Source organism: Ranitomeya imitator, chromosome 3, assembly GCF_032444005.1.
Source record: "Ranitomeya imitator isolate aRanImi1 chromosome 3, aRanImi1.pri, whole genome shotgun sequence".
Taxonomy (NCBI): domain Eukaryota; kingdom Metazoa; phylum Chordata; class Amphibia; order Anura; family Dendrobatidae; genus Ranitomeya; species Ranitomeya imitator.
This window is the reverse complement of record NC_091284.1, coordinates 23042214-23114302: the sequence shown is the minus strand read 5'-3', so window position 1 is coordinate 23114302 and position 72089 is coordinate 23042214.

Genomic DNA, 72089 nt, shown 5'->3' with positions numbered 1-72089 from the left:
GTTTGCTGTTAACCTTGCGGCTCTAAGAGACTCTAGCACTGCTTGTACCTGGGACAGATGGGTATCCCAGTCGGTACTAAAGATGACTATGTCATCCAAATAGGCTGACGCATAGTCTCTATGTGGCGCTAACACAATGTCCATCAGCCTCTGAAATGTGGCCGGAGCTCCATGTAACCCAAAAGGTAAGACAACGTATTGAAAGAGACCCTCTGGGGTTATAAAAGCGGTCTTTTCCTTCGCTGACTCTGTTAAGGGAACCTGCCAGTAACCTTTCGTGAGATCCAGTGTGGTGAAGTACTGGGCCTTCCCCAGTCTCTCAATTAGCTCGTCCACCCGTGGCATGGGATACAGGTCAAATTTTGATACTTCATTTAACTTCCTAAAGTCATTACAGAAGCGTAATGACCCATCAGGTTTTGGTATTAGTACAATGGGGCTAGCCCACTCACTTCGGGACTCCTCAATGACTCCCAACTGAAGCATTTGCTTTACCTCGGCCGCGATGGCTTGCCTTCGGGCTTCTGGCACTCGGTACGGTTTCATCCGCACCTTTACCCGGGGCTCAGCGACAATGTCATGCTGAATCACTGAGGTTCGCCCCGGCAGCTCTGAGAATACATCCATATTCTGCTGTACCAAAAGCTCGAGCCTCCCGCCGCTGCTGTTTTGTGAGGGCATCATTGACTTTTACCTCACACCTGGCTGTGTCCTTGGCCAGGGCCAGAGGGACCTCCGATTGTATGACCGTAGTTGCATCCGTGACCAAACATTCTCGGTCCTTCCAGGCCTTTAGCAGGTTTACATGGTACAACTGCTCGGGTTTTCTTTTCCCGGGTTGGTACACTTTGTAATTCACTTCCCCCACCTTTCCCCGTATCTCATACGGCCCTTGCCACTTGGCCATGAGTTTACTCTCTGGGGTGGGCACTAGTACCAACACCCGGTCTCCTTCTTTAAAGGACCTGACCGTGGCCCTTTTATTATAGGTACGGCTCTGAGCGGCCTGGGCATCCAACAGATGCTCCTTTACGATGGGTTGCACGACTGCAATCCGATCCTGCATACTTGCCACATACTCGATAACACTCTTATGTGGAGTGGGCTCCTGTTCCCACGTCTCTTTGGCTACATCCAGCAGTCCCCTCGGGTGCCTGCCATACAATAGCTCAAATGGGGAGAACCCCGTGGACGCCTGCGGTACCTCGCGTATGGCGAACATTAAATATGGCAATAACATATCCCAATCCTTCCCATCCTTGGCGACCACCTTTTTGAGCATGGCCTTGAGGGTCTTATTAAACCTCTCGACCAACCCATCGGTTTGTGGATGGTACACTGACGTACGCAACTGTTTAATTTGGAGCAATTTACATAGCTCCCTAGTCACTTTAGACATAAAAGGGGTTCCCTGATCTGTAAGGATCTCCTTGGGAAGCCCAAGACGACAAAACATGGCAAACAGTTCACGGGCTATTAGTTTAGCCGAAGTGTGCCGAAGCGGTATCGCCTCTGGATACCGGGTGGCGTAGTCTACGACTACTAATATGTGCTGATGGCCCCGGGCGGATTTTACTATTGGTCCCACCAGATCCAACGCTATCCGCTCAAAGGGTACTTCTATGATGGGCAGAGGTACTAACGGACTCCGGTAGTTCGTGGTGGTTGAGGTTAGTTGACACTCAGGACATGTGTCACAGTACTTTGTAACCTCAGCGTAGACACCAGGCCAAAAGAACCTCTGTAATATGCGCTCTAACGTCTTTTTGGCCCCCAAGTGCCCCCCCAACAAGTGAGTGTGAGCCATGTCGAGCACCGCCCGACGATAGGGTTGGGGCACTACCAGTTGTTCTACCACCTCATCCCGGATTTTATCAACCCTGTACAGTAACTCCTGGATGATCGCCATCCGGGGAAACTCCTTTTCTGCACCAGGTTGTTGTGCCACCCCATTTACCTCGATTACTCTTTCCCTTGCCCGGGTCAGAGTGGGATCCTGGAGCTGGGCAGTCCCAAACTTACCAGGTGACACCTCCAGCTCATGAATTGGTGGATTCTCTTCCACTTCCCCTGCCAATACCTCTAGGGGAAACCTATCGGGATTACACACTGTCCCTATTGTGGCGACCCCTACGGCAGGTATCCCTGACTCGGGATCTTCGGGTTCTGCACCCGGAATGCTTTTTACCCTGAGAGGGTTAACTCTGGTCTCCCAGAGGGACCGGAACAACGGTAAGTCTCTACCCATCACAGTCCCATACGGAAGAGTTTTTACCACTCCCACCACATGTTTTATCTCTCCACATGGGGTGGAGAACGTGACCTCCGCAGTCGGGTACTCTCGGAGGTCCCCATGTATGCACACTACCCCCACTTTCCGTCCAATAGGACTGTCCCCAGCAACCAAGGACCCGTGTACCAGGGTCACCAAGCTCCCCGAGTCCAAAAGAGCATCCGTCTGGTACCCATTAACGAGCACTCTGCACAGCTGAGGTTCGGTACCGGCAGGGTCTGTAGTGGCAATGCAGACTGGCTGGGCATACATAGACACGCGGCGGGTATACCCGCAGTCCATGGGTTCTGTTGTTAGGGGACAATTAGCAACCACATGTCCAGGTTCTTGGCACCGCCAACACGTAATGACTGTGGCACGAGGTAACCTTGGAGCCAGTTTAGGGGACACAGGTCTGTGGTCACTCTCTTTCCGAGACAACCCCTCAGCACGGACTCGGTCCGGTCTTGTCCCAGTGGAGGGCCGTGGACTTTTCTCAGACTCCTGAGCTGGCGGAGCCTTACGTGACAGCCGAAGCGGAGCAGTGTCCCGTATAAAGTCCTGGGTGGCCTTGTATCGCTCTATCAGGCCTACAACCTGGTCTAGGGTACCCGGGTCCCCTTGACCCACCCAACGCTGAATGGCCGCTGGCAGAGCCCTCACCAGTCGGTCGACCACCACCCTCTCCACTATCTGACTTGTGGATAAAGTCTCAGGTTGGAGCCACCGTTTCACAAGCTGCAATAAGTCAAAAATCTGAGACCGGGCAGGCTGGGCTTCCACAAAAGTCCAAGAAAACACCCGTTGAGCTCTCACATAAGTATTAACCCCCAGTCGGGCAATGATCTCACCTTTTAACTTGGAATAGTCCTGGGCATCCTCCCGACTGAGGTCAAAGATCACCCCTCAAGAACGGAGCCACAACTTCAGCCCACTGTGCTGCTGGCAGATTCTCCCGTTCTGCTGTGTGCTCATAGACGGTGAGGAAAGCTTCCACGTCATCTTCCGGACTCAATTTCCTCAAAGCAGAGCGGACCTTGTCACGGGCATCGCGACGTTCCGGGGTCGGTGCTGGAGGTGCCTCTCGCAGGGCTGTAATTTGCTGCAGCAACAGATTATTAGTTTGTTGCTGTTGTTGCTGTGTGAGGACTAGCTGCCTCAGGATCTCCTCCATTTTGTCTGTAGGCCTGAGTTGCAATGTAGCAGGCTTAATAACAGACATGCAAATGGCGTTGGGGTATGCCTTAATTCACACTGCCCGCATTCTCCACCAAATGTGATGTAGCGATGTCCTTGCTGTGCAGTGAATAGGCAGTGACCCATATAAAGTTCAAACAAAGTCTTGTTTATTACACAGCATACTCACAAACCGGAAAAGAAAGCAAACAAGTCCTTCGGTATGCAGCCGGGAAAAAATAACAACAGTCCATAGTCCGCTGCCGTGAGCCTATTACTGGGCTGGAGGAAACGGACCAGCCCCACTACCATCCTGCAGTCCGTTTCAAAATAAAAGCCCATACCAGGTTTTCCTGAATAAATTCTGGGACAAATAACTTGACCCAGTTCACACTTACTTTTATTCTTCCCTGTGTCTCACAGGCAAACCTGTTGTGAGCACGGGGCACTCCAGCGGATCTAATATGCTTCTAAGCACATCCTGGGGGACACATAGCGACCTTCGCATATGACACCGGTCACTGCCTCACACTATATACAGGAGATGCCCAGGTTATACCAGCTGTAGGTATATAATTATACACAGGAGATGCCCAGGTTATAGCAGCTGTACATATATAATTATATACAGGAGATGTCCAGGTTATACCAGCTGTACATATATAATTATATACAGGAGATGCCCAGGTTATAGCAGCTGTACATATATAATTATATACAGGAGATGCCCAGGTTATAGCAGCTGGACATATATAATTATATACAGGAGATGCCCAGGTTATACCAGCTGTACATATATAATTATATACAGGAGATGTCCAGGTTATACCAGCTGTACATATACAATTATATACAGGAGATGCCCAGGTTATACCAGCTGTACATATATAATTTTATACAGGGGATGCCCAGGTTATACCAGCTGTACATATATAATTATATACAGGAGATGCCCAGGTTATACCAGCTGTACATATATAATTATATACAGGAGATGCCAAGGTTATACCAGCTGTACATATAATAATAATAATAATCTTTATTTTTATATAGCGCTAACATATTCCGCAGCGCTTTACAGTTTGCACACATTATCATCGCTGTCCCCGATTGGGCTCACAATCTAGAATTCCTATCAGTATGTCTTTGGAATGTGGGAGGAAACCGGAGAACCCGGAGGAAACCCACGCAAACACGGAGAGAACATACAAACTCTTTGCAGATGTTGTCCTGGGTGGGATTAGAACCCAGGACCCCAGCGCTGCAAGGCTGCTGTGCTAACCACTGCGCCACCGTGCCGCCCACATATATAATTATATACAGGAGATGCCCAGGTTATACCAGCTGTACATATATAATTTATATACAGGGGATACCCAGGTTATACCAGCTGTATATATATAATTATATACTGGAGATGCCCAGGTTATACCGGCTGTACATATATAATTATATACAGGAGATGCCTAGGTTACACCGGCTGTACATATATAATTATATACAGGAGATGCCCAGGTTATACCGGCTGTACATATATAACTATATACAGGAGATGCCCAGGTTATACCAGCTGTACATATATAATTATATACAGGAGATACCCAGGTTATACCAGCTGTACATATATAATTATATACAGGAGATGCCCAGGTTATACCAGCTGTACATATATAATTATATACAGGAGATGCCCAGGTTATACCAGCTGTACATATATAACTATATACAGGAGATGCCCAGGTTATACCAGCTGTACATATATAATTATATACAGGAGATGCCCAGGTTATACCAGCTGTACATATATAATTATATACAGGAGATGCCCAGGTTATACCTGCTTTATATATATAATTATATACAGAAGATGCCCAGGTTATACCAGCTGTACATATATAATTATATACAGGAGATACCCAGGTTATACCAGCTGTACATATATAATTATATACAGGAGATTCCCAGGTTATACCAGATGTACTTATATCATTACGTACAGTATAGAAGATGCTATGTTGATATAATTATGGATGGTATTCCAGTACATGCACTTTTAGCTCTTTTATCTGCTGTACAGTAGACTGCCTCTTCATGATGCGCAGTCTTGTTTAGGCCCCTTGGATCCACAGAAGATCTCAGGATACAGTCTGATTCCTTCTCCTCCGCAGCCTGTAGTGTAAGATCACTTTCCCAGCCTGTGATGTATAGAAGTTGTGATTTTCTCCTCCGCCGTTCCTGCCCTCTGACCCTCGCTCGCCGTATCATTCACGTCCGCCGTCTCTTCTGGTCGCCCGCCAGCTTTTATTTGTATTTCCTTCACATCTTATCGCTTCTTTCAAGTGGCACCGAGAGACGGAAAACGTGAACCTGTGGCAGAAGTGTCGCCTCTAATTAATATCCTGGCAGCCGGATCCCTCATTAGCATGCAGAGGCCGTTATGTGCTTCAGCTTGTTAATGGCTTTGGAAAACGGGGGCGATAATGAGGGGCGGCACAGCGTCACCCCTCAGTACCGCGCTGTACGCTGTGATGCTGCAGACCCGACATCCTCGTGGACCCGACCCTGGTTCTGTTTAGTTTTTACAAAACACATATTGATATATTTCTCTTATTACATATTTCGGGAAGTAATTTCATAAGAGCAGGACCAACGTTGAAGCGACGGCGCCAGAAGAACATGAGCAGAGGTCGGGTCCACTGAATTTTAGCAGCTTCAGAAGAAGAAGACAATTGGTATCGACAATGAAGGGTTTATTGTTCTGCCACTCTCTAGCATCCCAATCACCCTTCTTACAGACGCTACTCTCTGGCTATAATCCCTCCAGGACCATTTCTGGCCCTTCGCTCATGCTTGTGCCCATTCCTCACACTCATGCGCTACTGTGGTTGTTCTCCTCTGCACACTCAGGCGTCAGGACTCCATTGGTGTGTCTATCTTCTCACGCCTCTTACATGACTTATCCATTGCCTCATCACTGTCGTGATCCAGACCGGATTTAGAGTCCTGTCTTCCCCTTTTTCCAGTCTTTCTTAGTCTCAGTCTGATCTCAGGTTTGCTATTTATCCACGCTGCGTCCGGCAGACCATGTCTGTTATACAGTTAGGTCCATATATATTTGGACAGAGACAACATTTTTCTAATTTTGGTTATAGGCATTACCACAATGAATTTTAAACAAAACAATTCAGATGCAGTTGAAGTTCAGACTTTCAGCTTTCATTTGAGGGTATCCACATTAAAATTGGACGAAGGGTTTAGGAGTTTCAGCTCCTTAACAGAATGTTAAGAATCTGTCTTGTCGCATACATATAAACTTAAATTACACAATGGTACACCATAACAATCATACATATCATATTTTTCAGACTATAATACGCACTTTTTCCCAAAAAAATTTGGGAGAAAAATGGGGGGTGCGTCTTATAGTCCAAACACAACCTTATCGGGGGGTTTCGGCAGTGGTGTAGCAGCGTCCCTTCCTCAGGGAACCGGCGGCGGCAGAAGTGTGGCGATGCTGAAGCTCTGTGTCAGCGGTGAGCAGTGCAGAGTGTATCATTGGTTTTCTTGCGCCCATCTTCCTGAAACCGTGGCTGCCGGAGTCGGCGCCGGCGCGGATTGAGATCTCGGCTGGGCCTCTCACACTCCATTTTCGTGAGGCTGTGGGCTTCAGGAAAATGGCTGCCGAGACCGCGCTTGCATAGATTGAGATCTCAGCGGCCTTCGGCTTCAGGAAAATGGCCGCCGAGAAACCAATGATGCACTTGTCTCTGCTCACCGAGGACACCGGGCCACAGCATCGCCACATTTATGCCGCCGGCATCTTGAGGAAGGGACCCTGCTCCATGCAACACACTCTGCTCTGCCTCACCGTCCAAACCTGGACCCGCAGCATCACACTGCTGAGATACCCTGGGACTGCAGCATTGCCCCATTTCTGCCACCTCCGGCTTATTAAGGAAGGGACCATGCCTCCTCTGACCCCGCTCTACCACCTCCAGCCCTCAGGTAAGGTACCTACCTTAAATTCAGAGGATAAGACAGACCACCATCTTATAAAAATCTTATTTTTTGCTATTTTCCACCTCAAAATTTGGGGTGCGTCTTATGGTCCGGTGCGTCTTATAGTCCAAAAAATATGGTAACAAGCACTTATTTCATATCACTCTCACCTGGAGAATCAAGTTTCCGGCTAATTTTAACTGCACAATGAGAACCATAAAACCCAAACCCCAAAAACATTGGTGGGGTTGCATTTTTTTTGTTACACACTTTCATCTAATTTGTATTGGGGTTTTTTTTCCCGTTTTTTTAAGTAAATTGTACGATAAATGAATGGTGTCACATAAAATTAAAATTCCTTCGACAAAAAAACAAAAAAAAACAACTAAAAAGTCGTGACTTGAAAGAAAGAGAGGGGGGGGGGGGGAAAAAACCTAAGTGCTAGAATGAAAAATTACCTGGTCCTTAAAGAGTTAACCATTTTCACTACTTTTTTTTTCTTCTGATAGAAATGTAATTGAGGATTTTGTTGTTATTCGAACCAGTGAAAACATTTATTCTTAATTTGCTAAAACTCAATTATAATTATTCCGCCTGGGAAAATCCGCGTGAATCAAAACGCCCTGTTGTATTATCTAATTAAAGTGGTAAAGGGAGACGATGGGAGTAATATTAATAGATTACCGCAACGTTAAGCATCTTATTGTAGCGACTGCCGCACTCGCTTCTGTGTGTAATCTTCATTTTCTGTGATTTATGGCTCTTAATTACTTAATTTAAGATCGACGTGTTAGAAACGCATTAAGTGTCAACCTCATCAGCGCTGGAAAATCTTTGTATCTGTTTACAGTCATTTTTGGATAATTTATGTGCCTGAATTCTTCTTCTATTGCTAGGTCCAATGAGTCGATATAGAAAATATGTAGGGAGGGTGTGGAAATGTAGAGTCACGCAGGCTTCATAGAAATGCATAGACCCTGCTCTCTCCTCCCCATATTTTCTGCTGGAGTGGTCTGTTTTTTGGGTTAGAATGGCCCACCAGACTGTTAGATGATCCTCAGATCCTGGCTGTTTCACTTTTGCAATGCTCCAGTCAACTATGATCAGAAGAGATGATGGTGGGTACTGATGGTTTCCACCGCTTACAGAGGACCTGTCACTTGCAACCAAAAAAAACCCTACCTTGTAAAACTCTCCGAGCTGCCCTAATTCTGCCGCTTTTTTCCATTTTTCTCTGCGTCACTCTGTTGCAGAGATATTCACATTTGTTGCTTATGGAGCACAGTATGTGAAATCTCTGCTTGGAGACCAACGGGCTGTTTCTTCAGCGTCTTTTCTGTGAGCGTGCACTCTCACTATCATTCTTTTCATTTTGATGAATTTTTCAACAAAAACGGCAACCGATACCATAAGACAAAAATAGAAAATTACTGAAACAGCCAACCCACCCAAATTATTTCTTGGAGCCTTTAGATTCATTTTTAGATTTGTGAAATTTGACTTTTTTTTTAAACAAAAAAGTTGCAAAATTTGGGGCAACTTTACTCCAGTCTCCCCTGAAGTGATTTTATGTATATCAGTTTAAATTCACATTTTTTTGAGTCATTTTGCAAAACGTGGGACTTATTGCGCTACAAAGTCACAAAATACAGTGAAAGGGAAAAAAAAAAGCCAATTTTGGGCTTTGCGAGGAGAGGATAACCCAAGTTCTGGCAAGCTTCCGTGCCCCTGGGTTCCTCATAATGTGCAGTTCTAGCAAGCAAACAGTCATATCGCTTGTACAAAGTGTCAATCTTAAGGAGAGCACTGTCACTGTGGCACACAGGAAGCCTGAAGTCTGGCGAGCGGTGCGCTTGTGAGTATGAAACATGAGAATACCCTTTTAAAGGACAGTCCTAGGTGAAAAAAAAGCATAAATCTCAGTTACGGTGCAATTAAAATTTCCAGATTGTAATGCATTGAAACGAATGGTCACTTTAACAATAATTCTAATAAAAATAACAATAATAAATTAAAATTCATTGGGAAACAAAATAAATAAAAGAAAAAAGACAAAAAAGGTAGACAAATCAGACAAATACATACAAGAAATATACAAAATAAATTAGCTTTTTTAGCTTTTAAAACTCAAGATATGGTGTTTGGAGAAATATAAAAAACATACAAAAAATTAACAAAAACAAACTAATAAAGGAAAGTCCTCATGCACTAGCTGAGTTAAGGTGAGGTGAAAACATTGTGGGCAGCATGGTGGCTCAGTTTTTAGCACTGAGGGGATATCAGTCATTGTTCAGGAGGAGGGAGAGGTGAGCTGTGACATCAACTATTACGATCCTGCCTCTGATGATAAGGATGCTGCTGAAAATTCTTACTGAAAGGACAGGAAGTATGAGTCTCAACAGTTGCAGTATCCTGCATGAAAAATGCAAGATTACAAATTTTTTTCAATAAAGATTACGATATGAAAAGAAATGGCAATTGTTTTTAAAAAAATTCATGTAACACGGTTAACATTGTGTGATGACACCTTTCCTTTAAAGGCCACGTTTTTAGTCACGTGTTGGGAATGATAAGCGCACAGCTCTCCTTACTCATCATAGTCTCCAAAGTGAATTTAGTGAACGACAATGGAAGGTGAAGTTCATAGGACTTTCTCTCTGGCTTCATAAAGCGCTCGTGCTAAAATAAAATTCCACTTGAGTGATAAGAGACTGAAGCTCGACGACATCGTCAAGATGAAGATGGAAAAAAGCGAGAAGAGAAAAGAATCCGCTTCGGCAGCATTCTCTGTCTTGTTGAGGCTCTCACAAGCCATCAGCACAAGGTACATTGTGTCGGAGGAAGGCAGCGGCCGGCGCGGACACTGCGCTAAGTGATGTCTCATAGAGCGCCCGGCGTACGTGAACATGGCCCCTCTTATATCCTCGCACTTGAGTGAAGGTAAATCATGGTCACTCGACCTTCTCACAGGAGATGTAAGAGAAAAGTATTCAGCAAGAACATGGAGCGCCCCCAGTAGGGCAGTGGGTTACTCGGTACCGGGCCCTTCGGTTCTCGTCGGGGATGTCACGGTGGCTGACCCGGTCCGTGGCCCTAGGGGAACGTTCGTTGATAAAATGGGGGAAAGGTCTTTAAAGGGATAGTGTTCGTGACGCCACCTGTGGTATTCGGTCAGGGTGACCGACGCTGCTTAGGGGTCTGCTGGGGTGATGCTATGGCAGCTAGATGGTATACCTTCTCACAGGTGAAATATGTCCCCAGGGCTTCCCACAGTGTAGATGGAGAATGGTGGATGGTGTGAGGCGCAGTTAATAACGAGGATACAATGGGTCTCTTTACCTTTACTGAAGGCTTCAGCGTCCACAGTCCAGAGCACCAGATCACAGGGCAGGCAGAGTCCGGCCGGTCTGAAGGCAAACCCAGAGTCCCCTTATCCAGGTGGAAATCAGTAGCCTTCCTCTAGCGCCTGAGTGTTGTAGTACCTCCCTGCTGAGCTTCTCGTGAGGTCCTCACAACTGATGTTGGTGTTCTCGATGTTATGTCTCTTTCTCTCTCTCTCTCTGTCCCCCAGATGGTATGGATAGGACAAACCCATATGACTGATGGCCTGAGGCTTTTTACAGGGACCCTAGAGACGCCCCAGCCCCCACAAGTTGCCACCGTGCCTCCTGGGTGTAAGGTCGGGCAGCTAATGTGGAATTAACTGTCCTGCCGGTCTCTGAAGCAAGGCTTGAAGACGATTGCTCCCTCGGTGTTCTGGCTACCGGCTTCTGCGCCTCAGAGGGAGGCAGCCTATTGCAGGGCAGAACTCCCTCTGGATTCCTCTCCTTGTGCTATGACTTCATTTCTCACTCTCAGCAACGCAATTCTTTTCATGTCCTTTCTTAAGATGCTGCCGCATGTCGGGGCAGGCGCAGCTCCGTAACCCTCTATCTAGGCCTCTGACAGGATCCCACCCCTGTCAGGGACCACTCTGTCTGCAGCTGTGTGATGTTCCTCCTTTCCCCTGTCTGCCTGACAGGTGCTGCCTGGGTGAAGCCCAGTCAGATTCTGCCTAACTTCCTATCCAGACTACCTGTTTTACCTACTTGTGAGGAGTGCCCTAATAGATAAAAGCATGGCTCCCCCTGGTGGACTGGAGTGTGAAGTGTGTTGTGTGGTTTGTGATACCTGGTAAAGAGATCTCCTTTATTGCCATCAGACGTAACATCACTCCCCCTGGTGGAAGAACGACATTACTGCAACGACCAGGACCCTGGGGCACTGCAAACACAGTCCTTAACTAAGGGCAGCCATTGTCCTTCCATCCAAAAAATAAGAAATACCTTGTATGTGAGTCCACGGAGTAAAATGTGAAGTCGGCAGATCAGATTTTATTATCTGTTTTTTTCTGTTTTTTTTTTTTAAGGTTCACTTTACACTAACGATTCCCTATGTGATATCTTTATTATTTCCTTTCATTCTCTTATCGCTCAAGTGGAACTATAGTTTAGCACAAGAGAAAGTTTCATGAACTTCACCTTCCATACTTGTTCACTAAATTCACTTTGGAGCTTATGATAAGTAAGGAGAGCTGTATGATTATTATTCCCAATACGTGGACTGAGAATGTGTCCACTAAAGCTGATAACACAAGATCCACCATTCACAATATGTGATATCACAGCTCACCTTCTCCTCCTCCTGTACAATGACTGATAACACCTCTATATACAGTAGATAACACAAGATCCACCATACACAATAGGTGATGTCACAGCTCACCTCCTCCTGTACAATGACTGATAACACCTCTATATACAGTAGATAACACAGGATCCACCATTCACAATAGGTGATGTCACAGCTCACCTCCTCCTCCTGTACAATGACTGATAACACCTCTATATACAGTAGATAACTCAGGATCCACCATTCACAATAGGTGATGTCACAGCACAGCTCACCTCCTCCTCCTGTATAATGACTGATAACACCTCTATATACAGTAGATAACACAGGATCCACAATTCACAATAGGTAATGTCACAGCTCACCTCCTCCTCCTGTACAATGACTGATAACACCTTTATATACAGTAGATAACACAGGATCCACCATTCACAATAGGTGATGTCACAGCTCACCTCCTCCTCCTGTACAATGACTGATAACCCCTCTATATACAGTAGATAACACAGGATCTACCATACACAATAGGTGATGTCACAGCTCACCTCCTCCTCCTGTACAATGACTGATAACATCTCTATATACAGTAGATAACACAGGATCCACCACTCACAATAGGTGATGTCACAGCTCACCTCCTCCCGTACAATGACTGATAACACCTCTATATACAGTAGATAACACAGGATCCACCATTCACAATAGGCGATGTCACAGCTCACCTCCCCCTCCTGTACAATGACTGATAACACCTCTATATACAGTAGATAACACAGGATCCACCATTCACAATAGGCGATGTCACAGCTCACCTCCCCCTCCTGTACAATGACTGATAACACCTCTATATACAGTAGATAACACAGGATCCACCATTCACAATAGGTGATGTCACAGCTCACCTCCTCGCCTTCTGTACAATAACTGATAACACCTCTATATATAGAAGATAACACAGGATCCACCATTCACAATAGGTGATGTCACAGCTTACCTCCTCCTCCTGTACAATGACTGATAACACCTCTATATACAGTAGATAACACAGGATCCACCACTCACAATAGGTGATGTCACAGCTCACCTCCTCCCCTTCTGTACAATAACTGATAACACCTCTATATATAGAAGATAACACAGGATCCACTATTCACAATAGGTGATATCACAGCTCACCTCCTCCTCCTGTACAATGACCGATAACCCCTCTATATACAGTAGATAACACAGGATCCATCATTCACAATAGCTGGTGTCACAGATCCCCTCCTCCTCCTGTACAATGACTGATAACACCTCCATATACAATAGATAACACAGAATCCACCATTCACAATAGGTGATGTCACAGCTCACCTCCTCCCCTCCTGTACAATGACTTATAAAACCTCTATATACAGTAGATAACACAGGATCCACCACTCACAATAGGTGATGTCACAGCTCACCTCCTCCCCTTCTGTACAATAACTGATAACACCTCTATATATAGAAGATAACACAGGATCCACCATTCACAATAGGTGATATCACAGCTCACCTCCTCTTCCTGTACAATGACCGATAACCCCTCTATATACAGTAGATAACACAGGATCCATCATTCACAATAGGTGGTGTCACAGATCCCCTCCTCCTCCTCTACAATGACTGATAACACCTCCATATACAGTAGATAACACAGGATCCACCATTCACAATAGGTGATGTCACAGCTTACCTCCTCCTCCTGTACAATGACTGATAACACCTCTATATACAGTAGATAACACAGGATCCACCACTCACAATAGGTGATGTCACAGCTCACCTCCTCCCCTTCTGTACAATAACTGATAACACCTCTATATATAGAAGATAACACAGGATCCACCATTCACAATAGGTGATATCACAGCTCACTTCCTCCTCCTGTACAATGACCGATAACCCCTCTATATACAGTAGATAACACAGGATCCATCATTCACAATAGCTGGTGTCACAGATCCCCTCCTCCTCCTGTACAATGACTGATAACACCTCCATATACAATAGATAACACAGAATCCACCATTCACAATAGGTGATGTCACAGCTCACCTCCTCCCCTCCTGTACAATGACTTATAAAACCTCTATATACAGTAGATAACACAGGATCCACCACTCACAATAGGTGATGTCACAGCTCACCTCCTCCCCTTCTGTACAATAACTGATAACACCTCTATATATAGAAGATAACACAGGATCCACCATTCACAATAGGTGATATCACAGCTCACCTCCTCCTCCTGTACAATGACCGATAACCCCTCTATATACAGTAGATAACACAGGATCCATCATTCACAATAGCTGGTGTCACAGATCCCCTCCTCCTCCTGTACAATGACTGATAATACCTCCATATACAATAGATAACACAGAATCCACCATTCACAATAGGTGATGTCACAGCTCACCTCCTCCCCTCCTGTACAATGACTTATAAAACCTCTATATACAGTAGATAACACAGGATCCACCACTCACAATAGGTGATGTCACAGCTCACCTCCTCCCCTTCTGTACAATAACTGATAACACCTCTATATATAGAAGATAACACAGGATCCACCATTCACAATAGGTGATATCACAGCTCACCTCCTCCTCCTGTACAATGACCGATAACCCCTCTATATACAGTAGATAACACAGGATCCATCATTCACAATAGGTGGTGTCACAGATCCCCTCCTCCTCCTGTACAATGACTGATAACACCTCCATATACAATAGATAACACAGAATCCACTATTCACAATAGGTGATGTCACAGCTCACCTCCTCCTCCTGTATAATGACTGATAACACCTCTATATACAGTAGATAACACAGGATCCACCAATCACAATAGGTGATATCACAGCTCACCTCCTCCTCCTGTACAATGACTGCTAACACCTCAATATACAACAGTTAGCCAAAAGCACAACAAAACACAGCCAAATGCAGACAAATGTCTGGAGCCACATTTCTATGGGTCATATGCGCTTCGTGCGCCTGTGGTACATCATACGTCGGTGCAGTGTTTGTGTACACCATGTGGTACTTTATCCCACCTGTTTCTGTATTGTCATTATGACCGCCAATACGTCTTTTAACTGACCTGAGATATAAGAGAATAGCCTCCCCATACAGGTGACAATCCAGCATCTTTCCGTTGTGCACTATAGCTGACAACTTGCTGTATCAGCCACGATCAGTATTTGCACCTTCTAAATCTGTTTAACCAGTCAGACTCCTAATTAACTCATTACCTGCATTAGAGACAGCTGTCTTACATAGTCACCTTTATAAAAGACTCCTGTCCACAGACTTAACTAATCAGTCAGACTCTAACCTCTACAACATGGGCAAGACCAAAGAGCTTTATAGGGATGTCGGGGACAAGATCACAGACCTGCACAAAGCTGGAATGGGCTACAGAACCATAAGTAAGACGCCGGGAGCGAAGGAGACAACTGTTGGTGCAATAGTAAGAAAATGGAAGAAATACAAAATGACTGTCAATCGACATCGATCTGGGGCACCATGCAAAATCTCACCTCGTGGTATATCCTTGATCATGAGGAAGGTGCGAGATCTGCCTAAAACTACATGGGGGGAACTTGTTAATTATCTCAAGGCAGCTGGGACCACAGTCACCAAGAAAACCATTGGTAATACATTACCCTGTAAAGGTGCAAAATCCTGCAGTGCCGGCAAGGTCCCCCTGTCTGGATGATTCTGTGAGTGATCGGGAGAAGGTGCTGTGGTCAGATGAGACAAAAATTGAGGTCTTTGGCATTAACTCAACTCGCCGTGCTTGGAGGAAGAGAAATGCTGCCTCTGACACAAAGAACACCATCCCCACTGTCAAGCATGGAGGAGGAAACATCTACGTTTCTCTGCTAAGGGCACAGGACTACTTCACCGCATCAATGGGAGAATGGATGGAGCCATGTACCATAAAATCCTGAGTGACAACTTCCTTCCCTCCGCCAGGATATTAAAAATAAGTTAAGTATAAGCAACAAGGCGGCTCAGATTATATCGCTAGACTCCATCAATGGTCCGCAAACAGTCAGAACTTCAGATGTCTTGGCCCCAATGCGAGATCTCCAAAAATGTCGCCAAGTGCGTTCATTCTCTTGGTGTCTTCTGCAGCAGAAGAGTCGTTCAGTCTTTGTTACTAGTGATAGTGGGTGATGTGCATGGTGTGGGCGCATCTTTCTTCTTCCCAAAATGTACTCTTGGGTGGGCAAAGTGAAAATGTATCCCCATAGCCGTGCCTCTATTACAGGTGACACCCTGCCACGCTCCTCTTCCCTTCATGCGCTGGATCCATGGGTGTCATCTGATGATACAAGAAACTTTACAAGTTCTTGGGTGTTTTTTTTTGGCAGACACGTTTGCGTAATGAGGACTTTGTAGCCCCGTTCACTCGCGTTATGTTACGATGTAGCAGTGGCATTCAGTAAGGCTGGTTTCACATTTGCGTTTTTTTGAGTGCGTTTTTGCGGTAAAAAACGCAAAAACGCATGGTGAAAAAACGCATGTAAACGCATGCAAACGCTGCGTTTTTTTGACGCATGCGTTTTTGCATGTGGTGAAAAGAACGCGGCGTTTTGACGCGTTTACATGCGTTTTTTCATGCGTTTGCGTTTTTTAAACGCATGCTGAGAAATGTGTGACAGCTGCCAATCATCAAAATAAAGTAAAAAACCCACTATAAACAGAAATAGTTAGGGTTAGGGGTAGGGTTAGGGATCCTAACCCTAACCCTACCCCTAACCCTACCCCTAACCCTACCCCTAAGGGATCCTAACCCTAACCCTAAGGGATCTTAACCCTAACCCTACCCCTAACCCTACCCCTAACCCTAAGGGATCCTAACCCTACCCCTAACCCTACCCCTAACCCTAAGGGATCCTAACCCTACCCCTAACCCTACCCCTAACCCTAACCCTAAGGGATCCTAACCATACCCCTACCCCTAACCCTAAAGGGATTAGGGTTAGGGCTAGGGTTAGGGGTAGGGTTAGGATAAGGATCCCTTAGGGTTAGAGGTAGGGGTAGGGTTAGGATCCCTTAGGGGTAGGGTTAGGGGTAGGGTTAGGATAAGGATCCTTTAAGGTTAGGGGTAGGGTTAGGATCCCTTAGGGTTAGGGTTAGGGGTAGGGTTAGGATAAGGATCCCTTAGGGTTAGGGGTAGGGTTAGGGGTAGGGTTAGGGTTAGGATCCCTTAGGGTTAGGGGTAGGGTTAGGGATAGGGTTAGGATCCCTTAGGGTTAGGGGTAGGGTTAGGGGTAGGATTAGGGTTAGGATCCCTTTATCACTTTTATGTTGGGGGGTGGCATATTAGTGTGTTTTCTGTTTTTTTAATATAAAAACGCATGCGTTTTTAACGCAAAAAAACGCATGCACAAAAAAACGCATGCGTCTCCATTGACTCCAATGTATTTTTTTACCCCAAAAAAACGCATGAAAACGCATGCGGGTTTTTTTGGTCCAAAAAACGCCTCAAAAATACTGCAGGTTGCATTTCTGAAAATGAACGCATGCAGTAAAAAAACGCATGCGTTTCAAAACGCGACCAAACGCGTACAACAAAAAACGCATGCGTTTTCAATGTTAAATATAGGAAAAAAACGCATGCGTTTTTTTGAAAAAATAACGCTGCAGACAAAAACGCAAGTGTGAAACCAAGATCTGTGTTCCGGCCAAAGTCGCTCCATCTGCGTGACAATGCTCAGCGGTCGGCGCTCGGTCTGCCCCATCGTTATGGTCGCCGCGCCGGTAACGAGCATCTTGCTGAAGTTTCCTCAAATGATAGTTGAGTTTTACGATTCACATACAGCTGCGATCAGATCTGAATAATTCAACAATTTTCTCTTATTTCAATATTTGCCGACAACTGAAGAAAAACAAAAATACAAAAGCGAATGTCGGTAGAAGATGAAAAAAAATAAAAAAACATAAATGAAGGTAATTTGTGCCGAGACAAATAATACGAATAAATACAAATGTAAATATGTAGAACTTATAGAGATTACACACATCCCGGGACGGAGCGACGCTATCAATTCCAAGCAAATAGTATTTTATTTCCAATGTGTATCTGCAGCCACGAGTGTAAATAACGCTCCACCCGACGGAATGACAACTGCTAAGAAAGTGAGCGAGCTCGGTGACAGCCTCCATGATTCCACTGCTGATCCTGACCAGTCTCCTCGCTGCCAAGAAGTCAGGACCTCCCAGTCTTCAGTCACATGACTGCGGAAGTCAGTAATTGGTACATCTGATGACGTCCCATTTCAGTCACCTGACTGCTTTAGCCAATCACAAGCCTCATATTTCAAGTGAGCGGAGAAAGTCATCACTTCAAGGCCAAAGACCACCAGGGAGACGTGTCCTGGAGTGATAGTGGTGGGTCCAACACCTTATTTTCCTAATTATTTTCATCTTTACTACCAGTCGTTCTTGCAATTTGCTAGGAATGTCTCCAATTTTCAGATTCAGTCCTGGTAAATTCTGGTGTCCTGAGCAGAGGCAGGGGCATTCCTGTGAGGTCTTGCATTAAGCATCTCTGACCCCACAACGTTAACCTTGGTACGTGGTAGAGGGGTATTTAGTTCCGCTCAATTACCAGGGTTCATTTATGACCTCTGCATATGGGGTGGACCCTAGAATCATTGCCTCTGGTGGACTCAAGGAACCTAGTCTAGATTACCAAGACATTAGGAAGAGTTTATAGTAAAGAAAGCAGTAGGGCAGGACCTGCAGAGTTCTAGCGACATGAGTAATAGGCGTGAAGTCAGAGTTAGCAGTGTTCTAGCAACATGTGCTTGAAGGCAGGGTTTGCAGAGTTCTAGCAACACAAGCAATAGGTGGGAGGTCAAGGTTTGCAGAGTTCTAGCAACATGTGTAATGTGCATGAAGTCAGGGTTTGCAGAGTTCTAGCAACACAAGTAATAGGCAGGAGGTCAGGGCTGGCAGAGTTCTAGCAACACAAGTAATAGGCAGGAGGTCAGGGCTGGCAGAGTTCTAGCAACACAAGCAATAGGCGGGAGGTCAAGGTTTGCAGAGTTCTAGCAACATGTGTAATGTGCATGAAGTCAGGGTTTGCAGAGTTCTAGCAACAAAAGCCATAGGCAGGAGGTCAGGGCACGCAGAGTTCTAGCAACACAAGCAATAGGCAGGAAGTCAGGGCTGGCAGAGTTCTAGCAACACAAGCAATAGGCGGGAGGGCAAGGTTTGCAGAGTTCTAGCAACACGTGTAATGTGCATGAAATCAGGGTTTGCAGAGTTCTAGCAACACAAGCCATAGGCGGGAGGTCAGGGCTGGCAGAGTTCTAGCAACACAAGCAATAGGCGGGAGGTCAGGGCTGGCAGAGTTCTAGCAACACAAGCCATAGGCGGGAGGTCAGGGCTGGCAGAGTTCTAGCAACATGAGTAGTAGGCAGGAGGTCTTGGCTGGCAAATTTGAAACAACACAAGTAACAGTCAGGAACTCAGGATTAGCAGAGTTCTAGCAACATGAGTAATAAGCGGTAGGCCAGGGCTGGTGGAATTCTCGTAACTTGGGTAAAATAACAAAGTTTCCCGAGTTTTTGTAACACAGGTAACAGATAGAAGGGGCAAAAGACAATAACTTAGGACTGGCAATGTTTGTGCAACACAGGTAGCAGGCAGAATATCAGGGTTGGCAGAGTTCCATAGAAAATGGTCTCCTTGCAATGAAATAGTTTTCCTCTGTTCTTGCTGATACATTTTCTTGTCTACTGTTTTTTTATGCCCAAATATTATGAATTATTGCAAAAAAAACCCCAGTTCTTAATGAGTCAATTTCTGCAATATATTTCTGCTTTTTGTTTATATAGGTTACATGAATGCTTTAATGCTTCTCTGGGTCCTCTATTTTCTGGTGAGGTTGAAATTGCACAATTTCTTTAAACTCAATTTTATTTTTTACGAAATTGCAATTTTTTTAAACAAACATTTAATTGTAAATTGATTTCAGCTGGGATCCGCGCAGAACAAGACTTTCCGAAATTAGGAAAATAAGAATGAATAATAATTCTCATGCTGTGATCGTCTGGGAGATTGCAGATGTAGAAAACACCGTTCTAAATTCCCAGGATGTAGTGGTAGAATACTGAATAATGAACGTACAGTATGACCACGGGGCTGCAAATATGAGAGATTTCTGCTTCTCTGTTTTTATATGCATACGTGCAGAAGCAACAGCAGCATTGCAGGCATTATACATCACTATTCAGCAGTATAGTGAGATAAAACACTTAGAAGAAAACAGCAAGATAGAGAACAGCATATAGCAGTATTAAGCAGTGTTGCTGAGAATCCAGCTCTGGAATGAAATCAAATACTTACTAGAGAGCCTTAGCAGTACATTAGAGTTCATTATGAAAGAGTTCTGAGCAGTGCAGCTGCAAATACAACTGTAAGGAGAGATAAAAAAAGGCTTCATATAGCAGCAGTATGGAGGACATTATGCATCAATACTGAGCAGTGTAGCTGTAAATCCATTTCTGAGGTGAACTAAAGCATTTGCAAGGAAGGAGCAGATCCATATTTTTCAGAGTGAATGATGAGTTCAGTGTTCTCTGATTAAAGGGACTCTGTCACCTCAATTTCGCGGGATATTAAAATGAGTTGTTACCGGTCATATGGGCGGCGTATCCTCATAATTTCTCCACCCCATCCGTCCCTTTTTTCCGCAATAGTTTAGTGCATAAAAGTATCCGTGCGCCATAGTTGGCGCGTACGTAATAATGCTTTTCGTCTTTGCCCGCAGCAGGGCAAAGCTGTTGTGAATTCTGTGGCTGAATTCACTCCTGTGGTCACAAGTGGTACTGCAGCTTCTGAGCTTCCTCCCTCAGGTGTTCTGGTGAGCTCGTTAACTGCTTCATTACTTAACTCCGCCTGATGCTGCTATCCTTGCTCCTTGTCAATGTTTCAGTGTTGGATCTGAGCTTCTCCTGATTGTTCCTGTGACCTGCTGCTCTGTATAGCTAAGTGCTTTTTGCTTTTTTTGTTGTTTTTTTTCTGTCCAGCTTGTCTTTTGTTTTGCTGGAAGCTCTGAGACGCAAAGGGTGTACCGCCGTGCCGTTAGTTCGGCACGGTGGGTTTTTTTTTGCCCCCTTTGCGTGGTTTTGCTTTAGGGTTTTTTGTAGACTGCAAAGTTCGCTTTACTGTCCTCGCTCTGTCCTAGAATATCGGGCCCCACTTTGCTGAATCTATTTCATCCCTACGTTTTGTCTTTTCATCTTACTCACAGTCATTATATGTGGGGGGCTGCCTTTTCCTTTGGGGAATTTCTCTGGGGCAAGTCAGGCCTATTTTTCTATCTTCAGGCTAGCTAGTTTCTTAGGCTGTGCCGAGTTGCCTAGGTAGTTGTTAGGCGCAATCCACAGCCGCTTTTAGTTGTGTTTAGAATAGGATCAGGTGTGCAGTCTACAGAGTTTCCACGTCTCAGAGCTCGTTCTTGTATTTTTGGGTATTTGTCAGATCACTGTGTGCGCTCTGATCGCTAAGCACACTGTGTTTCTGGATTGCCTTCATAACACCTGTCATTAGCATACATAACAGTACAAGGAGCTAAACTAATGATTCTCAATAGAGGGAAAGAAAAAGTTCTGACATCATTTTTTTTTTTTTTTTTTTTTCTGCTCTGTGTTCACTTTTTTTTTTTCCCCTAGACATTTGGGTGATTCTGGACACAGGTGTGGACATGGATATTCAGGGTCTGTGTTCTTCAATGGATAATCTCGTTATAAATGTACAAAAAATTCAAGATACTATTGATCAGAAATCTATGTTAGAACCAAGAATTCCTATTCCTGATTTGTTTTTTGGAGATAGAACTAAGTTTCTAAGTTTCAAAAATAATTGTAAGCTATTTCTGGCCTTGAAACCTCATTCTTCTGGTAATCCTATTCAACAGGTTTTGATTATTATTTCTTTTTTGCGCGGCGACCCTCAAGACTGGGCATTTTCTCTTGCGCCAGGAGACCCTGCATTGAGTAGTGTCGATGCGTTTTTCCTGGCGCTCGGATTGCTGTACGATGAGCCTAATTCAGTGGATCAGGCTGAGAAAAATTTGCTGGCTTTGTGCCAGGGTCAGGATGATATAGAAGTATATTGTCAGAAATTTAGGAAATGGTCGGTACTCACTCAGTGGAATGAATCTGCGCTGGCAGCTTTGTTCAGAAAGGGTCTCTCTGAGGCTCTTAAGGATGTCATGGTGGGATTTCCTATGCCTGCTGATTTGAATGAGTCTTTGTCTTTGGCCATTCAGATCGGTCGACGCTTGCGCGAGCGTAAATCTGTGCACCATTTGGCGGTACTGCCTGAGGTTAAACCTGAGCCTATGCAGTGCGATAGGACTATGACTAGAGTTGAACGGCAGGAATACAGACGTCTGAATGGTCTGTGTTTCTACTGTGGTGATTCCACTCATGCTATTTCTGATTGTCCTAAGCGCACTAAGCGGTCCGCTAGGTCTGCCGTCGTTGGTACTGTACAGTCCAAATTCCTTCTGTCCATTACTTTGATCTGCTCTTTGTCGTCGTTTTCTGTCATGGCGCTTGTGGATTCGGGCGCTGCCCTGAATCTGATGGATTTGGATTATGCTAAACGTTGTGGGTTTTTCTTGGAGCCTTTGCGGTGTCCTATTCCATTGAGAGGAATTGATGCTACACCTTTGGCCAAGAATAAACCTCAATACTGGGCCCAGCTGACCATGTGCATGGCTCCTGCACATCAGGAAGTTATTCGCTTTCTGGTGCTACATAATCTGCATGATGTGGTCGTGTTGGGGTTGCCATGGCTACAAACCCATAATCCAGTATTGGATTGGAATTCCATGTCGGTATCCAGCTGGGGTTGTCAGGGGGTACATGGTGATGTTCCATTTTTGTCGATTTCGTCATCCACCCCTTCTGAGGTCCCAGAGTTCTTGTCTGATTATCAGGATGTATTTGAAGAGCCCAAGTCCGATGCTCTACCTCCGCATAGGGATTGTGATTGTGCTATCAATTTGATTCCTGGTAGTAAATTCCCTAAAGGTCGATTATTTAATTTATCCGTGCCCGAACACGCCGCTATGCGCAGTTATGTGAAGGAATCCCTGGAGAAGGGACATATTCGCCCATCGTCATCACCACTGGGAGCAGGGTTCTTCTTTGTAGCCAAGAAGGATGGTTCGCTGAGACCGTGTATTGATTACCGCCTTCTTAATAAGATCACTGTTAAATTTCAGTATCCCTTGCCATTGTTATCTGACTTGTTTGCTCGGATTAAGGGGGCTAGTTGGTTCACTAAGATTGATCTTCGTGGTGCGTATAATCTGGTGAGAATCAGGCAAGGAGATGAATGGAAAACTGCATTCAATACGCCCGAGGGTCATTTTGAGTATCTAGTGATGCCGTTCGGACTTGCCAATGCTCCATCTGTGTTTCAGTCTTTTATGCATGACATCTTCCGTGAGTATCTGGATAAATTCCTGATTGTTTACTTGGATGACATTTTGATCTTCTCAGATGATTGGGAGTCTCATGTGAAGCAGGTCAGAATGGTTTTTCAGGTCCTGCGTGCTAACTCTTTGTTTGTGAAGGGATCAAAGTGTCTCTTCGGTGTGCAGAAAGTTTCATTTTTGGGGTTCATCTTTACCCCTTCTACTATCGAGATGGATCCAGTTAAGGTCCAAGCCATCCAGGATTGGATTCAGCCGACATCTCTGAAAAGTCTGCAAAAGTTCCTGGGCTTTGCTAATTTTTATCGTCGCTTCATCTGTAATTTTTCTAGCATTGCCAAACCATTGACCGATTTGACCAAGAAGGGTGCTGATTTGGTTAATTGGTCTTCTGCTGCTGTGGAAGCTTTTCAGGAGTTGAAGCGTCGTTTTTGTTCTGCCCCTGTGTTGTGTCAGCCAGATGTTTCTCTTCCGTTCCAGGTCGAGGTTGATGCTTCTGAGATTGGAGCAGGGGCGGTTTTGTCACAGAGAGGTTCTGATTGCTCAGTGATGAAACCATGTGCTTTCTTTTCCAGGAAGTTTTCGCCCGCTGAGCGTAATTATGATGTGGGCAATCGAGAGTTGCTGGCCATGAAGTGGGCATTCGAGGAGTGGCGTCATTGGCTTGAAGGAGCTAAGCATCACGTGGTGGTATTGACTGATCATAAGAACTTGACTTATCTCGAGTCTGCCAAGCGCTTGAATCCTAGACAGGCCCGTTGGTCGTTATTTTTTGCCCGCTTCGACTTTGTGATTTCGTACCTTCCGGGCTCTAAAAATGTGAAGGCGGATGCTCTGTCTAGGAGTTTTGTGCCCGACTCTCCGGGTTTATCTGAGCCAGCGGGTATCCTCAAGGAAGGAGTCATTGTGTCTGCCATCTCCCCTGATTTGCGGCGGGTGCTGCAAAAATTTCAGGCGAATAAACCTGATCGTTGTCCAGCAGAGAAACTGTTCGTCCCTGATAGGTGGACTAATAAACTTATCTCTGAACTTCATTGTTCGGTGTTGGCTGGTCATCCTGGAATCTTTGGTACCAGAGAGTTAGTGGCTAGATCCTTCTGGTGGCCGTCTCTGTCACGGGATGTACGTACTTTTGTGCAGTCCTGTGGGATTTGTGCTAGGGCTAAGCCCTGCTGTTCTCGTGCCAGTGGGTTGCTTTTGCCCTTGCCGGTCCCAAAGAGGCCTTGGACACATATTTCGATGGATTTCATTTCTGACCTTCCCGTTTCTCAAAAGATGTCAGTCATTTGGGTGGTCTGTGATCGCTTTTCTAAAATGGTCCATCTGGTGCCCTTGGCTAAATTGCCTTCCTCCTCTGATTTGGTACCTTTGTTCTTTCAGCATGTGGTTCGGTTGCATGGCATTCCTGAGAATATTGTTTCTGACAGAGGTTCCCAGTTTGTTTCAAGGTTTTGACGAGCCTTTTGTGGTAGGATGGGCATTGACCTATCCTTTTCCTCGGCTTTCCATCCTCAGACTAATGGCCAGACCGAACGAACCAATCAGACCTTGGAAACATATCTGAGATGCTTTGTTTCTGCTGATCAGGATGACTGGGTGTCCTTTTTGCCGTTGGCTGAGTTCGCCCTTAATAATCGGGCCAGCTCGGCTACCTTGGTTTCTCCATTTTTTTGCAATTCTGGGTTCCATCCTCGTTTCTCTTCAGGACAGGTTGAGTCTTCGGACTGTCCTGGTGTGGATTCTGTGGTGGATAGGTTGCAGCAGATCTGGACTCAGGTAGTGGACAATTTGATCTTGTCCCAGGAGAAAGCTCAACTTTTCGCTAATCGCAGACGCCGTGTGGGTCCCCGACTTCGTGTTGGGGATCTGGTTTGGTTATCTTCTCGTCATATTTCTATGAAGGTTTCCTCTCCTAAATTTAAACCTCGTTTTATTGGTCCGTATAGGATTTCTGAGGTTCTCAATCCTGTGTCTTTTCGTTTGACCCTCCCAGACTCCTTTTCCATACATAATGTATTCCATAGGTCGTTGTTGCGGAGATACGTGGCACCTATGGTTCCATCTGTTGAGCCTCCTGCCCCGGTTTTGGTGGAGGGGGAATTGGAGTATATTGTGGAGAAGATTTTGGATTCTCGTGTTTCTAGACGGAAACTCCAGTATCTGGTTAAATGGAAGGGTTATGCTCAGGAAGATAATTCCTGGGTTTTTGCCTCTGATGTTCATGCTTCCGATCTTGTTCGTGCCTTTCATGCGGCTCATCCTGGTCGGCCTGGGGGCTCTGGTGAGGGTTCGGTGACCCCTCCTCAAGGGGGGGGTACTGTTGTGAATTCTGTGGCTGAATTCACTCCTGTGGTCACAAGTGGTACTGCAGCTTCTGAGCTTCCTCCCTCAGGTGTTCTGGTGAGCTCGTTAACTGCTTCATTACTTAACTCCGCCTGATGCTGCTATCCTTGCTCCTTGTCAATGTTTCAGTGTTGGATCTGAGCTTCTCCTGATTGTTCCTGTGACCTGCTGCTCTGTATAGCTAAGTGCTTTTTGCTTTTTTTGTTGTTTTTTTTCTGTCCAGCTTGTCTTTTGTTTTGCTGGAAGCTCTGAGACGCAAAGGGTGTACCGCCGTGCCGTTAGTTCGGCACGGTGGGTTTTTTTTTGCCCCCTTTGCGTGGTTTTGCTTTAGGGTTTTTTGTAGACTGCAAAGTTCGCTTTACTGTCCTCGCTCTGTCCTAGAATATCGGGCCCCACTTTGCTGAATCTATTTCATCCCTACGTTTTGTCTTTTCATCTTACTCACAGTCATTATATGTGGGGGGGCTGCCTTTTTCTCTGGGGCAAGTCAGGCCTATTTTTCTATCTTCAGGCTAGCTAGTTTCTTAGGCTGTGCCGAGTTGCCTAGGTAGTTGTTAGGTGCAATCCACAGCCGCTTTTAGTTGTGTTTAGGATAGGATCAGGTATGCAGTCTACAGAGTTTCCACGTCTCAGAGCTCGTTCTTGTATTTTTGGGTATTTGTCAGATCACTGTGTGCGCTCTGATCGCTAAGCACACTGTGTTTCTGGATTGCCTTCATAACACCTGTCATTAGCATACATAACACAAAGCATACTGCGGGTGCGCCACCGAAGACTGCAGGCGCACGTGCCAACTATGGCGCACGCATACTCTAATGCACTAAACTATTGCGGAAAAAAGGGACGGATGTGGTGGAGAAATTATGAGGATACGCCGCCCATATGACCGGTAACAACTCATTTTAATATCCCGCCAAATTGAGGTGACAGAGTCCCTTTAAGATGGTGGAGATGAGCTGCTGTGATGTCTCCTATACCCAAAACACATAGGCATAAGGGATTCCTTCTCTCCAGTCTTTATCTAACACATGTTCAGAGGAAGAAGCAGCATGGAAGACGTTACACACAGTGGAGTGTAGCTATGACAATAGCACTGAGGTGAGAGAACTCAGCAGTATAGCTGTGAATCCAGTGCTAGAGTGAGATAAAACACTTACTTAAAAGCAGCAGCATAGAGGGTATTATATAACAATACTGAGCAGGGCAGATGTGAATCCAGATTTTGTGTCAGATAAAATGCTTACTAGAAAGCATCAGTGCAGATTTGTTTTTGTTTTTTTCAGAGAGAATGATGAATTTAGTTGTCTCTGATCCAGTGAATGAAGACTAGCTGCTGTGATGTCTTCTGTGATGTCTTCTATACACAGAACACACGGAAATAATTGGTTCCTCCTGTCATTATGTAACACATATTCAGAAACAGCAGCAGCAGTATGAAGGACATAATACACAGCAGTATTGAGCAGTGTAGCTGTGAAATAAGCACTGGGGTGAGATAACACACTTACTAGGAAGCAGCAGCATAGGAATGTATATGACTGTACATTTCTAATTCAATCTGCTTCTCTCTTCATATATTTCAATAGGCGGCTGAAATCTGATCCCTCAGTGACTTGTCATGTCTTGAGCAGGATGGATTTGAGCTTTTTAAAGAGCAATTCATGAGTTTAAGAGGTGGAGGGATGTGAGGAAGATGCTCATGATTGGAGAAAGATGCCGAATTTCTCCGGGAATATGAATAATTTCTCCAGTGCTGCCCGGTCCGTCAATGGTTACCGAACCTTCTGCCAGGTACGGAGCGGCATCACTGCTGCAGCCGGCGAGCAACATTCACAAAATAGCAAAAGGTATTTAATAAAAACGGTAAGTTGTGTATCAATTAAAGAGAATAAAAATGATTGCAAAAGTATACAAACCCCTACAGATAGACAGAAGACCAGAGAGCCACGTGGCCTTTTATGCACCCAGCCACGTTGTTTCATTGGTTTTCAATTACTAGAAGGAGAAATATTTATTCTAGTTTTTAGAAGTTTCTGCTTTCTGTACCTGGAGAACGCAGCGTCTCATTTCATTTTCCATTTCCTCACTGAGAGGTTCATTAACCTGCTGACCACAATAGTCACCCCATTATTTAATCTCCGGGACCTAGGAAAAAATAATCAGCTGAGAGAATAAGACCCGCGCCAGCCCCAAACGCTCCAAATGTCATTCTTATTATTTCCTTATGGGATGAAAGAGGCGGACGTGAAAAGTAAGAGAGACTGGAACTATAGTGCCGCCAGATATGTCACAGCAAGCAATCTGTTATCTGACAGTCTCCTGCATAGGGGCAGTATTATAGTAGTTATATTCTTGTATATAGGAGCAGTATTATAGTAGTTATATTCTTGTACATAGGGGCAGTATTATAGTAGTTATATTCTTGTACATAGGGGCAGTATTATAGTAGTTATATTCTTGTACATAGGGGTAGTATTATAGTAGTTATATTCTTGTACATAGGGGCGGTATTATAGTAGTTATATTCTTGTACATAGGGGCAGTATTATAGTAGTTATATTCTTGTACATAGGAGCAGTATTATAGTAGTTATATTCTTGTACATAGGGGCAGTATTATAGTAGTTATATTCTTGTACATAGGAGCAGTATTATAGTAGTTATATTCTTGTACATAGGAGCAGTATTATAGTAGTTATATTCTTGTACATAGGGGCAGTATTATAGTAGTTATATTCTTGTACATAGGAGCAGTATTATAGTAGTTATATTCTTGTACATAGGAGTAGTATTATAGTAGTTATATTCTTGTACATAGGGGCAGTATTATAGTAGTTATATTCTTGTACATAGGAGTAGTATTATAGTAGTTATATTCTTGTACATAGGAGTAGTATTATAGTAGTTATATTCTTGTACATAGGAGCAGTATTATAGTAGTTATATTCTTGTACATAGGAGCAGTATTATAGTAGTTATATTCTTGTACATAGGAGTAGTATTATAGCAGTTATATTCTTGTACATAGGAGCAGTATTATAGTAGTTATATTCTTGTACATAGGAGTAGTATTATAGTAGTTATATTCTTGTACATAGGAGTAGTATTATAGTAGTTATATTCTTGTACATAGGGGCAGTATTATAGTAGTTACCGTATATACTCGAGTATAAGCCGACCCCCCTAATTTTGCCACAAAAAACTGGGAAAACCTATTGACTCGAGTATAAGCCTAGGGTGGAAATGCAGCATTTACCGGTGAATTTCAAAAATAAAAATAGATCATTATTTCCCCATAGCTGTGCCATATAGTGCTCTGCACCGTTCATACTGCCCCATATAGTGCTCTGCACCGTTCATACTGCCCCATATAGTGCTCTGCACCGTTCATACTGCCCCCATATCTGTGCCCCATACAGTGCTCTGCACCGTTCATACTGCCCCCATAGATGCTCTGCACCGTTCATACTGTCCCCATAGATGCTCTGCACCGTTCATACTGCCCCCATAGATGCTCTGCACCGTTCATACTGTCCCCATAGATGCTCTGCAAAGTTCATACTGCCCCCATATATGCTCTGCACCGTTCATACTGCCCCCATAGATGCTCTGCACCATTCATACTGCCCCCATAGATGCTCTGCACCATTCATACTGCCCCCATAGATGCTCTGCACCGTTCATACTGCCCCCATAGATGCTCTGCACCGTTCATACTGCCCCCATAGATGCTCTGCACCGTTCATACTGCCCCATATATGCTCTGCACCGTTCATACTGCCCCCATAGATGCTCTGCACCATTCATACTGCCCCCATAGATGCTCTGCACCGTTCATACTGCCCCCATAGATGCTCTGCACCGTTCATACTGCCCCCATAGATGCTCTGCACCATTCATACTGCCCCCATAGATGCTCTGCACCGTTCATACTGCCCCCATAGATGCTCTGCACCGTTCATACTGCCCCCATAGATGCTCTGCACCGTTCATACTGCCCCCATAGATGCTCTGCACCGTTCATACTGCCCCCATAGATGCTCTGCACCGTTCATACTGCCCCATATATGCTCTGCACCGTTCATACTGCCCCCATAGATGCTCTGCACCATTCATACTGCCCCCATAGATGCTCTGCACCGTTCATACTGCCCCCATAGATGCTCTGCACCGTTCATACTGCCCCCATAGATGCTCTGCACCGTTCATACTGCCCCCATAGATGCTCTGCACCGTTCATACTGCCCCCATAGATGCTCTGCACCGTTCATACTGCCCCCATAGATGCTCTGCACCGTTCATACTGCCCCCATAGATGCTCTGCACCGTTCATACTGCCCCCATAGATGCTCTGCACCATTCATACTGCCCCCATAGATGCTCTGCACCGTTCATACTGCCCCATATATGCTCTGCACCGTTCATACTGCCCCCATAGATGCTCTGCACCGTTCATACTGCCCCCATAGATGCTCTGCACCGTTCATACTGCCCCATATATGCTCTGCACCATTCATACTGCCCCCATAGATGCTCTGCACCGTTCATACTGCCCCCATAGATGCTCTGCACCGTTCATACTGCCCCCATAGATGCTCTGCACCATTCATACTGCCCCCATAGATGCTCTGCACCGTTCATACTGCCCCCATAGATGCTCTGCACCGTTCATACTGCCCCCATAGATGCTCTGCACCGTTCATACTGCCCCCATAGATGCTCTGCACCGTTCATACTGCCCCCATAGATGCTCTGCACCGTTCATACTGCCCCCATAGATGCTCTGCACCGTTCATACTGCCCCATATATGCTCTGCACCGTTCATACTGCCCCCATAGATGCTCTGCACCGTTCATACTGCCCCATATATGCTCTGCACCATTCATACTGCCCCCATAGATGCTCTGCACCATTCATACTGCCCCATATATGCTCTGCACCATTCATACTGCCCCCATATATGCTCTGCACCGTTCATACTGCCCCATATATGCTCTGCACCATTCATACTGCCCCCATAGATGCTCTGCACCGTTCATACTGCCCCCATAGATGCTCTGCACCGTTCATACTGCCCCCATAGATGCTCTGCACCATTCATACTGCCCCCATAGATGCTCTGCACCATTCATACTGCCCCATATATGCTCTGCACCATTCATACTGCCCCCATAGATGCTCTGCACCGTTCATACTGCCCCATATATGCTCTGCACCATTCATACTGCCCCCATATATGCTCTGCACCGTTCATACTGCCCCATATATGCTCTGCACCATTCATACTGCCCCCATAGATGCTCTGCACCGTTCATACTGCCCCCATAGATGCTCTGCACCGTTCCTACTGCCCCCATAGATGCTCTGCACCATTCATACTGCCCCCATAGATGCTCTGCACCATTCATACTGCCCCATATATGCTCTGCACCATTCATACTGCCCCCATAGATGCTCTGCACCGTTCCTACTGCCCCCATAGATGCTCTGCACCATTCATACTGCCCCCATAGATGCTCTGCACCATTCATACTGCCCCCATAGATGCTCTGCACCGTTCATACTGCACCCATAGATGCTCTGCACCGTTCATACTGCCCCCATAGATGCTCTGCACCGTTCATACTGCCCCCATAGATGCTCTGCACCGTTCCTACTGCCCCCATAGATGCTCTGCACCATTCATACTGCCCCCATAGATGCTCTGCACCATTCATACTGCCCCATATATGCTCTGCACCATTCATACTGCCCCCATAGATGCTCTGCACCGTTCCTACTGCCCCCATAGATGCTCTGCACCATTCATACTGCCCCCATAGATGCTCTGCACCATTCATACTGCCCCCATAGATGCTCTGCACCGTTCATACTGCACCCATAGATGCTCTGCACCGTTCATACTGCCCCCATAGATGCTCTGCACCGTTCATACTGCCCCCATAGATGCTCTGCACCGTTCATACTGCCCCCATAGATGCTCTGCACCATTCATACTGCCCCCATAGATGCTCTGCACCATTCATACTGCCCCCATAGATGCTCTGCACCATTCATACTGCCCCCATAGATGCTCTGCACCGTTCATACTGCCCCCATAGATGCTCTGCACCATTCATACTGCCCCCATAGATGCTCTGCACCGTTCATACTGCCCCCATAGATGCTCTGCACCGTTCAAACTGCCCCTATAGATGCTCTGCACCGTTCATACTGCCCCCATAGATGCTCTGCACCGTTCAAACTGCCCCCATAGATGCTCTGCACCGTTCATACTGCCCCCATAGATGCTCTGCACCGTTCATACTGCCCCCATAGATGCTCTGCACCGTTCATACTGCCCCCATAGATGCTCTGCACCGTTCATACTGCCTCCATAGATGCTCTGCACCGTTCATACTGCCCCCATAGATGCTCTGCACCGTTTATACTGCCCCCATAGATGCTCTGCACCGTTCATACTGCCCCCATAGATGCTCTGCACCGTTCATACTGCCCCCATAGATGCTCTGCACCATTCATACTGCCCCCATAGATGCTCTGCACCGTTCATACTGCCCCCATAGATGCTCTGCACCGTTCATACTGCCCCCATATATGCTCTGCACCGTTCATACTGCCCCCATAGATGCTCTGCACCATTCATACTGCCCCCATAGATGCTCTGCACCATTCATACTGCCCCCATATATGCTCTGCACCATTCATACTGCCCCCATATATGCTCTGCACCGTTCATACTGCCCCCATAGATGCTCTGCACCATTCATACTGCCCCCATAGATGCTCTGCACCATTCATACTGCCCCCATATATGCTCTGCACCGTTCATACTGCCCCCATAGATGCTCTGCACCATTCATACTGCCCCCATAGATGCTCTGCACCGTTCATACTGCCCCCATAGATGCTCTGCACCATTCATACTGCCCCATATATGCTCTGCACCATTCATACTGCCCCCATATATGCTCTGCACCGTTCATACTGCCCCCATAGATGCTCTGCACCGTTCATACTGCCCCCATAGATGCTCTGCACCGTTCATACTGTCCCCATAGATGCTCTGCACCGTTCATACTGCCCCCATAGATGCTCTGCACCGTTCATACTGCCTCCATAGATGCTCTGCACCGTTCATACTGCCCCCATAGATGCTCTGCACCGTTTATACTGCCCCCATAGATGCTCTGCACCGTTCATACTGCCCCCATAGATGCTCTGCACCGTTCATACTGCCCCCATAGATGCTCTGCACCGTTCATACTGCCCCCATAGATGCTCTGCACCGTTCATACTGCCCCCATAGATGCTCTGCACCGTTCATACTGCCCCCATAGATGCTCTGCACCGTTCATACTGCCCCCATATATGCTCTGCACCGTTCATACTGCCCCCATAGATGCTCTGCACCATTCATACTGCCCCCATAGATGCTCTGCACCATTCATACTGCCCCCATATATGCTCTGCACCATTCATACTGCCCCCATATATGCTCTGCACCGTTCATACTGCCCCCATAGATGCTCTGCACCATTCATACTGCCCCCATAGATGCTCTGCACCATTCATACTGCCCCCATATATGCTCTGCACCGTTCATACTGCCCCCATAGATGCTCTGCACCATTCATACTGCCCCCATAGATGCTCCACATAAATCTGTGCCGCTGCTGCAATAAAAAAAAAAAAAAGCCATACTCACCTCTCTTGATTGCAGCTCCCGGCGTCTCGTTCCGGCGTCCGGTCCCGGCGTCTCTGCACTGACTGATCAGGCAGAGGGCGCCGCGCACACTATATGCGTCATCGCGCCCTCTGACCTGAACAGTCAGAGCGGAGCGACGCCGGGAAGACGGAGCGGCGCCCGACGGCTGGAACGGGGACAGGTAAATATGACATACTTACAAACTCCAGAGAGCAAAATGCCCCATGAATGAATATAACACAAAAGATTACCATGAAAAATATACAAATTTTATTAATAAACACAACGTAAAACAGACATACAAATATGAGAATACGGTGTATGATAAACAAGCAGAACACTCACATGGGAGTATATACAGACACATAGGCACAGGAAAATAGTGCCATAAAACGTGACATGTGCAGAGTGCACAGGGTAATCAGCCCGCACTTGTGTGCATCCACTGAATCGTATACTAAAGTGGCGGAAAAATTACACAAACGCAGCCCAATATGTAAAAAGAGGCACTGCCTATTTATAATAAAACAGAGTGCGTCTGCATATACATGCTAACTAAAGGTACCAGGCACCAGGATATATGTAACCTAGGTATCCAACATAGTGCTAGTACCTGTGCCACTGCGGTGTCCTGCCGCACACATCTACCAAACAGCAGATAGTGACATAACGGAACTACCCGTAGTTAGCCCATCCAGTGCTTACCCATGTCGTATAACTGCCTAATGCAAAGTGTCCTGCTGGAAGCCCCGACGCGCGTTTCGCGTATTTAGATGCTTCCTCGGGGGGCTGTGTGGTCTCTCCAATGTTCCTGGTTTTTATATTGTGTATGCACCTGGAGTTAATCAACCACAGCAAGGTACGGCGCGCCACTTCCGGCGTTCCCGACGACGCCGAGCATAGAGGGAAATCCCTCATGACGTCAATACAGCTCGGCGTCGCTGTACGGAAGCCTTTAGGGGCGCGGCATCACCACAACTCCACCACGCATGCGCACCACTGCGGGAACCATTACAAGGAAGGGCAAGTATGCTGGCAAGGGATCGCTGCAACTAATAAACAAAAAGTAATATAATGACAAGGGATATGTATCGACAAGAACACCCAGATAGTTATATGTAACACTAAAGTCCGAACACGATCCTTAACCATTTAAATGGAGCGTTCCAAAACGCACTCTGTTTTATTATAAATAGGCAGTGCCTCTTTTTACATATTCGGCTGCGTTTGTGTAATTTTTCCGCCACTTTAGTATACGATTCAGTGGATGCACACAAGTGCGGGCTGATTACCCTGTGCACTCTGCACATGTCACGTTTTATGGCACTATTTTCCTGTGCCTATGTGTCTGTATATACTCCCATGTGAGTGTTCTGCTTGTTTATCATACACCGTATTCTCATATTTGTATGTCTGTTTTACGTTGTGTTTATTAATAAAATTTGTATATTTTTTATGGTAATCTTTTGTGTTATATTCATTCATGGGGCATTTTGCTCTCTGGAGTTTGTAGGTTTATAGTATTGGGGAGTTTTGCCCTGATTTGTCCCCGGTGGTATGCGATGGGCATGCCGTATAGAAGGGATTTTTTCACTTCTAGTTACGTCCGCTGTGTCGGTTTTTGTTTTCAAATATGACATACTTACCTGGTCCCGACGTCCGGCTCCCCCTGCCGTCCCACGGTCTTCTGTGCTGCAGCTTCTTTCTCCATCAGCGGTCACCGTTACCGCTGATTAGAGAAATGAATAGGCGGCTCCACCCCTATGGGAGGTGGAGCCGCCTATTCATTTTTCTAATGAGCGGTCCCACGTGACCGCTGAAGAGGGGAAGAAGCTGCAGCACAGAAGACCGTGGGACGGCAGGGACAGCGCGAGGATCGCTGGGACTAGGTAAGTATGCCTCAGCGCCCTCTCCCCCTCACCCGCCGACCCCACCGCTACCGTGACTCGAGTATAAGCCGAGAGGGGCACTTTCAGCCCAAAAATTTGGGCTGAAAATCTCGGCTTATACTCGAGTATATACGGTATATTCTTGTACATAGGAGCAGTATTGTAGTAGTTATATTCTTGTACATAGGGGCAGTATTATAGTAGTTATATTCTTGTACATAGGGGCAGTATTATAGTAGTTATATTCTTGTACATAGGGGCAGTATTACAGTAGTTATATTCTTGTACATATGCAGTATTATAGCAGTTATATTCTTGTACATAAGGGCAGTATTAATAGTAGTTATATTCTTGTACATAGGAGCAGTATTATAGTAGTTATATTCTTGTACATAGGGGGCAGTATTATAGTAGTTATATTCTTGTACATAGGGGCAGTATTATAGCAGTTATATTCTTGTACATAGGAGCAGTATTATAGCAGTTATATTCTTGTACATAGGAGCAGTATTATAGCAGTTATATTCTTATACATGGGGCAGTATTATAGTAGTTATATTCTTGTACATATGCAGTATTATAGCAGTTATATTCTTGTACATAGGGGCAGTATTATAGTAGTTATATTCTTGTACATAGGAGCAGTATTATAGCAGTTATATTCTTGTACATAGGAGCAGTATTATAGCAGTTATATTCTTGTACATAGGAGCAGTATTATAGTAGTTATATTCTTGTACATAGGAGCAGTATTATAGTAGTTATATTCTTGTACATAGGAGCAGTATTATAGTAGTTATATTCTTGCATATATGAGCAGTATTATAGTAGTTATATTCCTGTACATAGGAGCAGTATTATAGTAGTTATATTCCTGTACATAGGGGCAGTATTATAGCAGTTATATTCTTGTACATAGGAGCAGTATTATAGTAGTTATATTCTTGTACATAGGAGCAGTATTATAGTAGTTATATTCTTGTACATAGGAGCAGTATTATAGTAGTTATATTCTTGTACATAGGAGCAGTATTATAGTAGTTATATTCTTGTACATAGGGGCAGTATTATAGTAGTTATATTCTTGTACATAGGAGCAGTATTATAGTAGTTATATTATTGTACATAGGAGCAGTATTGTAGTAGTTATATTCTTATACATAGGAGACAGTATTATCTACTATATAATTGTCTAAGGGTCACTTCTGTCTTTCTGTCACGGATATTTATTGGTCGCGGTCTCTGTCTGTCATGGAACCCAAGTCGATGATTGGTCGTGGCAAAACGCCGACGACCATTGCTACGACCAATCAGCGACGGCCACAGTCCGGCGGCAATACGGCCGCTCTTTCCTCCCCGCAGTCAGTGCCTGCTCCATACTCCCCTCCAGTCATCCAGTCAGCCCTCACACAGGGTTAATGCCAGCATTATCGGAGCGCGGTGTAACGCACTCTGGTTACGCAGCTATTAACCCTGTGTGACCAACTTTTTGCTATTGATGCTGCATATGCAGCATCAATAGTAAAAAGATCTAATCTACTATATAATTGTCTAAGGGTCACTTCCGTCTTTCTGTCCTTCTGTCTGTCACGGATATTCATTGGTCGCGGCCTCTGTCTGTCATGGAATCCAAGTCGCTGATTGGTCTCGCCAGCTGCCTGTCAAGTCTGCCGCGACCAATCAGCGACGGCCACAGTCCGATTAGTCCCTCCCTACTCCCCTGCAGTCAGTGCCCGCTCCATACTCCCCGCAGTCACTGCTCACACAGGGTTAATGCCAGCGGTAACGGACAGTATTATAGTAGTTATATTCTTGTACATAGGGGCAGTATTATAGTAGTTATATTCCTGTACATAGGAGCAGTATTATAGTAGTTATATTCTTGTACATAGGAGCAGTATTATAGTAGTTATATTCTTGTACATAGGGGCCGTATTATAGTAGTTATATTCCTGTACATAGGGGCAGTATTATCGTAGTTATATTCTTGCACATAGGGGCAGTATTATAGTAGTTATATTCTTGTACATAGGAACAGTATTATAGAAGTTATATTCTTGTACATAGGAGCAGTATTATAGTAGTTAATATTCTTGTACATAGGAGCAGTATTATAGTAGTTATATTCTTGTACATAGGGGCAGTATTATAGTAGTTATATTCTTGTACATAGGAGCAGTATTATAGTAGTTATATTCTTGTACATAGGGGCAGTATTATAGTAGTTATATTCTTGTACATAGGGGCAGTATTATAGTAGTTATATTCTTGTACATAGGGGCAGTATTATAGTAGTTATATTCCTGTACATAGGGGCAGTATTGTAGTAGTTATATTCTTGTACATAGGAGACAGTATTATTTACTATATAATTGTCTAAGGTTACTTCCGTCTTTCTGTCTGTCTGTCCTTCTGTCTTTCTGTCATGGATATTTATTGGTCACAGCCCCTGTCTGTCATGGAATCCAAGTCGATGATTGGTCGTGGCAAAACGCCGACGACCATTGCCACGACCAATCAGCGACGGCCACAGTCCGGCGGCAATATGGCCGCTCTTTCCTCCCCACAGTCAGTGCCTGCTCCATACTCCCCTCCAGTCATCCAGTCAGCCCTCACACAGGGTTAATGCCAGCGTTATCGGAGCGCGGTGTAACGCACTCCGGTTACGCAGCTATTAACCCTGTGTGACCAACTTTTTACTATTGATGCTGCATATGCAGCATCAATAGTAAAAAGATCTAATCTACTATATAATTGTCTAAGGGTCACTTCCGTCTTTCTGTCCTTCTGTCTGTCACGGATAATCATTGGTCGCGGCCTCTGTCTGTCATGGAATCCAAGTCGCTGATTGGTCTCACCAGCTGCCTGTCAAGTGTCATGATAAGGTAATTCAGTACCACAATGGACATTGAGGTCAGAGCACATACAGTGACCTGACAATAACCCAAAAACATAGAACGAACTCTGAGACGTGGAAACTCTGCTGACCGCAATCCCTAATCCTCACCAACACACTAAAGGCAGCCGTGGATTGCGCCTAACGCTCCCTATGCAACTCGGCACAGCCTGAGAAACTAGCTAGCCTGAAGATAGAAAATAAGCCTACCTTGCCTCAGAGAAATACCCCAAAGGAAAAGGCAGCCCCCACATATAATGACTGTGGGTAAAGATAAAAAGACAAACGTAGAGATGAAATAGATTTAGCAAAGTGAGGCCCGACTTTCTGAACAGAGCGAGGATAGGAAAGGTAACTTTGCGGTCAACACAAAACCCTACAAAAACCACGCAAAGGGGCAAAAAGACCCTCTGTACCGAACTAACGGCACGGAGGTACACCCTCTGCGTCCCAGAGCTCCCAGCAAGCAGGAAAAAACAAATAGACAAGCTGGACAGAAAAAAACAGCAAACAAAATAGCAAAGCGGAACTTAGCTATGCAGAGCAGCAGGCCACAGGAACGATCCAGGAGGAAAACAGGTCCAATACTAGAACATTGACTGGAGGCCAGGATCAAAGCACAAGGTGGAGTTAAATAGAGCAGCACCTAATGACTTCACCACATCACCTGAGGAAGGAAACTCAGAAGCCGCAGTACCACTTTCCTCCACCAACGGAAGCTCACAGAGAGAATCAGCCGAAGTACCACTTGTGACCACAGGAGGGAGCTCTGCCACAGAATTCACAACAGTCAAGTCTGCCGCGACCAATCTGCGACGGCCACAGTCCGATTAGTCCCTCCCTACTCCCCTGCAGTCAGTGCCCGCTCCATACTCCCCGCAGTCACTGCTCACACAGGGTTAATGCCAGCGGTAGCGGACAGTATTATAGTAGCTATATTCTTGTACATAGGAGCAGTATTATAGTAGTTATATTCTTGTACATAGGGGCAGTATTATAGTAGTTATATTCTTGTACATAGGGGCAGTATTATAGCAGTTATATTCTTGTACATAGGAGCAGTATTATAGTAGTTATATTCTTGTATCTAAGGGCAGTATTATAGTAGTTATATTCTTGTACATAGGGGGCAGTATTATAGTAGTTATATTCTTGTACATAGGGGCAGTATTATAGTAGTTATATTCTTGTACATAGGAGCAGTATTATAGTAGTTATATTCTTGTATATAAGGGCAGTATTATAGTAGTTATATTCTTGTACATAGGGGCAGTATTATAGTAGTTATATTCCTGTACATGGGGGCAGTATTATAGTAGTTATATTCTTGTATATAGGAGCAGTATTATAGTAGTTATATTCTTGTACATAGGAGCAGTATTATAGTAGTTATATTCTTGTATATAGCAGCAGTATTATAGTAGTTATATTCTTGTACATAGGGGCAGTAATATAGTAGTTGTATTCTTGTATATAGGAGCAGTATTATAGTAGTTATATTCTTGTACATAGGAGCAGTATTATAGTAGTTATATTCTTGTATATAGGAGCAGTATTATAGTAGTTATATTCTTGTACATAGGGGCAGTAATATAGTAGTTATATTCTTGTACATAGGGGCAGTATTATAGTAGTTATATTCTTGTACATAGGAGCAGTATTATAGTAGTTATATTCTTGTATATAAGGGCAGTATTATAGTAGTTATATTCTTGTACATAGGGGTCAGTATTATAGTAGTTATATTCTTGTACATAAGGGCAGTATTATAGTAGTTATATTCTTGTACATAGGGGGCAGTATTATAGTAGTTATATTCTTGTACATAGGGGCAGTATTATAGTAGTTATATTCTTGTACATAGGGAGCATTATTATAGTAGTTATATTCTTGTACATAGGAGCAGCATTATAGTAGTTATATTCTTGTACATAGGGGGCAGTATTATAGTAGTTATATTCTTGTACATAGGGGCAGTATTATAGTAGTTATATTCTTGTACATAGGGAGCATTATTATAGTAGTTATATTCTTGTACATAGGGGCAGTATTATAGTATTTATATTCTTGTACATAGGGAACATTATTATAGTAGCTATATTCTTGTACATAGGAGCAGTATTATAGTAGTTATATTCTTGTACATAGGGGCAGTATTATAGTAGTTATATTCTTGTACATAGGAGCAGTATTATAGTAGTTATATTCTTGTACATAGGGGCAGTATTATAGTAGTTATATTCTTGTACATAGGGGACAGTATTATAGTAGTTATATTCTTGTATATAAGGGCAGTATTATAGTAGTTATATTCTTGTACATAGGGGTCAGTATTATAGTAGTTATATTCTTGTACATAGGGGCAGTATTATAGTAGTTATATTCTTGTACATAGGGGGCAGTATTATAGTAGTTATATTCTTGTACATAGGGGCAGTATTATAGTAGTTATATTCTTGTACATAGGGAGCATTATTATAGTAGTTATATTCTTGTACATAGGAGCAGCATTATAGTAGTTATATTCTTGTACATAGGTGGCAGTATTATAGTAGTTATATTCTTGTACATAGGGGCAGTATTATAGTAGTTATATTCTTGTATATAGGGGGCAGTATTATAGTAGTTATATTCTTGTACATAGGGGCAGTATTATAGTAGTTATATTCTTGTACATAGGGAGCATTATTATAGTAGTTATATTCTTGTACATAGGAGCAGTATTATAGTAGTTATATTCTTGTACATAGGGGCAGTATTATAGTAGTTATATTCTTGTACATAGGGGGCAGTATTATAGTAGTTATATTCTTGTACATAGGGGCAGTATTATAGTAGTTATATTCTTGTACATAGGGAGCATTATTATAGTAGTTATATTCTTGTACATAGGAGCAGTATTATAGTAGTTATATTCTTGTACATAGGAGCAGTATTATAGTAGTTATATTCTTGTACATAGGGGCAGTATTATAGTAGTTATATTCCTGTACATGGGGTCAGTATTATAGTAGTTATATTCTTGTATATAGGAGCAGTATTATAGTAGTTATATTCTTGTACATAGGAGCAGTATTATAGTAGTTATATTCTTGTACATAGGGAGCATTATTATAGTAGTTATATTCTTGTACATAGGGGCAGTATTATAGTATTTATATTCTTGTACATAGGGAACATTATTATAGTAGCTATATTCTTGTACATAGGAGCAGTATTATAGTAGTTATATTCTTGTACATAGGGGCAGTATTATAGTAGTTATTTTCTTGTACATAGGAGCAGTATTATAGTAGTTATATTCTTGTACATAGGGGCAGTATTATAGTAGTTATATTCTTGTACATAGGGGACAGTATTATAGTAGTTATATTCTTGTATATAAGGGCAGTATTATAGTAGTTATATTCTTGTACATAGGGGTCAGTATTATAGTAGTTATATTCTTGTACATAGGGGCAGTATTATAGTAGTTATATTCTTGTACATAGGGGGCAGTATTATAGTAGTTATATTCTTGTACATAGGGGCAGTATTATAGTAGTTATATTCTTGTACATAGGGAGCATTATTATAGTAGTTATATTCTTGTACATAGGAGCAGCATTATAGTAGTTATATTCTTGTACATAGGTGGCAGTATTATAGTAGTTATAATCTTGTACATAGGGGCAGTATTATAGTAGTTATATTCTTGTATATAGGGGGCAGTATTATAGTAGTTATATTCTTGTACATAGGGGCAGTATTATAGTAGTTATATTCTTGTACATAGGGAGCATTATTATAGTAGTTATATTCTTGTACATAGGAGCAGTATTATAGTAGTTATATTCTTGTACATAGGGGCAGTATTATAGTAGTTATATTCTTGTACATAGGGGCAGTATTATAGTAGTTATATTCTTGTACATAGGGGCAGTATTATAGTAGTTATATTCCTGTACATAGGGGCAGTATTGTAGTAGTTATATTCTTGTACATAGGAGACAGTATTATTTACTATATAATTGTCTAAGGTTACTTCCGTCTTTCTGTCTGTCTGTCCTTCTGTCTTTCTGTCATGGATATTTATTGGTCGCAGCCCCTGTCTGTCATGGAATCCAAGTCGATGATTGGTCGTGGCAAAACGCCGACGACCATTGCCACGACCAATCAGCGACGGCCACAGTCCGGCGGCAATATGGCCGCTCTTTCCTCCCCACAGTCAGTGCCTGCTCCATACTCCCCTCCAGTCATCCAGTCAGCCCTCACACAGGGTTAATGCCAGCGTTATCGGAGCGCGGTGTAACGCACTCCGGTTACGCAGCTATTAACCCTGTGTGACCAACTTTTTACTATTGATGCTGCATATGCAGCATCAATAGTAAAAAGATCTAATCTACTATATAATTGTCTAAGGGTCACTTCCGTCTTTCTGTCCTTCTGTCTGTCACGGATAATCATTGGTCGCGGCCTCTGTCTGTCATGGAATCCAAGTCGCTGATTGGTCTCACCAGCTGCCTGTCAAGTGTCATGATAAGGTAATTCAGTACCACAATGGACATTGAGGTCAGAGCACATACAGTGACCTGACAATAACCCAAAAACATAGAACGAACTCTGAGACGTGGAAACTCTGCTGACCGCAATCCCTAATCCTCACCAACACACTAAAGGCAGCCGTGGATTGCGCCTAACGCTCCCTATGCAACTCGGCACAGCCTGAGAAACTAGCTAGCCTGAAGATAGAAAATAAGCCTACCTTGCCTCAGAGAAATACCCCAAAGGAAAAGGCAGCCCCCACATATAATGACTGTGGGTAAAGATAAAAAGACAAACGTAGAGATGAAATAGATTTAGCAAAGTGAGGCCCGACTTTCTGAACAGAGCGAGGATAGGAAAGGTAACTTTGCGGTCAACACAAAACCCTACAAAAACCACGCAAAGGGGCAAAAAGACCCTCTGTACCGAACTAACGGCACGGAGGTACACCCTCTGCGTCCCAGAGCTCCCAGCAAGCAGGAAAAAACAAATAGACAAGCTGGACAGAAAAAAACAGCAAACAAAATAGCAAAGCGGAACTTAGCTATGCAGAGCAGCAGGCCACAGGAACGATCCAGGAGGAAAACAGGTCCAATACTAGAACATTGACTGGAGGCCAGGATCAAAGCACAAGGTGGAGTTAAATAGAGCAGCACCTAATGACTTCACCACATCACCTGAGGAAGGAAACTCAGAAGCCGCAGTACCACTTTCCTCCACCAACGGAAGCTCACAGAGAGAATCAGCCGAAGTACCACTTGTGACCACAGGAGGGAGCTCTGCCACAGAATTCACAACAGTCAAGTCTGCCGCGACCAATCAGCGACGGCCACAGTCCGATTAGTCCCTCCCTACTCCCCTGCAGTCAGTGCCCGCTCCATACTCCCCGCAGTCACTGCTCACACAGGGTTAATGCCAGCGGTAGCGGACAGTATTATAGTAGCTATATTCTTGTACATAGGAGCAGTATTATAGTAGTTATATTCTTGTACATAGGGGCAGTATTATAGTAGTTATATTCTTGTACATAGGGGCAGTATTATAGCAGTTATATTCTTGTACATAGGAGCAGTATTATAGTAGTTATATTCTTGTATCTAAGGGCAGTATTATAGTAGTTATATTCTTGTACATAGGGGGCAGTATTATAGTAGTTATATTCTTGTACATAGGGGCAGTATTATAGTAGTTATATTCTTGTACATAGGAGCAGTATTATAGTAGTTATATTCTTGTATATAAGGGCAGTATTATAGTAGTTATATTCTTGTACATAGGGGCAGTATTATAGTAGTTATATTCCTGTACATGGGGGCAGTATTATAGTAGTTATATTCTTGTATATAGGAGCAGTATTATAGTAGTTATATTCTTGTACATAGGAGCAGTATTATAGTAGTTATATTCTTGTATATAGCAGCAGTATTATAGTAGTTATATTCTTGTACATAGGGGCAGTAATATAGTAGTTGTATTCTTGTATATAGGAGAAGTATTATAGTAGTTATATTCTTGTACATAGGAGCAGTATTATAGTAGTTATATTCTTGTATATAGGAGCAGTATTATAGTAGTTATATTCTTGTACATAGGGGCAGTAATATAGTAGTTATATTCTTGTACATAGGGGCAGTATTATAGTAGTTATATTCTTGTACATAGGAGCAGTATTATAGTAGTTATATTCTTGTATATAAGGGCAGTATTATAGTAGTTATATTCTTGTACATAGGGGTCAGTATTATAGTAGTTATATTCTTGTACATAAGGGCAGTATTATAGTAGTTATATTCTTGTACATAGGGGGCAGTATTATAGTAGTTATATTCTTGTACATAGGGGCAGTATTATAGTAGTTATATTCTTGTACATAGGGAGCATTATTATAGTAGTTATATTCTTGTACATAGGAGCAGCATTATAGTAGTTATATTCTTGTACATAGGGGGCAGTATTATAGTAGTTATATTCTTGTACATAGGGGCAGTATTATAGTAGTTATATTCTTGTACATAGGGAGCATTATTATAGTAGTTATATTCTTGTACATAGGGGCAGTATTATAGTATTTATATTCTTGTACATAGGGAACATTATTATAGTAGCTATATTCTTGTACATAGGAGCAGTATTATAGTAGTTATATTCTTGTACATAGGGGCAGTATTATAGTAGTTATATTCTTGTACATAGGAGCAGTATTATAGTAGTTATATTCTTGTACATAGGGGCAGTATTATAGTAGTTATATTCTTGTACATAGGGGACAGTATTATAGTAGTTATATTCTTGTATATAAGGGCAGTATTATAGTAGTTATATTCTTGTACATAGGGGTCAGTATTATAGTAGTTATATTCTTGTACATAGGGGCAGTATTATAGTAGTTATATTCTTGTACATAGGGGGCAGTATTATAGTAGTTATATTCTTGTACATAGGGGCAGTATTATAGTAGTTATATTCTTGTACATAGGGAGCATTATTATAGTAGTTATATTCTTGTACATAGGAGCAGCATTATAGTAGTTATATTCTTGTACATAGGTGGCAGTATTATAGTAGTTATATTCTTGTACATAGGGGCAGTATTATAGTAGTTATATTCTTGTATATAGGGGGCAGTATTATAGTAGTTATATTCTTGTACATAGGGGCAGTATTATAGTAGTTATATTCTTGTACATAGGGAGCATTATTATAGTAGTTATATTCTTGTACATAGGAGCAGTATTATAGTAGTTATATTCTTGTACATAGGGGCAGTATTATAGTAGTTATATTCTTGTACATAGGGGGCAGTATTATAGTAGTTATATTCTTGTACATAGGGGCAGTATTATAGTAGTTATATTCTTGTACATAGGGAGCATTATTATAGTAGTTATATTCTTGTACATAGGAGCAGTATTATAGTAGTTATATTCTTGTACATAGGAGCAGTATTATAGTAGTTATATTCTTGTACATAGGGGCAGTATTATAGTAGTTATATTCCTGTACATGGGGTCAGTATTATAGTAGTTATATTCTTGTATATAGGAGCAGTATTATAGTAGTTATATTCTTGTACATAGGAGCAGTATTATAGTAGTTATATTCCTGTACATAGGGAGCATTATTATAGTAGTTATATTCTTGTACATAGGGGCAGTATTATAGTATTTATATTCTTGTACATAGGGAACATTATTATAGTAGCTATATTCTTGTACATAGGAGCAGTATTATAGTAGTTATATTCTTGTACATAGGGGCAGTATTATAGTAGTTATTTTCTTGTACATAGGAGCAGTATTATAGTAGTTATATTCTTGTACATAGGGGCAGTATTATAGTAGTTATATTCTTGTACATAGGGGACAGTATTATAGTAGTTATATTCTTGTATATAAGGGCAGTATTATAGTAGTTATATTCTTGTACATAGGGGTCAGTATTATAGTAGTTATATTCTTGTACATAGGGGCAGTATTATAGTAGTTATATTCTTGTACATAGGGGGCAGTATTATAGTAGTTATATTCTTGTACATAGGGGCAGTATTATAGTAGTTATATTCTTGTACATAGGGAGCATTATTATAGTAGTTATATTCTTGTACATAGGAGCAGCATTATAGTAGTTATATTCTTGTACATAGGTGGCAGTATTATAGTAGTTATAATCTTGTACATAGGGGCAGTATTATAGTAGTTATATTCTTGTATATAGGGGGCAGTATTATAGTAGTTATATTCTTGTACATAGGGGCAGTATTATAGTAGTTATATTCTTGTACATAGGGAGCATTATTATAGTAGTTATATTCTTGTACATAGGAGCAGTATTATAGTAGTTATATTCTTGTACATAGGGGCAGTATTATAGTAGTTATATTCTTGTACATAGGGGGCAGTATTATAGTAGTTATATTCTTGTACATAGGGGCAGTATTATAGTAGTTATATTCTTGTACATAGGGAGCATTATTATAGTAGTTATATTCTTGTACATAGGAGCAGTATTATAGTAGTTATATTCTTGTACATAGGAGCAGTATTATAGTAGTTATATTCTTGTACATAGGGGCAGTATTATAGTAGTTATATTCCTGTACATGGGGTCAGTATTATAGTAGTTATATTCTTGTATATAGGAGCAGTATTATAGTAGTTATATTCTTGTACATAGGAGCAGTATTATAGTAGTTATATTCTTGTATATAGCAGCAGTATTATAGTAGTAATATTCTTGTACATAGGGGCAGTAATATAGTAGTTGTATTCTTGTATATAGGAGCAGTATTATAGTAGTTATATTCTTGTACATAGGAGCAGTATTATAGTAGTTATATTCTTGTATATAGGAGCAGTATTATAGTAGTTATATTCTTGTACATAGGGGCAGTAATATAGTAGTTATATTCTTGTATATAGGAGCAGTATTATAGTAGTTATATTCTTGTATATAAGAGTAGTAATATAGTAGTTGTATTCTTGTACATAGGGGCAGTATTATAGTAGTTATATTCTTGTACATAGGGGCAGTATTATAGTAGTTATATTCTTGTAGATAGAAGTATTATAGTAGTTATATTCTTGTACATAGGGGCAGTAATATAGTAGTTGTATTCTTGTACATAGGGGCAGTATTATAGTAGTTTTATTCTTGTACATAGGGGCAGTATTATAGTAGTTATATTCTTGTACATTGGGGCAGTAATATAGTAGTTGTATTCTTGTACATAGGGGCAGTATTATAGTAGTTATATTCTTGTACATAGGGGCAGTAATATAGTAGTTGTATTCTTGTACATAGGGACAGTATTATAGTAGTTATATTCTTGTACATTGGGGCAGTAATATAGTAGTTGTATTCTTGTACATAGGGGCAGTATTATAGTAGTTATATTCTTGTACATAGGGGCAGTATTATAGTAGTTATATTCTTGTTGATAGAAGTATTATAGTAGTTATATTCTTGTTGATAGAAGTATTATAGTAGTTATATTCTTGTACATAGGAGCAGTATTATAGTAGTTATATTCTTGTACATAGGGGGCAGTATTATAGTAGTTATATTCTTGTACATAGGGGCAGTATTATAGTAGTTATATTCTTGTACATAGGGGGCAGTATTATAGTAGTTATATTCTTGTACATAGGGGGCAGTATTATAGTAGTTATATTCTTGTACATAGGGGCAGTATTATAGTAGTTATATTCTTGTACATAGGAACAGTATTATAGTAGGTATATTTATGTACATAGAAGTATTATAGTAGTTACATTCTTGTGCGTGTAAATGTATATATATATATATATATATATATATATATATATATATATATATACAGCTCTGGAAAAAATTAAGGGATCCCTGCAACATTTTCAGTTTGTCTGATTTCTCTTTATAGGTATATTTTTGAGTAAAATGTAAATTGTTCTTTTATTCTATAAACTTCTGACAACATGTGACCGAAGTTCCATGCAATGAGGGATTTGATGTGGTGGTCCTTCATCCACACCTTGATTGACCTAGCTGTGTGGCATGGCGCATTGTCCTGCTGGAATAACCAATCCTCGGAGTTGGGGAACATTGCCTGAGCAGAAGGAATCCACTGGTTTTCCAGGATAACCTTGTATGCGGCTTGATTCATGTGTCCTTCGCAATGATTAACCTGCCCAATTCCAGCCTTGCTGAAGCATTCCCAGATCAACACATGGTCGTCTAATGGTTAGATGGAGACCTGGAGAGGCGTACAAGCCACAGTGTCTGCACCCACTGTGAAATTTGGTGGGAATGAGTTTAGGACCACCCCACCCCATTGCTGACTGTTTCCCTCTGAGGTGCGTTATTTATCTTGTGCTTTATGAAAACTCCTCCGGAGAAGCTGTTGAAGCGGCAGATCCACAGGGTTAAATAAAGCATCCGCCGATAGCTGCAGGTGCCCGCTGACTTCCATATAAATGTGTGCGACTATCCGTGCGAGATTTCCATATCATGTTTATTCAGGATAAACGCCGCGTTGCTCCCCGCAGCCCTGCAGGGTTAATGCACAATATGAAATTCAAATTGTTTTTTTTTTTCCCTTCCCATCAGATACGATTCCTCGGCGGCTTCTCCTTTATCTGTTGCTTATTTTTCACCCAGAGTTATCCTGCTCCCCTTTCCCCGAAGTGACAATTCCCCCACGCCTTGCTATAATCACTCATCTTCACGGCCCATTCTCCTCACTCTTCCTTCTCGCACCTTTGTTTTTTGTGGTTTCCCTGATGATGATTGTGAATTTACAATTGTTCAATTTTATTGATGTTCATTTCCTGCCGGCAACATTTCTGGATCTGGTGAGATTTATAGTCAAAAATTCATTTTTTTTTCTCCAGAGAACAACTGAGGAGGACACTTTCATATCTTAATGTCAGTCTTTACTGCAGGTCTTGCATTCTATTCATAAATCAGGGGGCTCAGGATGAAAGCATGATACATCCGTGTAAGAAAAGGGAAGTCTATACTACTGATCCATTCATTTTGGGAGCGCCAGAGATTGAGTTATTGGGATTCATGGTGACCACAATGGTTGAAGCCCCAGCGATTGGAAAGTTATTCCCTATCCTTTGGTTTTGTATACCATAATCCATTGCTGTATTTATAGATAAACTGCTTAGTACTGATGTATAATGTTCTTCATTATTATTAAATGTTTTATCTCACAAACTGCTGGATTCACAGCTACATTGATCAGTTCTGTATATTGTCCTCCTTGCTACTGCTTTCTCTGTGAAGTTATATATCCCCCTTTTTATAATCCACAGTGTTGTCATTCACACCAGTATCCAAGGGTAAAGAGGAAGATTAGTGATGAGATAAACTCGCAATGTTTAATTATTTCAACTATTTGCACAGTTTGTTTTTTTCAAGTCAACAAACTGGCTGGCCTGGACAATGTGTAATCAACATATCAGCAAACATCACTAGTCATCCAGAATAAGAGCACAATGTGTTAACAACAAATTGTCAACTTACAAGTCAATATTACAGGCTCACACAAGCAAAAGTCTGTTTTCTTGACCAAACAGAAAGAAACACATACATTCAAAAGTCAACATATAGATAACAGTCTATTCTTCCTGGCTTGCTGAAAATAGACATTTGGTTATCTAAGATACAATGCTGGGTCTCCACACAGACGTTTCTATTGGATTGATTCCATCCCCTGAATCATCTATGATTGTCGTAGCAAATCTATTGTCAATCCCTTTTATTTTCTGTAACTGTATATGCTGTATTGTTTTGTCCCCTTTGTAAAATGTTTTTTTATATTTTTTATAAACACTACCTGTTTGGATTAAATATGAAGTGTAATATTTCTGTTCCTTTTGTTCTGTAACCCGCACCCCAAGGCCATACGCTTCCTGAAACAGAATGGGGCCCTGGCAGAGATTTTGCATTGGGGCCAACAATAACATTTCTGGAATCAATGACCATAAGTGGTTTATAGATTGAAGCCATCCCAGTTTCCAAGATACATAATGCAGTCGGCTCCGTCACCGCTCAGACCTGGTCTCCTATGTAATGAGTCGCTCCCTGTAAGCAGAGCATGCATATGCAGGCAGCGTGCACATCATCTCTGCGCCTCCTATTAATTGATGCTTTAACCTTGGAGATGATTGTTCTGCTCTATAGTTCGTGGTGCCTTCTCAGCAGCTGAACATCAGTTCTGGGGATTCACAAGACGTCTGTTTCTCGCAGTTTTTTTATTATTATTGAGAAGCTGTTGAATCTTAAGATGCTTCTGGGTTCACACTGCATTGTGTGAACCTGTTTAACGGACTGCGTTACACCGCGGCATAACGCGGTGTAGCGCAGTCCGTTAATGCCGCCATTACTTGCAATGGTGAACGCATTGTGCATGTGCCGTCATTGAGTGACGGACCCGAGACGCGGGCTGCAGCGTTACCGGGTCTGTCACTGCTAGCGCAGGTGGAGCTAGCAGATGCTCCATCTGCGCTAGCGCAGTGCCAAAGTCAGCACTTGTGTTAGTGCAGTCCGTTTAACGGATTTGTTGAACGGACTGCACAATGTATGAACCTAGCCTAAGGCCTGAGCGCTGACCAGGAAGCAGGAGCTTCCTGCTCCTTGAGGCTGCAAGTCCAGCCCACCTTTCTAACCCTTTATAGGTCAGTGATGCAAGACATTGTTGTGATGTTTTGGAATTGTTATGGTTATTTATACAAAGAAGATTTGTTGCATGTGTTCTTTATGGCTGTTTCTGCAGCAGGTGCATGGATTTCTGCTGCACATGTGTAGGGGGATGGACTATGCATGACGTACCTGCCATCCCGGTACCATCATGTTATGGTCATATCCACTTCCTCTGTCCCTGTTGCTAGTCACTGCAGTGTCAGCAGCAGTCACAGCAGCGGTCACCGTTCACAAGTAAAGGTAGTGAAGCTTCACTCGCCGGAATCTGGACGCTTCTAGTCCCTTCGGTGGGGCACTCGCACAGTCCTGTGCCCACTTCACTGCTCCATACGCCGGAATCTGGATGCTTCGGTGGAGCACCATACGGTCCCGATGCCTTTCTCACTGCCCGTGGGTCCAGGGCAGCAGTTCCGGTCCCAGACGGGGACGCATATATGCCCCAGATGGGGGCTCCCTCTGTCCTGGAGGGGACAGACCTCTTCCCTCAGGCCATGCTGCCTGAGCGCTGACCAGGAAGCAGGAGCTTCCTGCTCCTTGAGGCTGCAAGTCCAGCCCCCTTTCTAACCCTTTATAGGTCAATGATGCAACACATTGTTGTGATCTTTTGGAATTGTTATGGTTATTTATACAAAGAAGATTTGTTGCATGTGTTCTTTATGGCTGTTTCTGCAGCAGGTGCATGGATTTCTGCTGCATGTGTGTAGGGGGATGGGCTATGCATGACGTACCTGCCATCCCGGTACCATCATGTTATGGTCATATCCACTTCCTCTGTCTCTATTGCTAGTCACTGCAGTGTCAGCAGCAGTCACAGCAGCGGTCACCGTTCACAAGTAAAGGTAGTGAAGCTTCACTCGCCGGAATCTGGACCCTTTTAGTCCCTTCGGTGGGGCACTCGCACAGTCCTGTGCCCACCTCACTGCTCCATACGCCAGAATCTGGATGCTTCGGCGGAGCACCATACGGTCCCGATGCCTTTCTCACTGCCTGTGGGTCCAGGGCAGCAGTTCCGGTCCCAGACGGGGACGCATATATGCCCCAGATGGGGGCTCCCTCTGTCCTGGAGGGGACAGACCTCTTGCCTCAGGCCATGCTGCCTGATCGCTGACCAGGAAGCAGGAGCTTCCTGCTCCCTTGAGGCTGCAAGTCCAGCCCCCTTTTAACCCTTTGCTGTCTCTAACCTAACATTACTCAATACAGGTTCATAACAGTGCAAACACAAGAGACATCACAGCACATACATTACAAGACAATTAAAGGGGAACTCTACATAATCAAACAATGCAAACATAGCACATCAATAATACACATACATTTCACAGTAAGACATTGAAACATAGGTACACCATCCGGGTACCGCATAACGGGACAAGCACATAGGAGAGAGGGGAGGCAAAGAGGTTCTCCACCACCTCCCTACAGGTGCATGATTTTCTGCAGTGAGTGCAATTTTTTTTTAAGCAATTGCAATAGATTTCTTCAACAGCTACATGGATTTCTCGAGCAGATGCATGGATTTTGCAGCAGGTACATGGGTTTCTACAGTGAGTGCATTGATTTCTGCAGCGGGTGCATGGATCTCTGTAGTGCGCACATAGATACGTGTATACATTTTTGCAGGAAGTGAATAGATTTATGCAAAAGATGCATGCAGTTCTGCAGCAAGTGCATAGATTTCTGCAGCGGACAGTTCTGGATTTGGGTCTGAAACATCTGCTGAATTTCTCTCATTGCCAGCGCCCCTCTGACATGTCCTTTCGCCAGTGTTGAAAATAAAAGTAATAGGTGTGGATTGGGGTGTGGTGAGGGGTGTATCCAAAATTTGCCAAGACTCATCATTTGACCCTCTTTTTATTTTTCAAAAGTTGAGAGGTATGACATACCTTTAGCCCTTTTGGGCTAAAACTGAAGCTCTTTGCTATACCAATCTGAGTTGCCCGCCAGGGCCATGGGGTACCCGGTACGGGGTCCGGTGTTCAGGTGGTGACCCAGTCCATGGCCCTGGGCACCCATGTAAAAGGGAAATTGAATAAAGTTTATGTTCTTGACGCCACCTGTGGTATTCGGTCAGGGTGACCGACGCTACTTTAAGGGGTCCACTGGGGTGATGTTATGGCAGCTACAGTAGATGGTATACCTTCCCACAGGTGAAGTGTATCCCCAGGGCTCCCGGTGTGTAGATGGAAGATGGTGAATGGTGCAGTAAAGAACGAGGACACAGGTTTGCAGTCTCTTTACCTGGTTTACTGTAGGCTCCAGGCAACCGCAGTCCAGGGCACCAGATCACAGGGCAGGCAGAGTCTGGCCGGCTTGGAAGCGAATCCAGAGTTCCCCTTTACCAGGTGGAGTTAAAAGCCTTCCTCTAGTGGTGTTGTAGTCCCTTACTGCCTATGGCTTCTGATAAGTTCCCCACTGTTCTTCTCTGTCCCCCATATAGGATAGGACAATACCTGTAAGACAGGTAACTCGAGCCTTTTTACAGGGACTCTCTCACGCCCCGGGCTCTATGTGTTACTGTGTCTTCAGGTGTGGGTGGCGGACAGGTAACTTGCAGTTCAGGTATCCTACCAGTCTCTGCTGTAAGTCTTAGAGTCCCTTACAACCTCGGTGTTCTGGCTACCGGTTATCTGCGCTTCAGAGGGAGATAGTTCTTTCGCAGCTGGTCTCCCCTGATATCACTCACCTGTGCTTTGCTCTCCTGCACGCTCACTGAATGAATGTCTTTCCTTCTGTATGTTTCTTTCTCCAAGGGCTGTAGTACTTCAGACTACAGGGCCCCTTCAGACCTTCTGACACTCTATGTCGGTCTGCACTCTTCTCTGTAACTCACTTTCTGAACCCTTTCCCTCCAGCTCAGAATGTATTTATAGGGGAGTTCACCCTAAACCAGGTTTAGAGCTCCCCCTTCTGGCCTGGAGTGTGAACATGTTGTATGCATTGTGATTATCTGATAAAAGATATCCTTCATCGCTTTCAAACATAACATGACTCTCCCCATGAGGAAAGCAATGCCACTGTGAGGACCAGGACCCTGGGGCGTCACAAATCCGCTCCAAACGACTGGAACGTGGGATGAGCCATTCCCAGACCTCAGGGCAGCTGGCCTCTCACTATCTGCCAGTCGCTCTCTATTTCTCAGGGACGACACCTTCACACAGGATCAGCTGCACTGCAATGACTTTAAAGGTTTGTCTTCTACATCCTTTATTTGCCAAAGTATGTTTCATTACACATAGCAGACTGCAGAATGACTTTCAGCATTAGCATTTATGTATCAAATAGATGGCAAGCTGGAGAATGAGTTGGAGCATTTGTATTCTACATCCTCTATTTCTACAATACATATACATAGCAGACTGAAGGTTTTTTTTAACCATTTGTATTCTTCATCCTCTATTTATCACAGTACATATCAGACTGAAGAATGAGTTGAAGCATTTGTCACCTAGATCCTTTATTTTGACAATATATAGCAAACTGAATAATTATTTTAATGGTTTCTCTTCTATATCCACTATTTATTACAGTGCATAGCAGACAGTATAATGAGTTGGCGTCTCCGTCTTCTATGTCCTCTATGTATTATGGTACATACCAGACTACAGAATGAGTTGTAATCTCTGCCTTTTACATCCTCTATGTATCACAGCACATAGCAGACTGGAAGATGAATTGGAGTCTGTTATGATCAGGCGGCCTTTGTTATGACCTGGTGGTCAGGACAATAATGGACCTGGTGGTTAAGAGCACACAGAATGACCTGATAGTTACTGATAATAAAGGACGAGCTCTGGGACGTGGGAACTCTGCTGACCGCAATCCCTAATCCTATCACACACACTAGAAATAGCCGTGGATTGCTCCTAACGCTCCCTATGCAACTCGGCACAGCCTAAGGAACTAGTTAGCCCTGAAGATAGAAAAATAAAGCCTACCTTGCCTCAGAGAAATTCCCCAAAGGAAAAGGCAGCCCCCCACATATAATGACTGTGAGTAAAGATGAAAATACAAACACAGAGATGAAATAGATTTAGCAAAGTGAGGCCCGACTTACTGAACAGACTGAGGATAGGAAAGATAGCTTTGCGGTCAGCACAAAAACCTACAAAAAGACCACGCAGAGGGCGCAAAAAGACCCTCCGCACCGACTCACGGTGCGGAGGCGCTCCCTCTGCGTCCCAGAGCTTCCAGCAAGCAAGACAACAATCAAAATAGCAAGCTGGACAGAAAAATAGCAAACCAAAGAAATACAAGCTGTAACTTAGCTTCTGCCGGGAAGACAGGTCACAAGAACGATCCAGGAGTGAACTTAACCAATACTGGAACATTGACAGGTGGCCTGGAGCAAAGATCTAAGTGGAGTTAAATAGAGCAGCAGCTAACGAATTAATCTCGTCACCTGTGGAAGGAAACTCAGAAACACCCACCAGAGGAAGTCCATGGACAGAACCAGCCGAAGTACCATTCATGACCACAGGAGGGAGCCCGACAACAGAATTCACAACAGGCCTTGGAACAACATGAAAAAACCTTCACTGGAGTAGTGGTAACTATACAGACCGCTAACCCTGAACTTATCACAGACACTAGATGTAGCCGTGGGATGTACCTAACCAGACCTAGACACCTTGACACAGCCAGAGAACTAAATACCCCTAAAGATAGAAAATAGGAAAACTGACTTGCCTCAGAGTAGACCCCCAAAGGATAGGCAGCCCCCCACAAATAATGATGGTGAGCAGGAGAGGAAAGGACACAGGCAGGCGGAAAACAGATTTAGCAAAGGAGGCCACTTCTACCTAGATAGGAAAGTATAGAACAGGATACTGAGCGGTCAGCACAAAATCTACAAAATGTCCACAGCAGAAAAATACAAAAACTCCACCACCTAACTAAAGGTGTGGAGAGTATATCTGCAACTCCAGCGAATCCAACCAGACTGAGAAAACAACAGGACAGTCAAAGCTGGAACAAAATTGAAACTAAGAACAGCTCAGAAAAATAGACACACAGCCTGTGTGCCTAAGAAAAAGAATCAGACACTTATCTTTAGCTGAAATGCCAGCAGGCAGGAGAGACCAGGCAGAGAACCATTACTGGCAATAGAACATTGACAGCTGGCAGGGACTAATGAGTCCTGCAAAGCTAAATACCCCAGTCAGCTTTGCAATTAGCAGATACACCTGTCCAATCCTGCAGTCCAGGCACAACTGCATTACCATCTACAACCACCGGAGGGAGCCCACAAGCAGAGTTCACAACAGTACCCCCCCCTTGAGGAGGGGTCACTGAACCCTCACCAGAGCCCCCAGGCCGATCAGGATGAGCCCGATGAAAGGTACGAACCAAATCAGCGGCATGGACATCAGAGGCAGAAACCCAAGAATTATCCTCCTGGCCATAACCCTTACATTTGACAAGGTACTGAAGCTTCCGCCTCGAAAAACGAGAATCCAAAATCTTCTCAACAACATATTCCAACTCCCCATCAACCAACACAGGGGCCAGAGGATCAACAGAGGGAACAACGGGCTCCACATATTTCCGCAACAAAGATCTATGGAAGACATTATGAATAGCAAAAGAGGCCGGAAGCGCCAGGCGAAAGGACACCGGATTAATAATTTCAGAAATCCTATAAGGACCAATAAATCGAGGCTTAAACTTAGGGGAAGAAACCTTCATAGGAACATGACGGGAAGATAACCAAACCAGATCCCCAACCCGAAGCCGGGAACCAACACACTGACGACGGTTAGCAAAACGTTGAGCCTCCTCCTGAGACAGCACCAAATTGTCCACCACATGAGCCCAAATCTGCTGCAACCTGTCAACCACAGAATCCACACCAGGAAGGTCAGAAGGCTCAACCTGCCCAGAAGAAAAACGAGGATGAAAACCAAAATTACAAAAAAAAGGCGAAACCAAAGTAGCCGAACTAGCCCGATTATTAAGGGCAAACTCGGCCAATGGCAAAAAAGCCACCAAATCATCCTGATCAGCAGACACAAAGCATCTCAAATAGGTCTCCAAGGTCTGATTAGTTCGCTCAGTCTGGCCATTTGTCTGAGGATGAAATGCAGAAGAAAAAGACAAATCAATGCCCAGATTGGCACAAAAGGCCCGCCAAAACCTAGAAACAAACTGGGAACCTCTGTCGGACACAATATTCTCCGGAATACCATGCAAACGGACCACATGCTGAAAAAACAACGGAACCAAATCAGAAGACGAAGGCACCTTAGGCAAAGGCACCAAATGAACCATCTTAGAGAATCGGTCACAAACAACCCAGATAACCGACATCCTTTGGGAAACAGGAAGATCAGAAATAAAATCCATAGAAATATGTGTCCAGGGCCTCTCGGGGACCGGCAATGGCAAAAGCAACCCACTAGCACGGGAGCAACAAGGCTTGGCCCGCGCACAAGTCCCACAGGACTGCACAAAAGACCGCACATCACGTGACAAAGAAGGCCACCAAAAGGACCTACCAACCAAGTCTCTGGTACCAAAAATACCAGGATGACCAGCCAACATAGAACAATGAACCTCAGAAATCACTCTACTAGTCCATCTGTCAGGAACAAACAGTTTCCCTACAGGACAACGGTCAGGTTTGTCAGCCTGAAATTTCTGAAGAACCCGTCGTAAATCAGGAGAAATGGCAGAAAGGACCACCTGTTGTGAGTTCTGTTTTTGGGCTCCCTCTGGTGGTTACTGATGGTACTGGGTGACTTGTGTTCTTTGCGGTCTCTGGTGTCCACCTGTTCCATCAGGTTATGGGAGTTTCCTATTTAACCTGGCTTTTTTGTCATTTCCTCGCCGGCTATCAATGTAATCAGCGTGTCTTTTTACCTCTGCTCCCTGCGTCTGTTATCTTCAGGACAAGCTAAGTTTTGTTTTTCCTGTTCCACGTTTTGCTTAATTTTTGTCTTAGTCCAGCTTGCAGAGATGTGATTCCTTGCTGCTGGTTGCTCTAGTGGGCTGAAATTACTCCTCATGTTCCATGAGTTGGCACATGAGTTCAAGTAATTTCAGGATGGTTTTTTGAAGGGTTTTTCGCTGACCGCGCAGTTCACTTTTGTATCCTCTGCTATCTAGCTTTAGCGGGCCTCATTTTTGCTGATTCTATTTTCATAACTACGTATGTGCTTTCCTCTCATTTCACCGTTATTACATGTGGGGGGCTGCTATTTCTGTGGGGTGTTTCTCTGGAGGCAAGTGAGGTCTGTGTTTCTTCTTATAGGGGAAGTTAATCCTTCGGCTGGCGCGAGACGTCTAGGAATCATCGTAGGCACGTTCCCCGGCTACTGCTAGTTGTGTGTTTAGGTTCAGGATCGCAGTCAGCTCAGGTTCCATCACCCTAGAGCTTGTTTTGTTTTTGTGCTTGTCCTTTTGTGATCCCCTGCCATTGGGATCATGACAGTATAGCCGGCCAAAAAAAAATTGGTCATCGTTTTGGCTGAAGTAGGAGGAAAAGTAGTCTGAGGAAGTTTTTTTTTTTTTTCCTCCTCAGTGTTTGCTGCCTAGCCTTAATTGCAGCTTGACTGCTTCTTTCCTCCTCTTAATCCTTGAATGGCTCTGACCTCAGCTGTTTATCATGGACGTCCAGAGTTTGGCTTCCAGCCTGAATAATCTTGCTGCTAAGGTTCTAAATGTACAAGATTTTGTTGTACATACGCCTATGTCTGAACCTAGAATTCCAGTCCCAGAGTTTTTTTCTGGAGATAGATCTAGTTTTCTGAATTTTAGGAACAATTGCAAGTTGTTTCTTTCCTTGAAATCTCGCTCCTCTGGAGACCCTGCTCAGCAGGTCAAGATTGTTATATCTTTCCTGCGGGGTGACCCTCAGAATTGGGCATTTGCATTAGCACCAGGGGATCCTGCGTTGCTCAATGTGGATGCGTTTTTTCTGGCATTGGGTTTGCTCTATGAGGAACCTAACCTAGAGATTCAGGCTGAAAAAGCTTTATTGGCTCTCTCTCAGGGGCAAGATGAAGCAGAAATATATTGTCAGAAATTTCGGAAGTGGTCGGTGCTTACTCAGTGGAATGAGTGCGCTCTGGCTGCAAAATTCAGAGATGGCCTTTCTGAGGCCATTAAAGATGTTATGGTGGGGTTCCCGGCGCCTACAGGTCTGAATGAGTCCATGACTATGGCTATTCAGATTGATCGGCGTTTACGGGAGCGCAAACCTGTGCACCATTTGGCGGTGTCTTCTGAACAGGCACCTGAGATAATGCAATGTGATAGAATTCAGTCCAGAAGTGAACGGCAAAATTATAGGCGGAAAAATGGATTGTGTTTTTATTGTGGTGATTCAGCTCATGTTATATCAGCATGCTCTAAACGCACAAAAAAGGTTGATAAGTCTGTTGCCATTGGTACTTTACAGTCTAAGTTCATTCTGTCCGTGACGCTGATTTGTTCATTATCATCCATTTCCGTCGATGCCTATGTGGATTCAGGCGCTGCCCTGAGTCTTATGGATTGGTCATTTGCCAGTCGCTGTGGGTTTAGTCTGGAGCCTCTGGAAGTTCCTATTCCTTTGAAAGGAATTGACTCTACACCTTTGGCTATGAATAAACCTCAGTACTGGACACAAGTGACCATGCGTATGACTCCCGTTCATCAGGAGGTGATTCGCTTCCTGGTACTGTATAATTTACATGATGTCTTAGTGCTTGGTCTGCCATGGTTACAAACTCATAACCCAGTCCTGGACTGGAAAACAATGTCTGTGTTAAGCTGGGGATGTCAGGGGGTTCATGATGATGCATCTCCGATTGCTATCGCTTCATCTACTCCTTCTGAGGTTCCGGTATTTTTGTCTGATTATCGGGAGGTTTTTGAGGAGCCTAAGCTCAGTTCGCTTCCTCCTCACAGGGATTGCGATTGTGCTATAGATTTGATTCCCGGCAGTAAATTCCCTAAAGGTCGTTTGTTCAATCTGTCAGTGCCAGAGCATACTGCTATGCGGAATTATGTTAAGGAGTCCTTGGAAAAGGGACATATCCGTCCATCTTCGTCCCCTTTGGGAGCAGGTTTTTTTTTTGTGGCCAAAAAAGATGGTTCCTTGAGGCCTTGCATAGATTATCGTCTTTTGAATAAGATTACAGTCAAATATCAGTATCCTTTGCCATTGTTGACTGATTTGTTCGCTCGCATTAAGGGGGCTAAATGGTTCACTAAGATTGATCTTCGGGGTGCGTATAATCTTGTGCGGATAAGGCAGGGTGATGAGTGGAAAACCGCATTTAATACGCCTGAGGGCCATTTCGAGTATTTGGTGATGCCTTTTGGACTTTCTAATGCTCCTTCTGTCTTCCAGTCTTTTATGCACGATATTTTCCGTGAATATCTGGATAAATTTATTATCGTGTATTTGGATGATGTTTTGGTTTTTTCTGATGACTGGGAGTCTCATGTTCAGCAGGTCAGGAAGGTGTTTCAGGTCCTGCGGGCCAATTCTTTGTTTGTAAAGGGTTCTAAATGTCTCTTTGGAGTCCAGAAGATTTCTTTTTTGGGGTATATTTTTTCCCCTTCTACTATTGAGATGGATCCCGTCAAGGTTCAGGCTATTTGTGACTGGACGCAGCCTACATCTCTTAAGAGTCTACAGAAGTTCTTGGGCTTTGCTAATTTTTATCGTCTCTTCATAACTAATTTTTCTAGTGTTGTTAAGCCTTTGACGGATTTGACTAAAAAGGGTGCTGATGTTACTGATTGGTCTCCTGCGGCTGTGGAGGCCTTTCAGGAACTTAAGCGCCGGTTTTCTTCTGCTCCTGTGTTGCGTCAGCCAGATACGTCGCTTCCTTTTCAGGTTGAGGTCGATGCTTCCGAGATCGGAGCGGGGGCGGTTTTGTCACAGAGAAGCTCCGATGGCTCAGTGATGAAGCCATGTGCGTTCTTTTCTAGAAAATTTTCGCCCGCTGAACGGAATTATGATGTTGGTAATCGGGAGCTTTTGGCCATGAAGTGGGCATTTGAGGAGTGGCGTCATTGGCTTGAGGGTGCTAGACATCGTGTGGTGGTCTTGACTGATCACAAAAATCTGATGTACCTTGAGTCTGCCAAGCGTCTGAATCCTAGACAGGCTCGTTGGTCACTGTTTTTCTCCCGTTTCAATTTTGTGGTTTCATACCTGCCAGGTTCAAAGAATGTGAAGGCGGATGCTCTTTCTAGTTTTGTGCCTGACTCCCCTGGAAATTCTGAGCCCACTGGTATCCTTAGGGATGGGGTGATTTTGTCGGCTGTCTCCCCAGACTTGCGACGTGCTTTGCAGGAGTTTCAGGCGGATAAACCTGATCGTTGTCCGCCGGAAAGACTGTTTGTTCCGGATAATTGGACCAGTAGAGTCATCTCCGAGGTCCATTCTTCTGTGTTGGCAGGTCATCCTGGAATATTTGGTACTAGAGACTTGGTGGCCAGGTCTTTTTGGTGGCCTTCCTTGTCGAGGGATGTGCGTTTTTTCGTGCAGTCTTGTGGAGTTTGCGCTCGGGCTAAGCCTTGCTGTTCTCGGGCCAGTGGATTGTTGTTACCTTTGCCTATCCCGAAGAGGCCTTGGACGCACATTTCCATGGACTTTATTTCGGATCTCCCTGTCTCTCAAAAAATGTCCGTCATATGGGTTGTGTGTGACCGCTTTTCTAAGATGGTTCATCTGGTACCCTTGCCTAAGTTACCTTCCTCCTCTGAGTTGGTCCCTCTGTTTTTTCAAAACGTGGTCCGTCTGCATGGCATTCCGGAGAACATCGTTTCTGACAGGGGATCCCAGTTTGTGTCTAGATTTTGGCGGACGTTCTGTGCTAAGATGGGCATTGATTTGTCCTTTTCGTCTGCATTCCATCCTCAGACGAATGGCCAGACGGAACGAACTAATCAGACTTTAGAAACTTATTTAAGGTGTTTTGTTTCTGCTGATCAAGATGACTGGGTTTCCTTTTTGCCGCTTGCCGAGTTTGCCCTTAATAATCGGGCTAGTTCTGCTACCTTGATGTCTCCTTTCTTTTGTAATTCGGGGTTTCATCCTCGTTTTTCCTCTGGTCAGGTGGAGCCTTCTGATTGTCCTGGAGTGGACATGGTGGTGGATAGGTTGCATCGGATTTGGAGTCATGTGGTGGACAATTTGAAGTTGTCCCAGGAGAGGGCTCAGCAGTTTGCTAATCGCCGTCGCCGCGTGGGTCCTCGACTTCTTGTTGGGGACTTGGTGTGGTTGTCTTCTCGTTTTGTTCCTATGAAGGTCTCTTCTCCTAAGTTCAAGCCTCGGTTCATCGGTCCCTATAGGATCTTGGAAATTCTTAACCCTGTGTCGTTTTGTTTGGATCTCCCGGCATCGTTTGCTATTCATTATGTGTTCCATCGGTCGTTGTTGCGGAAGTATGAGGTACCTGTCGTTCCTTCGCTTGAGCCTCCTGCTCCGGTGCTGGTGGAGGGTGAATTGGAGTATGTTGTGGAGAAGATCTTGGATTCTCGTGTTTCCAGACGGAAACTCCAGTATTTGGTCAAGTGGAAGGGTTATGGTCAGGAAGATAATTCTTGGGTGATTGCCTCTGATGTTCATGCTGCCGATTTGGTCCGTGCTTTTCATAGGGCTCATCCTGGTCGCCCTGGTGGTTCTCGTGAGGGTTCGGTGACCCCTCCTCAAGGGGGGGTACTGTTGTGAGTTCTGTTTTTGGGCTCCCTGATGGTGGTTACTGATGGTACTGGGTGACTTGTGTTCTTTGCGGTCTCTGGTGTCCACCTGTTCCATCAGGTTATGGGAGTTTCCTGGCTTTTTTGTCATTTCCTCGCTGGCTATCAATGTAATCAGCGTGTCTTTTTACCTCTGCTCCCTGTGTCTGTTATCTTCAGGACAAGCTAAGTTTTGTTTTTCCTGTTCCACGTTTTGCTTAATTTTTGTCTTAGTCCAGCTTGCAGAGATGTGATTCCTTGCTGCTGGTTGCTCTAGTGGGCTGAAATTACTCCTCATGTTCCATGAGTTGGCACATGAGTTCAAGTAATTTCAGGATGGTTTTTTGAAGGGTTTTTCGCTGACCGCGCAGTTCACTTTTGTATCCTCTGCTATCTAGCTTTAGCGGGCCTCATTTTTGCTGATTCTATTTTCATAACTACGTATGTGCTTTCCTCTCATTTCACCGTTATTACATGTGGGGGGCTGCTATTTCTGTGGGGTGTTTCTCTGGAGGCAAGTGAGGTCTGTGTTTCTTCTTATAGGGGAAGTTAATCCTTTGGCTGGCGCGAGACGTCTAGGAATCATCGTAGGCACGTTCCCCGGCTACTGCTAGTTGTGTGTTTAGGTTCAGGATCGCGGTCAGCTTAGGTTCCATCACCCTAGAGCTTGTTTTGTTTTTGTGCTTGTCCTTTTGTGATCCCCTGCCATTGGGATCATGACAACCACCCCTTCCTTCAAAACACCGACTGGTTCCAAAACCTCAGGAGAATCAGGCAAAAAACTCCTAGAGAGGGCATCAGCCTTAACATTCTTAGTACCAGGAAGGTACGAGACCATAAAATCAAAACGAGAAAAAAAACAAGGACCATCGAGCCTGTCTTGGATTCAACCGTTTGGCAGACTCGAGGTAAATCAAATTCTTATGATCGGTCAAGACCACAATACGGTGCTTAGCTCCCTCAAGCCAATGTCGCCACTCCTCAAACACCCACTTCATAGCCAACAACTCCCGATTGCCGACATCATAATTGCGTTCCGCAGGCGAAAATTTACGGGAAAAGAAGGCACACGGTTTCATCAAGGAACCAACAGGATCCCTCTGAGACAACACAACCCCTGCCCCAATCTCAGAAGCGTCAACCTCAACCTGAAACGGAAGAGAAACATCCGGCTGGCGCAACACTGGAGCAGAAGAAAAACGACGTTTAAGTTCTTGAAAGGCAGAGACAGCCACAGAGGACCAATTCGCCACATCAGCGCCCTTCTTAGTCAAATCAGTCAAGGGTATAACCACGATAGAAAAATTAGCAATGAAACGGCGATAAAAATTAGCGAAACCCAAAAATTTCTGAAGGCTCTTCACGGATGTGGGCTGAATCCAATCATGAATGGCCTGAACCTTAACCGGATCCATCTCAATAGATGAGGGAGAAAAAATAAAGCCCAAAAAGGAAACCTTCTGCACCCCAAAAAGACACTTAGACCCTTTCACAAACAAGGCATTGTCACGAAGGATCTGAAATACCATCCTGACCTGCTGCACATGAGACTCCCAATCATCGGAAAAAATCAAAATATCGTCCAAATATATGATCAAGAATTTATCAAGATAACTCCTGAAGATATCATGCATGAAGGACTGAAAAACAGATGGAGCATTAGAGAGTCCGAATGGCATCACAAGGTATTCAAAATGGCCTTCGGGCGTGTTAAACGCAGTTTTCCATTCATCACCCTGCTTTATACGAACAAGATTATAAGCCCCCCGAAGGTCAATCTTAGTAAACCAACTAGCTCCCTTAATCCTAGCAAACAAATCAGAAAGCAAAGGCAAGAGGTATTGAAACTTGACCGTGATCTTATTTAAGAGGCGATAATCAATACATGGTCTCAAAGAACCATCTTTTTTAGCAACAAAAAAGAACCCCGCTCCCAACGGTGAAGAAGATGGACGAATATGCCCCTTCTCCAAAGACTCCTTAATATAACTCCGCATGGCGGTATACTCAGGCACAGAAAGGTTGAAAAGACGACCCTTAGGAAACTTACAGCCTGGAATCAAATCAATAGCACAATCGCAGTCCCTATGCGGTGTAAGGAAACTGGACTTAGGCTCATCGAATATATCCTGAAAATCAGACAAAAACTCAGGAATTTCAGAAGAGGGAGAAGGGGCGATTGACATCAGAGGAACATCATTATGAACCCCCTGACAACCCCAACTAGTTACAGACATGGACTTCCAATCCAACACAGGATTATGGACCTGCAACCACAGGAAACCCAGCACGACAGCATCATGCAAATTATGCAACACCAGAAATCGACAATCTTCCTGGTGGGCTGGCGCATGCGCATGGTCACCTGTATCCAAAACTGGGGCTTATTTTTAGCCAAGGGTGTAGCATCAATGCCCCTTAAAGGAATAGGGTTCTGCAAAGGCTGCAAGGGAAAACCACAACGCCTGGCAAACTCAAAGTCCATTAAATTCAAGGCGGCGCCTGAATCCACAAACGCCATGACAGAAAATGACGACAATGAGCAGATCAAGGACACAGATAACAGAAATTTAGGTTGTACAGTACTGATGGTAAATGAACTGGCGATCCTTTTTGTCTGCTTAGGGCAGACAGAAATGACATGAGAAGCATCGCCACAATAAAAACACAACCTGTTGAGACGTCTGATACCTTGTCGTTCCATTTTAGACAGAATCCTATCACACTGAATAGGCTCAGGAATTTGCTCTGAGGATAACGCCATAGCGCGCAGAGTTCTGCGTTCCCACAAGCGTCGGTCAATCTGAATGGCCAAAGACATGGAATCACTCAGATTGGAGGGTGTGGGAAACTCCACCATAACATCTTTAACGGATTCAGAAAGACCCTTTCTGAAAATTGCCGCCAAAGCATCATTATTCAATTTAGTCAGCACAGACCATTTTCTGAATTTCTGACAATACAAATCAGCCGCCTCTTGCCCCTGAGATAGGGCCAACAAGGTCTTCTCAGCTTGATCCACAGAATTAGGCTCATCATACAATAACCCCAATGCTTGAAAGAGAGAATCAACATTAAGCAAAGCAGGATTGCCAGATTCCAGGGAGAATGCCCAATCCTGTGGGTTACCACGCAGCAGGGATATGATGATTTTAACCTGCTGAATGGGATCACCAGAGGACCGGGGTCTCAATGCAAAAAACAGTTTACAATTATTTTTGAAACTCAAAAATTTAGATCTGTCACCAAAAAATAAATCAGGAATGGGAATCTTAGGTTCTAAAGCAGGAGTCTGAATAATATAATCCGAAATACCCTGTACCCTAGCAGCAAGCTGATCCACACGAGAAGCTAACTCCTGAACATTCATGTTAGTACTAGGTTCCTCAGCCACCCAGAGATTAAGAGGGAGGAGAAGACAAAACAGGCTGAGAAAAAAAAATGGCTCAAAACCTTTCCTCCCTTCTTCTGAGATGCGATTAACTCATTGTTGGCCAGTTGTACTGTTATGATCAGGCGGCCTTGGAACAACATGAAAACACCTTCGCTGGAGTAGTGGTAACTATACAGACCGCTAACCCTGAACTTATCACAGACACTAGCTGTAGCCGTGGAATGTACCTAACCAGACCTAGACACCTTGACACAGCCGGATAACTAAATACCCCTAAAGATGGAAAATAGGAAAACTGACTTGCCTCAGAGTAGACCCCCAAAGGATAGGCAGCCCCCCACAAATAATGATGGTGAGTAGGAGAGGAAAGGACACACGCAGGTGGAAAACAGATTTAGCAAAGGAGGCCACTTCTACCTAGATAGGAAAGTATAGTACAGGATACTGAGCGGTCAGCACAAAATCTACAAATGTCCACAGCAGAAAAATACAAAAACTCCACCACCTAACTAAAGGTGTGGAGAGTATATCTGCAACTCCAGCGAATCCAACCAGACTGAGAAAACAACAGGACAGTCAAAGCTGGAACAAAATTGAAACTAAGAACAGCACAGAAAAATAGACACACAGCCTGTGTGCCTAAGAAAAAGAATCAGACACTTATCTTTAGCTGAAATGGCAGCAGGCAGGAGAGACCAGGCAGAGAACCATTACTGGCAATAGAACATTGACAACTGGCAGGGACTAATGAGTCCTGCAAAGCTAAATACCCCAGTCAGCTTTGCAATTAGCAGATACACCTGTCCAATCCTGCAGTCCAGGCACAACTGCATTACCATCTACAACCACCGGAGGGAACCCACAAGCAGAATTCACAACAGGAGTCACTGTCTTCTATATTCTCTATGTAGTACAGTACATAGCAGACTGGAGGATGAGTTGGAGTCTCTGTCTACTGTATTCTCTATGTACTACAGTACATAGCAGACTGGAAGATGAGTTGGAGTCTCTGTCTTCTATATCCTCTATGTATTACAGTACATAGGAGACTGGAGAATGAGTTGTAGTCTCTGTTTTCTATATCCTCTATGTAGTACAGTACATAGCAGACTGGAGGATGAATTGAAGTCTCTGTTTTCTATATCCTCTATGTATTACAGTACATAAGAGACTGGATGATGAGTTGGAGTCTCTGTCTTCTATATTCTCTATGTATTACAGCACATAGCAGACTGGAGAATGAGTTGTAGTCTCTGTTTTCTACATAATTTATGTAGTACAGTACATAGCAGACCGGAGAATGAGTTGGAGTCTCTGTCCTCTGTATTCTCTATGTATTACAGTACATAGCAGACTGGAGGATGAGTTGGAGTCTCTGTCTTCCATATCGTCTATGTATTACAGTACATAGCAGACTGGAGGATGAATTGAAGTCTCTGTTTTCTATATCTTCTATGTATTACAGTACATAGCAGACTGGAGGATGAATTGGAGTCTCTGTCTTCTATATCCTCTATGTATTACAGTACATAGGAGACTGAAGGATGAGTTATAGTCTCTGTCTTCTATATTCTTTATGTATTACAGCACATAGCAGACTGGAGGATGAGTTGGAGTCTCTGTCTTCTATATCCTCTTTGTATTACAGTACATAGGAGACTGGAGGATGAGTTGTACATAGGAGACTGGAGGATGAGTTGTAGTCTCTGTCTTCTATATCCTCTATGTATTACAGTATATAGGAGACTGGAGGATAAGTTATAGTCTCTGTCTTCTACATTCTTTATGTATAACAGGTATAAAAAAAAAGGGGAACCAGTCAATAAGCGCTCTTCCGCATTACTATATAACCCAAAAAAAGAAGAAAGAGGAACCAGGAGCAACTCAGGTAATAGATTTACAACATTTAGTAGAGAATTCTTAAACAGATAATTTAAAACAAGGAATAAGAAGGGAAAGGAGACACCGGAGTACCACGTGATACTATGAGGTATACAGCACTAGGGTCAGGAAAAACACCTATATCTGATTTAACAGTGACAAATATCAACCTGAATAAAATTAGCCTAAGAGTAAATACACCATAAATCCTCAGGTCTGACATGATCATTATATATCGTAAAGTGCCGGTGCATAATTAAAGCAGCAATACATGTAATGCCAGCTTCTTAAGTGACAACAGTCAAAAGACAGATAAGCCACGTGTCCTCAAAGGGTGGACTAAAGATAAAAGGCAACCTTGTACAAATGTAACAATCTCAGTATGAAAAAAAGATTCAGTAATATAGGTGTATTAATGGGTATAGTATAGGGAGCAGTCCCCAAGTAGTCATAGAGTGGTATGGATCACAAGGTAAGAACGAAGCACTATGATCCCACACACATAACACAATAAGAACTCCTATATACAACTTGGTAGTAGCGTGGAGAGGGCCTCTAGCCGCCCCACTGCCTCTTCCTCCCTGTTATGGTGCTGCTGATCCCACCACCTCTGCACTGCTGTGCTCGCACTTTTTGGCACCTTGCCAGGTTGGGTTACTGACTTCTTAGCCCACTATCTCATCTTCCACTTCTGCAATCTTGTCCTCCTCCTGACTTGTTGACTTAACAACATCACTTGTTGTCAACTGCGTCTCATCATCATCAACAGTTGAGATTCTAACTGACATAGCACAACGTTGTCTTCTTCTGATCATGGCTGCACAAATATTTGGCTATCACACAATCTCTTCAGGTCCCAAATGTTAACACTCGCTCCTCGGAGTGTCCAATTGTGGCATCACTTGTCTCCTGGGATTTGGCATGGTTGGAGGAAGGAGAATCAGGTTGATGACTAGGTGGTCCAGACTCTTCGCTACTGAGACTGGACCGTGTGGAAGACAGGGTGGTGCTGGTAAACAAACTGGAAGCATTTTCTGTAATACAACCAATGACCTGTTCGCATGGCTCTGCCTTAAAGAGTGTTTTTCCGCGCCCCCCTGGAAGGTGGAACAGGAATCCAGGTCTTGTCGATAAGTGTGTTTGTTGTTCTCCAAAATTATTTATTTGTGAGTGAGGGACGACTGCCGTCCTTCCAAAATGTATACGTGTAATTATGAGTTCCCTTTGGAGCGTGGGTCAAGAAGGATGAACAACCAGTAATCAGTTCTGTACAAAATGCATATAACGCATGAGTCACGGGAAACGCAACAATACATAAAGTTAGCCATGTCTGCTAGATTCCCAACAGTCAAGACTTCCGTGTCCCCACAAGGAGGAGAACTGTCCATCTCTTAACAACATTTCAGTATTGTTGCTGGCCAGAAATTTTGAAAAACTTCACAAAAAGCCAGAGAGGCAGTTAATTTAGAATATTTGCAACACTGTCATCCAATTATCTGCCCAAAAATGATTCCTGTAGTAATTGCAGCTTTTTTAAATTAAAAAAGAAAAGCCCTGTCAAAATTGAGTGAGGACCACCTGATTACCCTCACAAAGTTATGGTAGAGGGCTGCCTGAAGTCCCTTCTAATTGTATGGTAGATGTGCACCTGAAGGTTCTCCCAAATGTATAGTAGAAGGCCACCTAAGGGCTCACCAAAAATTCTGGATGATGGTCGCCTGACGGCCTTCCTAAATTTATGGGCCAGCCGACAATCAGTGGTGGTGCCATTGCGTAATTTAAGGGTGCCATCCTCCTCAATCAGGCAGGGACAAATCTGGGTCAGGTTTAGGCAACTCAGCCTGTTTAGTGTCTTTTCGTTATATTTCCCCTCCTTTGTCCATCCTTGTGTGTATAAGGATTCAGTCATAAAAGAAACGTAGCGTTCCTGTGAACAAGCACTTGCCCACATGTCGGCCATTATGTGGACATTCACAGTAACTGCGTTGGTCAGGGCATGGGTGTTGTTATGAGACGTGCTTGTGTAAGGCATGGGCGGAATACCGCATCTGCAAATGTGCATGTTTAGTGTTTGGGTTTGGGGCTGGGTTGGTGGATGGCTGATATTTTCTGTGCATTTCAAGGCCTGGGGTAGGGACAGCTGAATGCTGCGCTGGGACAAGGAAGTGGACGTGGTTGCTGATGGTGCTTGAGAATGTGCAACGACAGTTGCAGGGCTGGACACATCTGAGCCTGCCTTCTGAACAGGGGATTGTTAAGTACACAGCACCCTGTGTACTTTTTTCCTTCATCCACATTCAAACATTCCTCTTTAATTTTGAGCAGGGAGCGTTTGAGTAGAAAGAGCAGCAGGATGTCTATGATGATTATAGCGACATCGCCGCTCACCATCTTGGTTGATTCCCCACATATGTCATACCTCCATGCCCACTCATCACATGTTATGTGCGAAGGCTAAGCGGAATACCGACTGGCATGTTGGAGTTGGTATTCAACTACTGTCCACTACTGCTCAAAAAGCCTTGTCAACCACATATTTAATGTCGAGTTCTAGAGCGTGGTCTTGTCGCAAACCAGTCGGTGAGCTGGAACTGGCAAGCGCTGCTGCAGCACTGTCAAACAAGCAGCACCTGTAGCTGACTTGTCGATATGGGCGCAACAGTTGGCTGCCTTTTCCCTTTGGAAACCCCACTGCCTCTGATGGCCCTATAAAAATTAAGTTAGGGCCGCATGATGACTCTGTGGATATGGTGGAGGAGGAAAAAAAAACAAAAACCATGAACCATAAACCATTTTTAGGTGGGATAGTGTGCATGTGAATAGGAGCACACCAGCAAAAAAAGGAACACTTAAACCTTGACGAGGGAAATTGCCACCTGTGGTTGCTCTGGAGGACAATTGCCCCCTTTCCCTTTCTAGCCACCCCAATGCCTCTGATGGCCTTATAAAAATTATTAATCATAGGAAGGATGACACCACAGCTACAGAGGCGACCGTCTAATAGCCCAGCTTCACTAACCATCTCTACTGAACACCCTTTTAGCTATTTGAGAGTTGGGTGGAGGACATCATCTCTGAAAATAGAGTCTCACAGCTGTACCCCAACAGTTTGAGTAACACTCTTAGAAGAGTCAATAGCCTGAGACCACAAGGGGGCACGTAACCCCTCACTTTGTCACTGAGGATGATTTAATTCTGCAAAGATTACTCCGGAGTGTTTCTTGTGGTGGGATGCAGGTTTGGACAGCTGTCATCATCCTATTAGATAGTTAAGAATTAACTAAAAAAATTCTGAATGCAAATTTTTGGAAGCCAATTTTACAAATTATTTTACTGCAACAGGTGGGTGATTCCGAGGTCCTAGAGCGCAGGAGATGACAGTTCCTTCTAGATCTGCTCCCCACTAGGTTCTTGGTACAGTATTTATCTTACATCTCCTAGTTTTACCTTTCACTTCTGGTTTCCGGATTAGCATATTTGCTTCTTCCAACTCGCGAAAACAATTAGAGCCGATCGGGAGTTTTCAGAATGATCTGTTTTATGTTGACAGTGCAGCATTGTGGTGAGAAGAAAATGCAAGAAATATGTTAAAAGGAGAAAGCGCTCGGTTCTAATTGTGTTTTGTATTGTTACGTCGTTTCGTTTACCGTAATTGATGATATTGGTTTTTTTCCTCTCGGATGTTATTCAGGCGTTAATTATTCTGGCTGGTTGCCATATTGATAAAGGAGTTAGTAAATGTAGCCAAGTGACACCACAAATATATCATGAATGAAAATTAAATATGAGGTCTCAATTTGCTAAATTCAGAATTGGAGGCTTTGATACTCATGGGTAAGTATCAGGCTAATAGAATCAACAAGGAGGGGATTAAAAAAGAACAAAAAACTCCTCCTTTACTCACCTCTCACCGGCCCTCCCCATACTTGTCCTGTAACTGTTGGTCATCCAATTGGTTCCCGTGTCTT